The following is a 72,089-nucleotide window of genomic DNA, read 5'->3' as shown; positions in this document are numbered from 1 at the left end:
AGGACTTTGAAAAACAAGCAAGTGAATTAGCCTCGAGGTTGTCAAGGAGGGGTTACCCTGATAAAGTGATCCGAAAAGGGTATGAGAGAGCTTACCCCCTGGATAGGAGGAAACCATTGTATAGGAACAGACAGCAGAAGGATGCTCCTCAGAAGGAGAATAAACGTTATGTGTTTTCCTTCAAAAATGGCCCTATGAATGAAATAATAAGATCTACAATATATAAGAACTGGTATCTCCTGGCCTCGGACCCTGATATTACAGAATGTTCTGAAAATAAACCTATAGTGACCTTTAAAAAGAATCGGACTATCCATGATTTAATCAAGAAAAAGAAAAATGAATATAGTGTGCAAGAGAAAAAACAAGAAAATTGGCTTACTAAAAATTTCCCATATGGTAACAAGAAATGTGGCTCATGTACCTTCTGCAAGTATAATGCTAATTCTACTGGAGGTACATTAGGAGGTATTGATTTCTTTGTCAAAGAATTAATTACCTGTCGCAGCTCCTTTGTTGTGTACTTCATGATATGTGAATGTAGAATGTTTTACATTGGTAAGACGGAACGCCAATTGAGAGTGCGGTTCCGCGAACATCTTTATTCGGTGAGGAAAGGAGGAGGATCCCCTCGTTTTGTTAAGCACATGCAAGAAGTACACAAGGGAGACTGCGAAAATTTGAAGTTCGGTGGCCTGATGCGCATCAATAGTAGGCAGGGCAATGTAGATAGGAGACGGGCTTTACTGAGAGCTGAGGCTCATTGGATTCTCACTTTAGATGCTCAGGGCCCTATGGGGCTTAATGATAGATTGGATCTATCTCCATTTTTATAATTTTAAGGTATTTCATTAAAAGTAGTGTTCTAATAGTAAATATGGTAATAGGTTTAGGTTAATTTTTCTCATTATTTCCTTACCTGTTGGTTTATGGCATACGTCATCCTGATCACATGATCCCAGCAGGTGCACTATTTTAGGTTGCACAGCACGATGACGTGAATGAGGCCGGATGAAGCGCATAGTGATTGCGTGAAACCGCCGGCAGTCGCCTTCTCTGAGCGCTCCACTTCTGATATGCCCGATCTCGGATTGTAGGCACCGTTTGAGTGAGGCCGGAATTGCGGTACCCTTGCGGTGAGTGCAGGTGTGGTTTTTTTCTATGTTTACTCTTTTACTGATATCGTTCTGTTTCACCTAGCACCTCCGATGGGACCCCATGTGCAAGATCCTATCTGTTGTATACCTCCAAAGTGTATCCTTTGTTTTTAGACCCTGTGGTTTCTGGCAGTGCCACTTGTTCTTCTTCTACATTGGTAACAATATGTATATTAAAAGCGCTGTGGGGGCAAGATATATAGCGCTGCAGGGGGGGCCAGACATATAGCCTATATATCTAGCCCCCCAGCAGCGCATTAGATATAACCCCCGCCGGGGCATTAATAAATATAAACCCCCTGCCGGTGCATTAAAGGGGTTCTCCGGTGCTTAGACATCTTATCCCCTATCCAAAGGATAGGGGATAAGATGCCTGATCGCGGGAGTCCCGCCGCTGGGGACCCCCGGGATCTTGCAAGCGGCACCTCGTTTGTAATCAGTCCCCGGAACGTGTTCGCGCCGGGTCTGATTACCGACGACCACAGGGCCAGCGGCGTGTGACAGCTATCACATCCCCTCCCGTAGGCTTGCATTGTGGGGCGTAGCGTGACGTCACACGGGGGCGGAGGCGTGACGTCACACGCCGCCGGCCCTGTGGTCGTTGGTAATCAGACCCGGAGCGAGCACGCTCCGGGGACTGATAAGAAACGGGGTGCCGTGTGCAACATTCCGGGGGTCCCCAACGGCGGGACGCCCACGATCAGGCATCTTATCCCCTATCCTTTGGACAGGGGATAAGATGTCTAAGCACCAGAGAACCCCTTTAAATATATACCCCCCGCAGCGCATGTATAATGTAGCCTCGCAGCGCTTCTATATACCTATGCCACAGCAGCGAAAAGCATTCTAGCAGCAGCATCGGCTGCCTGATGGTGCTGATAGAAATACTTTTCATACATAGCGCTGCAGTGGCATATGTATATAGAAGCGCTTTGGGGGGGCAGATAACGCTATATGTCCCCCCCCCAGTGCTTCTATATACATATATCCCTGTAGCGCTATTAATGAAAAGTATTTCTTTTAGCAGTGCATAGTGTCAGCAGACGGCTCCTGACACTATGCTCTGCTAATAGAAATTCTTTTCATTCATAGTGCTACAGGGGTATATGTATATAGAAGCGCTGGGGTGCAGACATATAGTGTTATTATCTGCACCCCACAGTGCTTCTATATGCATAATAGCGCATATAGGTTATCCTTTTAGTGCTGCAGGGGTATATGTATATAGAAGCGCTGTTGGGGGCAGATAACCTTTATGTGCTATTAAGTAGCGCTATTAATGAAAAGTATTTCTATTAGCAGTGCATAGTGGCTCCTGATACTATGCGCTCATTATAGAAATACTTTTCATTAATAGCGCTGCAGGGGTATATGTATATAGAAGCGCTGTGGGGGGCAGATAACCTATATGTCTGCACCCCAGCGCTTCTATATACATATACCCCTGCAGCACTATGAATGAAAAGTATTTCTATAAGGAGCGCATAGTGCCAGGAGACGGCTGTCGGCACTATGTACTGCTTATAGAAATACTTTACATTAATAGCGCTGCAGGGGTATATGTATATAGAAGCACTGGGGGGGGGGGGCAGACATATAGCGTTATCTGCCCCCCACAGAACTTCTATATACATATGCCGCTGCCGCGCTATGTATGAAAAGTATTTCTATCAGCAGCATCGGGCGGCCCATGCTGCTGCTAGAATGCTTTTCACATATAACACTACAGTGGCATAGGTATATAGAAGCGCTGCTGTGGCATAGGTATATAGAAGCACTGCGAGGCTACATTATAGATGCACTGCAGGGGTATATATTTAATGCGCTGGCGGGGGGTATATATTTATTAATGCGCCGGCGGGGGGTATATATTTATTAATGCACCTGCGGGGGGTATATATTTAATTCACCAGCGGGGGTCATATCTAATGTGCTGCTGGGGGGGCTAGATATATAGGCTATATGTCTGCCCCCCCTGCAGTGCTATATATCTTGCCCCCACAGCGCTTTTAATATAGATATGGCCCCCTGCTACTCACAATGTTCATTTTTAAATCTCCCTCTGAGAGCCCTGAATGGCTGGGGATTCCCACTGGGGATTCAAAAAAGAAAGTTAAAACACACGGATACATTGCAGGGTTTGCGGAGCTTGCCGCCCACTCCCCTGCTTAATAACTTCAGATCGCATTGGGTCTCAGAAGTGAAACCCAGTGCGATCAATCCCGCAGCCCCTGTACTACAACCCCCATCATGGAACAGACTCTGTTCCATGATAGGGGTAGTAGTACAAACACTAATGTAGCCTCCCCAACTGTCTGCAGACTCCCGCAGCCAGGGAACTACTACTCCCATCATGGAAACAAGTCTGTTCCATGATGGGGGTAGTAGTAGTCCCTCAGCACTGCAGGAGTCTGCTGATGTCACCTCTTCTGAGCATGCTCAGTAAAACTAAGGACGTTATTATAACGGGCATTAACGGGTGTATTTCCTAACGTATGTCAGCCATAGACTTCAATGTTATAAATAACAGATGTTAATTTACACGTTTCTTGTGACGGGCAAAAAATTTGTGCATGTCACGTTATTTCTCCCATCACAAATAACGTCTGTTATTCATGACGGGCTATAACAGGTCATATTCTGTAATATAAAAACACCATAGACTTGAATGGGGTTGTTTAACGCCCGTTGAAAATGGCTTTTCAAACGGGCGTTTATAACGGGTGAACTTCTATAGTGTGAAAGGAGCCTTAAATATGAAGGTGCATGCTGCCATGACTGAAATACAAATGCAAACACTTGCAAAAAATTATGTATAATGTAATGTATTTTAAATTGCATTACTACTATACAAATACATTTGTTATTTTGATGCGCTGACCCATTAATTAAAGTTCATGTGGACAAGTGGCTGCCTCCATCTTGGTCGTGCGCTCCATCCATCCCCCTGGGTAGTTTTAAGCAGAGAATAGCTGGATTCTACTTGCCCAGAATTTGTTGGCTTAGTTCTAGCAAAGAATATGGGCTCTTTTATTATAAAAAAATAAAAATAAAAAAACCTTTTAATATGTCACATAGACATATAAAAGTTTTGATCTGTTGGTGTCAGAGTGTTCAGACCCTCTCTATAATTAGAATGAGCCAGGAGCAGTGTGTGCTTAGTGCATTCTCTCCAAGCACTGCTGTCACGTAACTGAGATGGTCTCATTATGCAAGTCTATGGGACAGTCTTGCTTACATAAGACACAGAGCAGTACACTTCAAATATAGGTACACTTTAAAAGAAATCTGATCCTTTCTTCCAATGGGAGATACAGTGCCTTGCAAAAGTATTCACCTTCCCCCCCCCCCCCCCCCCCGTCACGATCACACCCTATCGGTCCAGCCAAGACATTAGAGAGAGTATGATGGTGCAAGGGTTAAGGCCACCAGACCTCTGGGTATCCACTACTAGTCCCAGCAAGCCACCAAATTAACCCTTAGATAAACGTGTTTCCACCAGAGCTGCCTTCAGAAAGGTGAGCTCCTATATTTAGAGATCAAAGACCAGAGCTGATTAATTAAACATTTAATCTGATAAAAGGTATCACAGTGCTATGCATAAAAATAAACAAATGACATACAGTTACAAAAATATATAAAAGAGTTTGGCAAGACAAGTTCAGAAAACAAAAGATGAAGTTCTTACAGCATGATGATATAGCAGTCCTTCAGTGAGTGCTGTTCTTAGGATGGTCTTGTCAGCTTGTTGCACAGCCTTGAACAACCAACTTTTAGTCTAGCATTGTTTAAATATCATATCTGCTTTCTTGGGAGGGAGACTCCATTCCCCCCTCCCCTCTGATCCCATCAGGGGGTCTTCTCTCATCCTGACCCCCTTATCTGTGTGATTATATGATGGGACCAGAGTGCACCTTACATCCTGCTGCTTCAAAAAAGTCTTTGACTTCAATGGAGAAGTAAACAAACAGCCAGACCCCCAATATAATGCAATACAAACCCACAGTCTGAATGACCTCTCACCCCTGTCTTGGATGATCCATCACACACACTTATAATTTATAATACACATATAGGATTTTAATAATCAGGCCTTGGGCCTGACACCTCCCCCTTAAGATGGGGACAGAGAGATATTGCCCTCCAGGCTGATAGATCTGTCTCCCTTAACCATCTATTTATTTTCTTGACACCACAGGACCTGCATTCCCAGGCAAAAATGGCACTGAAGGGGCCTAGTACCTGATTAAGCTGCCTCCTCCTTTCATCTGAGAGCTGTGGATTGATCACCACATCATGAAGGAATCCCTGGCTCTTAGCTTCCTCCACTAGGTCTAGTAGGGGATCACTACCCAACCCTTCCTCTGATGCACTACATACACTGAGTACCACCTCCTCAGGGTCATAGTATGCCATATTAATGTGATATTATCTCTGCCTCTGACCTTTCTCATCAAGGGCAACTACATATGTGGTGGGTTCTAGGCGCTGTAAAATGGGGAAGGGACCCTCCCAGGCAGCCTGCAACTTATTCTGCCTGATGGGGTTCAGAACCATTCCCTTCTGTCCCACTTCATAGACCCGGTCCCTTGCATTGTGATCATACCAGTACTTCTGCCTGGACTGTGCTGCTGTGAGGTTGTCATGTACCAGCCCAGTCAGTGCCTGCATCCTGTCCCTGAATCTCAGAACATACTCCACCACAGAAGTCTCAGGGGCAGGTAGCCCCCACTTTGTGACCATATAATAACTCAAAGGGCGAGAAACCTGTAGGCTCTTGGGGTACCTCCTTGTAAGCAAATAACAGATGGGGTAAATACTTTTCCCAGTCTCTGCCCTCCGATTCTACAAATGTTTTTAGCATTTGTTTAAAGGTGCCATTGTTACCGGACACTCTGTCCAACCAATGTAGAGGGTTGTGATCAGTTATGACAGTAAAATCCCTGCCATACAGGTATGGCTGTAATTTTTGCAAAGCCCAGACCACAGCTAGACATTCCTTCTCTATGACCGCATAGGCCACTCCCAAATGTCCTGCCAGGGGGGTCTCATGGGCTAACCTCAGCAGCTCTTTCCTGTACTGCCTAGGAACCATTAACTGCCTTTCTCTCTCCTGGGCCCCTAGCATGCCTTTGGAAAGGGACTCCCAGTACAAGATATAATTTTCCCAATATACCCGATGCCCATCTGTGTCAACACCTGTATGTTCAGCACGTTGTCTCAGCCCTTCAAGGGAAGGGTCACTGCGCAGAGCTTCCCGGAAACGCTCATTTCCCTCCCCCCATCTTGTGGTATCAGGGAGCACATTTCCCCCATGTGAACTAGCATCTCCACCTTCCTCTCCCTCAATTCTAGACATAACAATACAGGCATCATACACAGGGCTATCACTCCTTCCCTCCTCCTCCTTAGGCTAACAGGATTGGGACATATCACTCACTGCTGGTCCCTCATCCTTACATGTCACCAGGGGCACACCAACCCCTCCCCCTAGCCCTTCTTCACTAGGTTTTGGCATTGGCAATGCATTGTCACCACATTTTACAATACACCCCATTTCACTTTTGGAAAACATTACTGGTTCAGTCACAGGTAAACAATTATCAATCCCCTGCACCCCCTCCCAGTTTCCACATTTTGCAGTGTCTCCCAAAGTCTCGCACAGTACCTCAGAATGAACAGGGCTCTCTCCTAGCCCTTCCGGTGTGTAGGTAGTGTCCTCTGGAGCATAATGACAGAGCATCTGACCCAAATCATTCCCCAGCAGAACATTAACAGGGATGTCCTCAGAGGCCCCCACCTCCCGCAAACCCTTGCCTGTACCCCAATCCAGGTACACATGGGCCATGGGCACAGCAGGCCGCACACCTCCAATTCCTTTTAAAGCCATGGTTCTTCCAGGGATGATGTGCTCTGTATCCACCACTTCAGGCCACACCAAGGTAAAGGAGGCTCCAGAATCTCGCAAACCCACTGTTACCCGGTCACCCACAGTTACACTCTGCAGGTTATCCGCTCTTTTCCCCACCGCTCCGGACACCAGAAGAACGGCTGTGTGTCCTCCAGCTACTAGTGGAGTATTCTTTTTGTTGGGGCAAGTGGCACTCAGGTGCCCAATATTGTTGCATCTGTAACATCGGCGGGTGTCCCCCTGACCCAATGTGGCTCCTGTTGCTTTTGGGAATGATGGCAAGAATTTCCCGGCTGACCTGGTGGTGCTTTGTGGTTGTGTGGCTCCCCTCCAGGTACTTGCTCCAGCTTGTGCAGATCCACGCTTTGCTGCTGGCACCTGGTTGTTGGCAAAGTCATCTCCTAGTTCTGCTGCTTCCATGGCTGTCTTGGGCTTGCGGTCCAAAATCCACTCTCTGGCTTCAAAGCTCCGTGTTTGGAGAAACTGATCCAGGACCATCAAGTCCTCCAGGGCCTCAAAGTTAGTGACTTGTAGGCCCCCAGTCCATTGCCTGAATGCAGTCCTTAGCTGACCTGCATGTTCAGTGCAGCTTTCTGTGGCGCTTTGTTGCAAAGTCCTAAATCTTTTCCAATAAGCCTCTGGAGTCAGATTAAAACTTTTTAGCAGGGCAGATTTTATTGCCTCATAGTCCTGGTCACTTTAAGAGGGAAGCGAAGCAAACACATCCAGAGCTTTCCCTCGCAGCTGTGGGGTTAGATATCGTCCCCACTGTTCCTTAGGTAGATGGAACTGCAAACCTTTTCAAATCCCATCAGGAACACATCCAGATCACCATCTTTCTCCAACATGGGGAAATGTTCCAAGCGGGGTTTGTGGTCTCCTTGATCCTGCACATCACTCTGTGCGGATGAAGCATCCCCTCTCAGCCTCAGAACCTCCAGTTCATGCCTTCGCTGGGCCTCTCTTTCTGCGGCTTGTTCCTGGGCCTCTCTTTCTGCGGCTCGTGCCTGAGCCTCTCTTTCTGCGGCTTGTGCATGGGCCTCTCTCTCAGCAGCTCGTGCCTCTCTCTCTGCAGTTTGGTACTGGAGACGCAGTTGGAGTTTCATATGGCCATCCACATTCCCAAGGTGTTGTAAGGCAGTCCGCATATAAGAGTCCAAGGCCTCATGTGGAGTACTGTCCTGATGGGGAGTAATGTTGTATTCCCCAGGAGATATCAGTCCTTGGATGGCAGTTGCAGCTGTAGGACTTTGTCTCATGTCACTCAGCTCTTCTGCACGGGCATCATACTCCACAAGATCAGCAATAAGTTGTTCCTTGTTCTTTCCTGCAGTAGGGGTGCCCTTTTCTTGGCACATTAGCTGCAGTGCAGCCTTGGACTGCTTGCGATATGCCTCCATATTTCCGAGATGAGACAGAGGAGGTAAAACAGGAGATGGGGAGGACAGAACTGTCTTGCACTCTTTTTGTATGTCCTTTAAACCAGCACTGAGCTCTGTCTTTGGAATTTACACACAAGAAGATGTATGCAATTTCTTTTTTAGTGCTAAGATTTCCTTAAAGGTAAAATCCAGCAAGCACTAAAAATCTCTAAATATATCCCGACGCTGCCACCAGTTGTCACGATCACACCCTATCGGTCCAGCCAAGACATTAGAGAGAGTGTGATGGTGCAAGGGTTAAGGCCACCAGACCTCTGGGTATCCACTACTTTTCCAGCAAGCCACCAAATTAACCCTTAGATAAACGTGTTTCCACCAGAGCTGCTTTCAGAAAGATGAGCTCCTATATTTAGAGATCAAAGACCAGAGCTGATTAATTAAACATTTAATCTGATAAAAGGTATCACAGTGCTATGCATAAAAATAAACAAATGACATACAGTTACAAAAATATATAAAAGAGTTTGGCAAGACAAGTTCAGAAAACAAAAGATGAAGTTCTTACAGCATGATGATATAGCAGTCCTTCAGTGAGTGCTGTTCTTAGGATGGTCTTGTCAGCTTGTTGCACAACTTTGAACAACCAACTTTTAGTCTAGGATTGTTTAAATATCATATCTGCTTTCTTGGGAGGGAGACTCCATTCCCCCCTCCCCTCTAATCCCACCAGGGGGTCTTCTCTCATCCTGGCCCCCTTATCTGTGTGATTATATGATGGGATCAGAGTGCACCTTACATCCTGCTGCTTCAAAAAAAGCCTTTGACTTCAAAGGAGATGTACACAAACAGCCAGACCCCCAATAAAATGCAATACACAAATCCACAGTCTGAATGACCTCTCACCCATGTCTTGGATGATCCATCACACACAGTTATAATTTATAATACACATACAGGATTTTAATAATCAGACCCTATTTGTTTTGTTTCATTTCTATTCTTGTTGTTCAAGCGACTCTATTTCCGTTCTTTGTTGTCTTTTTATCCCCCACTTTGTTTCCCTATCTTTGCTTCTATTTCCTGTTTCTGCTGTGCTGAAAACTACAAATCCCAGCATGCCACATGCCTTGCTGGTTTGGGGCGGCTCCTTTTTTTTTGTTCTGCCCTTTACCCATCCTACTATTTTCCCAGGTCGGCCCCCGTATACACAGAACACTAATATAATCAGCCCTGGTTGGGATACACTGGCATACACACACAAAAGGGACTACAACTCCCAGCATGTGTCATTCAGGAGTCTTCAGTCTGTGGTATAACACCAGCATGCTGCCTCTGTAGTCTCCTGGGGGTTGTAGTTCACCACACCTCTATAGGGCATACACCAGTGTTTTCCAACCAGGGTGCCTCCAGGTGTTGCAAAACTACAACTCCCAGCATGCCCTGACAGCCTTTGGGCATGCTAGGAGTTGTAGTTTTGCAACAGCTGGAGGCACACTGGTTGGGAAACAATGGTGTAACATGATGGGTATTCTGAATAGGCTAGAACAGTGTTTCCCAACCAGTGTGCCTCCAGCTGTTGCAAATCTACAACTCCCAGCATGCCCAATGTCTGTCAGCGCATGCTGGGAGTTGTGGTTTTGCAACAGCTGGAGGCACACTGGTTTGTAAACACTACCATACACACACATAACAGGGACTACAACTCCCAGCATGTGTCATTCAGGATTCCTCACCCTTCCCCCTTCACATATAGAGATCATTCCCAGTATGAGATTTATTCCCCTGCAGTCCATACATCCCCAGCCCATGCACCTTGTCATCCTCCCCTTCAGATAACACTCTTATCTTCTCTGTGTTCCTTCTCTTGTGCAGACCTGCGTCCTTAGAATACAGAGTGGGGGGGAGGGGAGGTGAGGAGCTGTGTACTCAGCTGGGTGAGATGAGGGGGCGTGGCTTATTTATCATGCAGACAGAGAAGAAGAAAAAAAGCTATGACATCTTGTCCACAACAGACTCAGAACTGTGGACAACAGTAAAAGAAAACCCTCTGAACTACAGAACTTCCTGCCCAACAAACAGGTAAGAAAAACACATACATGCTGCCAAAACATATAACACATGTATATTGCAAAAAAACTAAACTTACAAAGAAGATGCCATATAGTCAAAAAAAAATTAACCACCGGAGTACCCCTTAAAGTTCAATGTTTTGTTAATCTGAATGTTATGTGATGGATCAGAACACAATAGTCTAAGTTGATGAGGTGAAATGATAAAAATAAATAAATAAAACTATTGTTTAGAAATAGAAAACAGAAAATTGGTATGTGTGTATTTGTGCTCAGGGCTTACATTCGTGCCTGCGGTAGCAGGCGCTAAACACATAACTATGCAAACCATGCATTGACTTTACCAAGCGGTTCGAGTTGTTCCGTGCTTGAGATTATACCTACATACAAACCTATACACCTATATAAATAAGGATGACTGATGAGGCGGTTGCGTTGTGCCCATAACCGCGTATGAGGGCACGCCTATAGAGGGCAAAAATTCAAGACGTAGAATTAATAACAACATTCCTGACCATGATAACCGACACCCTCACTAGTCGTATCTAAGTCCCCTAAACTGTTCTTACTAGACTCTGGAACCAAGAGGGTCGTGCCTGCCGGCTAGCGACCACATGAGGCAGAACCTGACACTGAGAAGATGGTGGTGACGCCTCCTGCGTCCGGCCCGGCACTGGAACGGTACCTGACTATGTGCTAGCTGATTTGTTCATATTGACGTACTCACTGTGGTAAATGCAGAAAGGGGAAACCGACAGCTTGTCGGGCATAACCTGTCCTCCTGTCCTTACTGATTAGTGGCCAAATCTCCATTGTTAGTTAAGTGAAACGAAGAGATGATCATCATGAATGTGGTCTCAGGAGTAATGACCTGCAGCGGACGACGGGCCTTCTCACCCTGATCGTGTCTGCAGACTCGACAGATCTCCGTAATAATTAGGGCTAAGGACTATCCTGCCTTCAGACAGGCATCAACAGAACCACTGTGTCCGCAGACATGACCGACCTCTCTGTGACTATTGTACCTGTAGGCTTTGACAGGTCTTACCTGCCCTCTTGACAGGTCTTACCTGCCCTCGTGCCAGTAGGTGTGACAGGCCTCTATGTGACTAACGTACCTGTAGGTTCTGACAGGTCCCACATACCCTCGTGCCTGTGGATGTGACAGGTCTTTACGTGACCGCTGTGCCTGGAATGGCAATCTGACTCGAACCTCGTACCTGTAGAAGTGACAGGTCTTTGAGTAGCCCTCGTGCCTGTGGAAGTGATAGCTGTTAGCATGACCTTGACATGAGTGGACAAGACAGCTATGTGCGTTAAACAACCACCTATGAGTCGTGAAATTGTAACTCTATGACCTGTGTTAGGGAAACATTGACTAAGCCGTGAATCTCCCTGCAGCCGTTGCCGGTGGAGATGGAGTGCCACCCCTGAGACCATTTCTTTGTTATGGCAATGTGGGAGCGACTGGCAGCTGAGTGCCTGACATAATGTATGCATGGAGAAAAGAGATGAGGCTAAGTGTAAGCTGCTACGCTGAAGAAGAGAGAACAGCATACGCAGGCCCCCCCCCCCCCCCACTGAAGAAGTGTCAGCCAGACAGTTGACCCACTGCCTATGTGTATCGAGTCATATTGCACTGAAGCAGAGTCAGGAAACAACAGACTTTACCAAGACCCCGACTGAAGCGAGTCAGGACTGAGGAACTTGGTGGGTGAGGGACGCGCGAGGCTCTGAAGACATGTCAGTAGCAGCGTCAGTATGTGAAGCGAGTAACTGTAGTAAGCAAACAAGAATGATGAACGTTACAAGGATCAGTGGGTAGGTGTTGAGAAATACAAACATTTGAGTGTACAGGGGCCCCCACTGAAGAAGTGTCAGCCAGACGGTTGACCCACTGCCTATGTGTATTGAGTCATATTGCACTGAAGCAGAGTCAGGAAACAACAGACTTACCAAGACCCCGACTGAAGCAAGTCAGGACTGAGGAACTTGGTGGGTGAGGGACGCGCGAGGCTCTGAAGACATGTCAGTAGCAGCGTCAGTATGTGAAGCGAGTAACTGTAGTAAGCAAACAAGAATGGTGAACGTTACAAGGATCAGTGGGTAGGTGTTGAGAAGTACAAACATTTGAGTGTACAGGGGCCCCCACTGAAGAAGTGTCAGCCGGACGGTTGACCCACTGCCTATGTGTATTGAGTCATATTGCACTGAAGCAGAGTCAGGAAACAACAGACTTACCAAGACCCCGACTGAAGCAAGTCAGGACTGAGGAACTTGGTGGGTGAGGGACGCGCGAGGCTCTGAAGGCATGTCAGTAGCAGCGTCAGTGTGTGAAACGAGTAACTGTAGTAAGCTAACAAGAGTGGTGAAAGTAACATGGATCAGTGGGTACGTGTTGAGAAGTACAAACATTTGAGTGTACAGGGGCCCCCACTGAAGAAGTGTCAGCCAGACGGTTGACCCACTGCCTAAGTGTATTGAGTCATGTTGCACTGAAGCAGAGTCAGGAAACAACAGACTTACCAAGACCCCGACTGAAGCAAGTCAGGACTGAGGAACTTGGTGGGTGAGGGACGCGTGAGGCTCTGAAGACATGTCAGTAGCAGCGTCAGTATGTGAAGCGAGTAACTGTAGTAAGCAAACAAGAGTGGTGAACGTAACATGGATCAGTGGGTACGTGTTGAGAAGTACATACATTTGAGTGTCAGTAACAGCAACTACGCAGTGCTGCCTGCCTGCAGACGTGGCAGGCGTGGTGGGGAAACAACCACCTATGTGTCGTGATGTTGTTATTCAGAAGACACATCAGTAACAACAAAAAGTAGCGCGTCTCCCTGCAGAACGTGGCAGGTGGAGTGAGTGTACGCCACCTGTGTCGTGGCATGAATGTGCAGAGTAACGTGTCCGCGACAACGACTTGTGCATACTGTAGGACGAGTTATAAGATGACTGGTGAGCGTATGACAATACACGGACTGAGCAGTTACTATGGTAACGCGAGTGTGGTATGTCAGCTACGGGGACCAATAGCCGGTACCGAAGTGTGTGCAGGGTAACTACTCGTGATTGTGCAGTACGAGCTGAGAATATCTGTACAGTAGAGCGTGTGTATGGTATTCCGAGTAAGGTTATGCATATGACCAGTAATAGCTATAAGCATGTGTGCCGTAACACGGTGAGGAGCTAGATGCGACAACACTTGAGAGCGTACGCTCAGTGCAACCCATATGCGCACAAGTACGGATGCGGAGGCACACATGAGTGCAGTATGACCATGGCGGGCACGGACGCAGAGCTAAAGGTATGAGCGTTCGGCACTGACTGTGCTCCCAGTGTGTGGCGTGATGAGCCTACGCACTGTGTGCAAAAATGGAACTGAACCCACTGCCTGGAAACTATTGTCATATGAACTGTGCACAGTACTATAGCTAAACTCACTGTATACAACATTATGAGCGAATGAGCTGTATGTAACAAAATGACTGAACTCCCTGTATGTAAAAGTATGAGCGTGAGTACTGTGTGTGATACTATAACTGTACCCACTGTGTGCAAACACTGAGGGGTTGTATTGAATGCAGCGGCAAACTGTACCCACCGTGAGTGACGCCAAGAGCGCACGTGCCGTACACGATATCACAGCTGTGTCTACTGTATGTGACACTGTGAGCGTGTATTCTATGCAATGACGACCGTGCTTGTAGTATGTGACCCTGAACATGTGTGTACTGTAACCGACGTGCTGTACCCACTGCATGAACACTATGATGTGTGTACTCTATACAACACTGTAACGGTATGCCCGGCATGTGCCACTAAGAGTGTCTATTATGCAGGATAAATATTATGAATTTTTATGCGTGGCGTAGATGCTTGACCGTGTGTGCAGTATGAAGCAGAGAGCGGTATGGAACTGACATGACGTAGAGCAGTAAACGTAAGGGTGCATGTACCGTATACGTGTTGCCTGCGGTGTGAAGCCATGAGCGTATGTATCGTGTGCAGCTACGTGTGGGATGCATTCTATGAGTGACTGCATGGTATGAGTGCTAAGAGTAGCTGCATGGTGTAAGCGCTAGGAGACTGCACAGTATGGTGGAATGGGTGACTGCACGGTATCAGTGCCGAGCGACTGTACAATACAGATGATCTGAGTGATTGCGCAGTATGAGTGGACTATGATGCTTATGAGCGACTGCCCGGTATGATGCTATGAGCGGCTGCCTGGTATAAATGCTATGAGTGACTGCACGGAATAAATGCAACGCGTGACTGTACGATATAAATGCTGTGGTTAACTGATGGTATAAAGGCTATAAGAGACTGCACAGTATGAAGCTAAGAGAGGCTGCACAGTATGAAACATTGTGAGTGACTGTACGGCACTAAACGCTGTGAGTGACTGCGCACTATGAGTGACTGTACAGTATGAAGCTATGAGTGACAGCACAGTATAGAAGCTATGAGTGACAGCACAGTATAGAAGCTATGAGTGACAGCACAGTATAGAAGCTATGAGTGACAGCACAGTATAGAAGCTATGAGTGACAGCATAGTATAGAAGCTATGAGTGACAGCATAGTATAGAAGCTATGAGTGACAGCATAGTATAGAAGCTATGAGTGACAGCATAGTATAGAAGCTATGAGTGACAGCACAGTATAGAAGCTATGAGTGACAGAACAGTATAGAAGCTATGAGTGACAGCATAGTATAGAAGCTATGAGTGACAGCATAGTATAGAAGCTATGAGTGACAGCACAGTATGGAAGCTATGAGTGACAGCATAGTATGGAAGCTATGAGTGACAGCATAGTATAGAAGCTATGAGTGACAGCATAGTATAGAAGCTATGAGTGACAGCATAGTATAGAAGCTATGAGTGACAGCACAGTATGGAAGCTATGAGTGACAGCATAGTATAGAAGCTAGCATGGCTGACATGGATGATAGATAGAGATATGAAACTACTGTGCTATTCTATCCTTGGTGCCTGGTGACAGCATCGTTTCCCTAACAGGTTACATATATATATCTATATACACAATACATACCCATATTGCCTGCATGTGCCTCACCCAGTATTGGCCGTGTGGGGAGACACAACCTCGGCGTGGGCCCAGGGTGCCGCTGCCATGGCTTCTTTTTTTTTTCCTCGAGGTTCCGGCAGTGTTGCCCCGGCAACCCAGCACGCCAGGCACACCGCCGGAGCCGCGGACAGCCGGTGGAGGTGAGCTAGGCGGAGCCCGGGGTCAGTGAACGACCCCGGTCCGCCGCCCGAGAAAGTGACCATGCCGCATTTGCACGCTGGAAGCGAGCGTGCTGGACGGAGGAACTCACGGCGCGGGGAAGTGACGTCACCCGCCCGGCTCCGGGGTCGGAGCAGAAGAAACAAAGCCGGACCGGGAGTGAGGGTATGTGACGGTAACAAACTTGCTGGGGGGGGTTGGGGGGAGGGGGCCGGGGTACCCGGGTTACCAGATCCCTAAAAGTGCCTGTAGACGTGAGACCTCGCGCTGTTGGACTCCTTCCACCTGTAAACCCCGTACGCCCCGCCTGTATGTATCGGGGGCGTTTTATAGCGAAGCCCCTTGCATGGCCCCGCCTGTAGGTGCGGGGGGCCGTGGGAATTCCCGCCCCCTCGCACAAATGCAGCCTGATAGGCTTTCCACGTATTCACTCCCTTTGTTAGGAAGACCATAAAAAGCTCTGGTGCAACCAATTACCTTCAGAAGTCACATAATTAGTGAAATAATGTCCACCTGTGTGCAAAGTGTCACATGATCTGTCATTACATATACACACCTTTATTGAAAGGCCCCAGAGTCTGCAACACCTAAGCAAGAGGCATCAGTAACCAAACACTGCAATGAAGACCAAGGAACTCTCCAAACAAGTAAGGGACAATGTTGTAGAATCTTTGATGATCCACATGAGCACCATCAAATCTATCATAACCAAATGGAAAGAACATGGCACAACAGCAAACCTGCCAAGAGACAGACGCCCACCAAAGCTCACAGACCGGGCAAGGAGGGCATTAATCAGAGAGGCAGTACAGAGACCTAAGTTAACCCTGGAGGAGCTGCAGAGTTTCACAGCAGAGACTGGAGTATGTGTACATAGGACGACAATAAGCTGCACGCTCTATAGAGTCTGACTTTTTTGTGGCAGACTGACCAGAAGAAAGCAAAGAAATGAAGAGAGTCCAGCTCACCTCCCATGTCGTGCTATGCACGGACCGGTGCCCGGCCAGGCGCCCCGGATAGTAGAAATGAAGGAGTCCAGCACTGCAATGAAGGCAGCTTTATTCAGTGAGGAGCACACAGTAAAAACACACTAGTCAGACATGTTTCAAGCGCGAACGCTCTTCCTCGGAGGAAGAGCGTTCGCGCTTGAAACATGTCTGACTAGTGTGTTTTTACTGTGTGCTCCTCACTGAATAAAGCTGCCTTCATTGCAGTGCTGGACTCCTTCTTCATTTCTACTTACCAGAAGAAAGCCATTACTTTCAGCTTAAAACAAAAAGGCACTTTGTGAGTTTGCGAAAAGGCATGTGGGAGACTCCCAAAATGTATGTAGAAGGTGCTCTGGTCTGATGAGTCTAAAATTTAACTTTTCGGCCATCAAAGAAAATGCTATGTTTGGAGCAAACCCAACACATCACATCACCCAAAGAACACCATGGTGGTGGCTGCATCATGCTGTGGGGATGTTTTTCAGCAGCCGGGACTGGGAAACTGGTCAGAGTTGAGGGAAAGATGGATGGTGCTAAATACAGGGATATTCTTGAGCAAAACCTGTACCACTCTGCATGATTTGAGACTAGGAAGGAGGTTCACCTTACAGCAGGACAATGACCCCAAACACACTTCTAAAGCAACACTTGAGTGGTTTAAGAAGAAACATGTAAATGTGCTGGAATGGCCTAGTCAAAGACCAGATCTCAATCCAACAGAAAATCACACAGAAAGTCAGACTGCAAGCGCGAACACTGTCCCCCCCAATAAAAATTTAAAACGTATTGTATGGCAATGTTTCCAAAATGGAGCCTCCAGCTGTTGCAAAACAACAACTCCCAGCATTTCCGGAAAACCACTGACTGTCCAGGCATGCTGGGAATTTAGCAACAGCTGGGGGCACCCTGTTTGGGAATCACTGGCGTAGAATACCCCTATGTCCACCCCTATGCAATCCCTAATTTAGTCCTCAAATGCGCATGGCGCTCTCACTTTGGAGGTCTGTCGTATTTCAAGGAAACAGTTTAGGGCCACATATGGGGTATTTCCGTACTCGGGAGAAATTGCACTACAAATTTTGGGGGGCTTTTTCTCCTTTTACCCCTTATGAAAAGGAAAAGTTGGGGGCTACACCAGCTTGTTAGTTGAAAAAAATAAAAAAAATTACACTAACATGCTGGTGTTGCCCCATACTTTTTATTTTCACAAGTGTTAAAAGGAAAAAAAGACCCCCAAAATTTGTAACGCAATTTCTCCTGAGTACGGTAATACCCCAGATGTGGGCGTAAAATGCTCTGCGGGCACACAACAAGGCTCTGGAGTGAGAGCGCACTATGTACATTTGAAGCCTAAATTGGTGATTTGCACAGGGGTGGCTGATTTTACAGCGGTTCTGCCATAAACGCAAAAAAACAAATACCCACATGTGACCCCATTTTGAAAAGTACACCCCTCACGGAATGTAACAAGGGGTATAGTGAGCCTGAACACCCCACAGGTGTTTAATGAAAATTCTTCAAATTTGGATAAAAAAAATAATAAAAACATTTCACTAAAATGCTGGTGTTACCCAAAATTTTTCATTTTCACAAGGAAAAATAGGAAAAAAGCCCCCCAAAATTTGTAACCCCATTAAGTAAGAACATACCCCATATGTGGATGTAAAGTGCTCTGCTGGCGCACTACAATGCTCAGAAGAGAAGCAGCGCCATTGGGATTTTGAAGAGAAAATTTGTCCGGAATTGAAGGCCACGTGTGTTTACAAAGTCCCCATAGACCCAGAACAATGGACCCCCTCACATGTGGGGGGGGGGGGTTCTACTGTTCTGGCACCACAGAGGGCTTTGTAAACACACATGGCCCCCGACTTCTATTCCAAACAAATTCTGTCTCCAAAAGCTCAATGGCGCTCCTCCTCTTCTGAGCATTGTAGTGCGCCAGCAGAACACTTGACGTCCACACATGGGGTATTTACATACTCAGAAGAGATGAGGTTACAAATTTTGGGGGTTATTTTCTCTTATTACCCCTTGTAAAAATGTAAAATTTGGGGGAAAACCAGCATTTTAGTGAAAAAAAATTTTTTTTTTCATTTACACATCCGAATGTAACAAAAAGTTGTCAAACGCCTGTGAGGTGTTAAGGCTCACTGTACCCCTTGTTGCATTCCTTGAGGGGTGTAGTTCCCAAAATAGTATGCCATGTGTTTTTTTTTTGCTGTCCTGGCACAATAGGGGCTTCGTAAATGTGACATGCCCTCCAAAAACCATTTTAGCAAAATTCGCTTTTCAAAAGCCAAATGTGACTCCTTCTCTTCTGAGCATTGTAGTGCACCAGCAGCGCACTTGACGTCCACACATGGGGTACTTCCATACTCAGAAGAGATGGGGTTACAAATTTTGGGGGGCATTTTGTCCTATTATGCCTTGTAAAAAAAATAAATTTGGGGGAAAACTAGCATTCTAGTGAAAAAAAATTATAATTTACACATCCAACTTTATCGAAAAGTCGTCAAACACATGTGGGGTGTTAAGGTTCACTGGACCGCTTGTTACGTGCCTTGAGCAGTGTAGTTTCCAAAATAGTATGCCATGTGTTTTTGTTTTTTTGCTGTTCTGGCACCATAGGGGCTTCCTAAATGCAACATGCCCCACAAAAATCATTTCAGAAAAACTCACTCTCCAAAATCCCACTGTCGCTCCTTCCCTTCTGAGCCCTCTAGTGAACCCGCCGAACACTTGACATACACATATGAGGTATTTCCTTACTTGAGAGAAATTGGGTTACACATTTTAAGAAGATTTCTCTCCTTTTACCCCTTGTAAAAATTCAATAACTGGGTCTACAAGAACATGCCAGTGTAAAAAATGAAGATTTTGAATTTTCTCCAACAATTTGCTGCTATTCCTGTGAAACACCTAAAGGGTTAACAAACCTTTTGAATGTCATTTTGAATACTTTGAGGGGTGCAGTTTTTATAATGAGGTCATTTGTGGGGTATGTCTAATAAGAAGACCCTTCAAATCCACTTCAAAACAGAACTGGTCCCTGAAAAATTTAGATTTTGAAAATTTTGTGAAAAATTGCTGCTGACCTTTGAAGCATCAACAAAATTTTACCACTAACATAAAGTAGAATATGTCACTAAAAAACTATCTCGGAATCAGAATGAAAGGTAAAAGCATCCCAGAGTTATTAAAGGGGTATTCCAGGAAAAAACTTTTTTATATATATCAACTGGGTCCAGAAAGTTAAACAGATTTGTAAATTACTTCTATTGAAAAATCTTAATCCTTTCAGTACTTATGAGCTTCTGAAGTTAAGGTTGTTCTTTTCTGTCTAAGTGCTCTCTGATGACACCTGTCTCAGGAAACGCCCAGTTTAGAAGAGGTTTGCTATGGGGATTTACTTCTAAACTGGGCGTTACCCGAGACAGGTGTCATCAGAGAGCACTTAGACAGAAAAGAACAACCTTGACTTCAGAAGCTCATAAGCACTGAAAAGATTAAGATTTTTTTAATAGAAATAATTTACAAATCTGTTTAACTTTCTGGAGCCAGATGATATATATAAAAAGTTTTTTCCTGGAATACCCCTTTAATGTTTAAAGTGACAGTGGTCAGATGTGCACAAAATGGTCGGGTCCTACAGTGAAAATTGTCTGGGTCCTTAAGGGGTTATCCAGGAATTGAAAAACCGAGCTAATTTATTTCAAAATCCGTTGTAAAACTACACACAACCTGGGGACAGACATGGAGCTGCTTTTAAAAGAAATTACCTCTATTTTCTATTTCTGGATAACCCCTTTAAATGGGTACTGTCAGATCAAAAAACATTTTATGTTGTTACTGATGAAAATTAAGGACCTTTTAAAATATGGTTGTTTAAAACATTTTGAATATTTAATAAAGAAAACTGCTTCTGAAAATCCCACCACTAGGGGTCCCCATACCTACTGAGACACTAATCAGTTCTGCAGCAGCATCAGGCTTGTCCATGACTCATGAACAAGAGATGACTCATGGACAAGGCTTCCATCACCACAAGGGAGGAACACGCCCCCTTCCTCTGAGAGCATTTCAAACACTGTGAGCTAATGAATAGAGATATTTTTATAATAAATATAGATGATAGAGAGATAAAAATCAGGTCAGGATTAGGTACTAAGTAATATATTAAATCTTTTTTTTTTTTTGTGGGATCTGACAGGTACAGAAGACAATAGACCCTGACATTTTAGGCTTTATTCGCATGGGAGTTTTATAGCTCTTTGTGAATGTTAAATAATACAAGATTTGAGTGGATTTTAAGAAAATGGAAATTTAAGAAAATCTTTTCTAAATTTTTGCGCCTGAAAGAGACAGTACAGCAATACAAACCTACCTAATAAGTTAAAGAGTACCTGTCACCAAACTAAACTTTCATTATGATATTCCTTATGTAATTATAAGACATTTTGCTATTTATTTGCTGTTAAAATTCTCAACCTTTCTATGTTTTTAATGTAATTGAAAAAACGGCCACTAGGTGGCTCTGTTCTGTTCCCTGCACAAGTCAAACAGTTAGTTTGGTCTCTTCCCGGCCTGGCAGGAGACCAAACTCAGGAAGTGCGTGCAGTGCATGGCGAGGCACAGCTCTCACAGGCTTCCGTGATGTCACGCCTGGGGAATGCCCACCTTTTCTTGGCGGGAGCTCACACAATGTGAGCAAGGGGAAAGGTATAATACCGAGCTTTTTAAAGCTCGGAAAACATTTTTAAGGGCAGAAGGGGTGTGAGAAGTAGTTGAGGAATGTAATCTGAGTTAGTTTAGAAAATATGGTTTGATGACAGGTACTTTTTAACAGTAAGTATAGGAATAGGAACAGCTACTCAGCAATTACCAGCCTCACCTCTAAAATTTCCATACGTTGATGTACACATGCATGCGTTGCTTCCAGAATACACCTGGAAGCAGTGGGTGTATCTCCTTTATGAGGGAGATCTCCAAGGAGCAGGGGATATTTATGAAGAATGTGTTTACTGTGAAGAAGCAGGCCGGTTATACCGCTGCTCCAAGGAACCCCTCTGAGTGCACCAGGCCACCTCAAACATAATTACTTTTTCGAGCATATCTCATGAACAGAAGCACAGGAAGTAAAAAGGTAAGGATGAATGTAATCAGCATCTCCCGGACTCTAAGCCTGTACCAACAGGGTAATGCGGGTGACACCGATGACAGATTCCCTTTAATTCTCTAATAAAATATTAGAATCAAAGTTCATATTTAAACATATAGATAATACGTACATATTGATAATGTTTTTGATCTGCTTTCTGTAGAAATATTACGTTTATGGCCAAAAAAAATCTCCCTTATTTTTAACACTCAAACTGCAAAAAGTGCAAGTGTTATGTGCTGTATCTATGAGAACAGATGAAGCACTCACAAAGGCTGACATGTCATCCCTGCCATCAGCCACTAGAGGGACCACACCAAATGATATCTACTACACTTCAAGAAGCTGGCCAGTTTTCTATACATATCCCCAGATGGTGACACACTCATTCCATTGCTTTCCTGTTCTTATTGACTCACCACTGTTCACCCTGGACATTACAATGTATGAAGTCAGCATGCTACAAGGATAGTGCAAGGACTTACAGCACTCATATAATCAGCCAAACCAGCTTCCATGTTCTGGTAAATCTAAGGGTAGTCAGTAGTTTTTTTTAAATGCAGCATGCTCTGAGAGTTGTTGTTTGTGCACCCAGTTAGTTGGTGGAATTTTACTCCCATAGATCTCTATAGGAAAAACACAACAAAAAAGTAGTGCACTAAAACACGCTATTTTGGAAAAACATTACGAAGACTGCAACAAAAAATGCACAAAGCACAAAATATAATTCAGCTTATAGAGGTGTTATTTTCAGCCTAAAAACCCTATGAAAAAAGTATGTGTGGAGGAGGCCTTAAGAGGTTCTTCGCCCCTAGACACCTTCGCCCCTAGACATCTTATCTCCTATCCAAAGGAATCCTGCGAATGGGACCCCGGCGATCTCCATGCAGCACCCGACATTCATTTAGAATGCCAGGTGAGGCATTGGAGGCTTGTGACATAATGGCCATGTTCCCTTCAATGCAAGTCTATGGGAGGGGGCGTGGAGGCCCCTCCCATAGACTTTCATTGAGAGGGTTGGCGTGACGTCACGAGGGGTCGTGGCTGTGACGTCACGAGCCTCCGGTGCTGCATCGCTAGTCATTTGGCACAGAGCGAAGTTCGCTTCTTGCACCGGATGACTGGGGTGCCACATAAGAGTACCCCTTTAACCCCTTAAGGACTCTGGGTTTTTCCGTTTTTGCACTTTCGTTTTTTCCTCCTTACCTTTTAAAAGTCACAACCCTTTCAATTTTGCACCTTAAATTCCATATTATGGCTTATTATTTGTGCCACCTATTCTACTTTGCAGTGACATCAGTCATTTTACAAAAAATCGGCAGTGAAATGGAAAAAAAATTCATTGTGAGACAAAATTGAAGAAAAAATGCAATTTTGTTATTTTGGGGGCTTCCGTTTCTACACAGTGCATTTTTTGGTAAAAATAACACCTTTTCTTTATTCTGTAGGTCCATACAATTAAAATGATACCCTACTTATATAGGTTTCAGTATGTCTAACTTCTGGAAAAAATCATAACTACATGCACAAAAATGAATACGTTTAAAATTTAAATTTTTTTGACCCCTATAAATTTTTGATTTTATGGGGCAGTATGAGGGCAAATTTTTTGGCGCAGTGATCTGAAGTTTTTAGCGGTACCATTTTGTATTGATCTGACTTTTTGATAGCTTTTTATAAATTTTTTCATGATATAGAAAGTGACCAAAAATTTGCAATTTTGTAATTTTGAATTTTTTTGCACGTACGCCATTGACCATGCGGTTTAATTAACGATATATTTTTATAGTTCGAACATTTCCGCATGCGGCGATACCACATTCGTTTATTTACACAGTTTTTTTTAAAATAGGAAAAGGGGGTTGATTCTTACTTTTATTAGGGAAGGGGTTAAATAATCTTTATTAACTTTTTTCACACTTTTTTTGCATTGTTATAGCCCTCTCTAGTGGCTATAGCACTGCACACACTGATCTGCTACCAGATCATTGCCGTGCATTAACATGGCAATGATCAGTGTTATCGGCGGTCGATTGCTCAAGCCTGGATTTCAGGCTTGGAGCAATCAATCGCCAATCAGACATACAGGAGGAAGGTAAGGCACCTTTCTGTTGCATCCTAGCTGATCGGGACATCGTGATTTCACCGGGATTGTCCCGATCAACCCGACTTAGCTGCCGGGAGTGTATTTTTGTTAATCTAGATGCAGCGTCTAAAGGGATAATAGCGCACGGCACAACGATCTGTGCCGCACGCTATTAGCCCAGGGTCCCGGCTTTCATTAGCCGCCGGGACCGACCCGCTATGAAGCAGGGTCACGGCCTGACCCCGTGTTATAGACTGGGATCGGGCACAGAGGTACGCCCTGCATCCTTAAAGCGCAACTCTCATAAGTTTTTAGCCCCCCCCCCCCGACTACTACAATGTTGGTACAGATGTCCATAACCTGAGTGTAACCACACCTTTATCACTTTTCCTCCTTCTTTTATAACTTATAAAATACATTTATCCAGCGGTGAGGCACAGTCGGATAGGCGTGGCTTGGGGTTTGCAAAGCCCCGCCGCCACCACGCCTATCCTCTCCTTTCAGTGCTGGGATCGCCGTGTATTAAGACACAGCTTATCCACAGCGCATGCGCACCTGCTGATGTGTGCGCGCCGCCACCCTGCATTGACACGGCGAGTGCTCGCTCCCACTGCCTATGCTCTCACTGCGCAGGTGCAGTACTAGAGGAAGGGAGGGGTGCATGCGCTGTGTCTTACTACACAGCGGTCCAAGCACTGAAAGGAGAGGATAGGTGTGGCGGCGGCGGGGCTTTGCGAACCCCATGCCACGCTTATCTGACTGTGCCTGACCACTGGATGAATGTATTTTAAGTTATAAAAGAAGGAAAAGTGGTAAAGGTATGGTTACACTCACGTTGTGGACATCTGTAACAACATTGTAGTAGTCTGGGGGCTAAAAACCTCATGAGAGTTGCGCTTTAAGAGGTTAAAGTGTACCTGCCATTTCAGGTGACCCTTCAGGATAAGCTGCTGTGTGTGTACATGAGGAGCAGCACTATTTTTAGCCATTATATAACTTGTATATTGCATTTCTCAGCAGAGAAGATGATTTGAGCAGCAGCAGCAGGGGTGGGGATTGATAACAGAAATGTTTATCCAATAAGATATATTACAAAGATTGTTAATACATTGTTGTTCTCATGTTTTGAAACACCAGCTCACCTCTGCACTTTCCCTTTGTTAAAGTGTTGCTTTCTTATGTGGGAGAGGGGCCATTGAGCCACCTAGGAATGTGGTCTGGGTGCCTCTACCTCTAACCTCTGCCCTCCCAAAAGCAACACCTGTCAGGCAGGTTAAATGGCACGTGTATGAATGACGCAGACATAATGAATTTTGATGCTGTAAAAATTTAAGGTGTAAAACTAAAGATACATTATATTTCATTCAGGAAAACTGAAAAGAAAGTTGCATTAGTGTTGACATTTTATTTTGGCCTCCTTTTACCCATACACTTGATGGCCATGATTTATTAATGTTAACCCAACTCTTTTTCTCGGGTTGTGTGACCAAATTTGTGTCGCATAGGCCATGTGACACTTTGTGCGATACAATTTCCCGACACAAAATACCATTAACCCCTTATTTATGAATTCACCAAACCCCAGGGCCATAGCCCGGGATAAAACTCCCCCCTTTAGATACCCCTAAAATATAACTTTTAATTAGTGTTCTCATAAAACAAATTGATGTGACCCCAGAAAAAGAAAATCTTAAAATTGATGCCAGATAGGTAGTATATTGATGATGCGCAACATGGTATAAACCCTCACGTATCCAGATCTAGGGTACTGCAGATACCCAACAACCCTATCTGGAGATCAGTAACACCTTAACAACAATGGATGTAAATGGACATCATGGTACTTAATGCACCATGGCGTACATTTACCCCCACGCCATGACCACCGGATCGGTGCTCGCGTCATGCGCGGCAGGTTCGGGCTCCTATCAGCAGCCAGGGACCCACCAGTAATGGCTGACATCCGGATTACCGCCATTAACCCCTCAGATGCCTGATCAATACAGATCACAGCATCTGCGGCAGTGCGATACTTTAACCCCTTAAGGATCAAGCCCATTTTGACCTTAAGGACCAGGCCAATTTTATTTTTGCATTTTTGTTTTTTCCTCTTCGTCTTCAAAAAATTGTAACTCTTCTATATTTTCATCCAAAGACTAGTATGAGGGCTTGTTTTTTACGTAACCAGTAGTCCTGCATAATGACATCCCTCATTTTACCCTAAAATATATGGCGCAACCAAAAAAAATGCAATTTTGCACATTTTGGAAGGTTTTGTTTTCACGCCGTACAATTTACGGTAAAAATGACGTGTTCTTTAATCTGTGTGTCAATACGATTAAAATGATACCCATGATTATATACTTTTCTATTATTGTTGCGCTTAAAAGAAATCGCAAACTTTTTAACCAAATTAGTATGTTTAATATCCTTCTATTTTGACGACCTATAACTTTTGATTTTTCCATTTAAAAGGCGGTATAAGGGCTAATTTTTTGCGTCATGATCAGTACTTTTTATTGATACCACATTTGTGTTTATAAAACTTTTATTCATTTTTTTATTGAATAAAATGTGACAAAAAAAGTAGCAATTTTGCGCTTTTTTCATTTTTACATTCACACCGTTTACCGTACGAGATCAATAACATTATATTTTAATAGTTTGAACATTTACGCACGTGGTGATACCAAATATGTGTATAAATTTATTTATTTTTTTTAATTTTTTACACTTTATGGGGGTAAAATGGGAAAAAAGGACATTTTACATTTTTATTGGGGGAGGGGATTTTTCACGTTTTTAACTTTTTTTAAACTTTTTTACTTTCACTTTTACACTTTAACCTCTTAAGGACATAGGACGTTCTCTAACGTCCCCACTACCTGGGCTTTAATGCCCAAGGACGTTAGAGAACGTCCTGTTGTATTTCCGGTCTCTGCCGCTCGCCGGGCAGAGATCGGAACTGGATGCCTGCTGAAATCCTTCAGCAGGCATCCAGGGCAAACGCCGAGGGGGGCCATGTAGGCCCCCCATGTCGGCGATCGCCGCAAATCGCAAGGGAAATCGCCCTTGCGATCTGCGGCGATACCGGGCTGATCGGGTCTCTGGGACCCGACCGCCCGGTAATTTCGCATGATTCGACTGTCACAGACAGCCAGGACCATGCTGAAGTATCGGAGCAAGGTGGCAAGCCTGCCACATCCTCCGATCCCCTGCGATCCGTCGGTTAACTAACCGACCAATCGCAGGAGGGGGGGCGGTTACTTCCTCCCGTCCTGCCCGGCCCCTTGAAGTCCGGAGAGGACGGGAGGAAGACCGGAGGACGCGGCGGGGGACGGGGGAGTGCTGGGGACCAGCCCCGGTACTTACCTCGTCCCTGAAGACCCGGATCCCGGCGAGGAAGATGGCGGCGGCGGCGACAGGTGAGTTGATCTTCAGCCGCGGTCGGGCCCTTTACAGCAATGCACGTCGCCGTAAAGTGACATGCATTGCTGTATTGGGACCCTGTAAACTACAACTCCCAGCATGCCCAGACAGCCCTTGGCGTCTGGGCATGCTGGGAGTTGCAGTTTTGCAACATCTGGAGGTCCACAGTTTTTGGACCACTGTGCCCTTCCAGATGTTGCAAAACTACACATCCTCAGCATGCCCTTACTGTCCAGGCATGCTGGGAGTTGTAGTTCTGTAACATCTGGCCCTTCAGATGTTGCAGAACTACAACTTCCAGCATGCCTGGACAGTTTTGGCATACTGGGAGTTCTAGTTTTGCAACATCTGGAAGGGCACAGATTGGGAACCACTGTATTAGTGGTCTGCAAACTGTAGTCCTCCAGATGTTGCAAAACTACAACTCCCAGCATGCTGGGAGTTGTAGTTCGGCAACATCTGGCTCTAAAGATGTTGCCGAACTACTACTCCCAGCATGTCTGAGAATGCTGGGAGTTGTGGTTTTGCAACAACTGGAGGCACACTGGTTGGGAAACATTGTCTGTTTCCTAACTCAGTGTTTCCCAACCGTGTGCCTCCAGCTGTTGCAAAACTATAACTACCAGCATGCACTGATAGACTGTGCATGCTGGGAGTTGTAGTTTTGTAACAGCTGGAGGTCCCCCCCTGTGAATGTACAGGGTACTTTCACATGGGCAGGGGGCTTACAATGAGTATCAGGCTGCAAGTTTGCGATGCAGCAAATTTTGCGCAGCAGCTCAAACTCGCAGCAGGAACTCGCTGTAATCCCCCGCCCGTGTGACTCGGACTGTACCCTAAAAACACTACACTACACTAACACAAAATAAAATAAAAAGTAAAAAACACTACATATACACATACCCCTACACAGCCCCCCTCCCCAATAAAAATGAAAAACGTCTGGTACGCCACTGTTTTCAAAATGGAGCCTCCAGCTGTTGCAAAACAACAACTCCCAGTATTGCTGGACAGCCGTTGACTGTCCAAGCATGCTGGGAGTTTTGCAACAGCTGGAGGCACCCTGTTTGGGAATCACTGGCGTAGAATACCCCTATGTCCACCCCTATGCAAGTCCTTAATTCAGGCCTCAAATGCGAATGGCGCTCTCACTTTGGAGCCCTGTCGTATTTCAAGGCAACAGTTTAGGGCCACATATGGGGTATCGCCATACTCGGGAGAAATTGTGTTACAAATTTTGGGGGGATTTTTCTCCTTTAACCCCTTATGAAAAGGTGAAGTTGGGGTCTACAACAGCGTGTTAGTGTAAAAAAATTAATTTTTTACACTAACACGCTGGTGTTGCCCTTTACTTTTCATTTTGACAAGAGGTAAAAGGGAAAAACACCCCCCAAAATTTGTAATGCAATTTCTCCCGAGTACGGAGATACCCCATATGTGGGCGCAAAGTGCTCTGGGGGCGCACAACAAGGCCCAGAAGGGAGAGTGCACCATGTACATTTGAGGTGATTTGCACAGGGGTGGCTGATTGTTACAGCGGTTTTGACAAACGCAAAAAAAAAAAAAACACATGTGACCCCATTTCGGAAACTACACCCCTCACGGAATATAATGAGGGGTGAAGTGAGAATTTACACCCCACAGGTGTCGGAAGAGTGGGCTGTGCAAATTAAAAATTTTGTACAGCCCACTGTTCCAAAGTTCTGACAGACACCAGTGGGGGGTAAATGCTCACTGTACACCTTGTTATGTTCCTCAAGGGGTCTAGTTTCCAAAATGGTATGCCATGTGGGGGTTATTTTGCTGTCCTGGCACCATAGGGGCTTCCTAAATGCGACATGCCCCCCGAGCAAAATTTGCTCTCCAAAAGCCAAATATGACTCCTTCTCTTCTTAGCATTGTAGTTCGCCCGTAGTGCACTTCAGGTCCACTTATGGGGTACCTTCATACTCAGAAGAGATGGGGTTACAAATTTTGGGGGGTATTTTCTGCTATTAACCCTTGCAAAAATGTGAAATTTGGGGGGAAACACACATTTTAGTGAAAAAAATATATATTTTTTTACATATGCAAAAGTCGTGAAACCCTTGTGGGGTATTAAGGCTCACTTTATTCCTTGTTACGTTCCTCAAGGGGTCTAGTTTCCAAAATGGTATGCCATGTGAGGGTTTTTTGCTGTTGTGGCACCATAGGGGCTTCCTAAATGCAACATGCCCCCCAACCAAAATTTGCTCTCCAAAAGCCAAATATGACTCCTTCTCTTCTGAGCATTGTAGTTCGCCCGTAGTGCACTTCAGGTCCACTTATGGGGTACCTCCATACTCAGAAGAGATGGGGTTACAAATTTTGGGGGGTATTTTCTGCTATTAACCCTTGCAAAAATGTGAAATTTGGGGGGAAACACACATTTTAGTGAAAACATTTTTTTTTTTTTTTTTACATATGCAAAAGTCGTGAAACACCTGTGGGGTATTAAGGTTCACTTTACCCCTTGTTATGTTTCCCAAGGGGTCTAGTTTCCAAAATGGTATGCCATGTGGGGATTTTTTGCTGTTCTGGTACCATAGGGGCTTCCTAAATGCAACATGCCCCCCAAAAACCATTTCAGAAAAACGTACTCTCCAAAATTCCCTTGTCGCTCCTTCGCTTCTGAGCCCTCTACTGCGCCCGCCGAACACTTTACATAGACATATGAGGTATGTGCTTACTCAAGAGAAATTGGGCTACAAGTATAAGTATACATTTTCTCTTTTTACCCCTTGTAAAAATTCAAAAATTGGGTCTACAAGAACATGCGAGTGTAAAAAATGAAGATGGTGAATTTTCTCCTTCACTTTGCTGCTATTCCTGTGAAACACCTAAAGGGTTAAAACGCTGACTGAATGTCATTTTGAATACTTTGGGGGGTGCAGTTTTTATAATGGGGTCATTTGTGGGGTATTTCTAATATGAAGACCCTTCAAATCCACTTCAAACCTGAACTGGTCCCTGAAAAATAGTGAGTTTGAAAATTTTGTGAAAAATTGCTGCTGAACTTTGAAGCCCTCTGGTGTCTTCCAAAAGTAAAAACTCATTAATTTTATGATGCAAACATAAAGTAGACATATTGTATTTGTGAATAAAAATTTTTTTTATTTGGAATATCCATTTTATTTACAAGCAGAGAGCTTCAAAGTTCGAAAAATGCAAAATTTTCAATTTTTTCAGCAAATTTTGAAATTTTTCACTATGAAACGATGCAAGTATCGACAAAATTTTACCAATAACATAAAGTAGAATATGTCACGAAAAAACAATCTCGGAATCAGAATGATAGGTAAAAAGCATTCCAGAGTTATTAATGTTTAAAGTGACAGTGGTCAGATGTTCAAAAAACGCTCCGGTCCTAAGGTGTAAAATGGCCTGGTCCTTAAGGGGTTAATAGTCCCCACAGGGGACTATCTATAGCAATCGTTTGATTGCTGATACTGTTTAGTGCTATGTATAGGACACAGCACTGATCAGTATTACCAGTGCTCTTCTGCTCTGGTCTGCTTGATCCGGCCGCCATGCTGGATGATCGGATCGCTGCGGCAGCGCTGAGGGTGATCCGATCATCCATACAAAGTACCACACTGCCGCAGATGCCGTGATCTGTATTGATCACGGCATCTGAGGGGTTAATGGCGGATATCCGGGCGATCGCAGATGTCGGCTATTATCGGCAGGTCCCCGGCTGAACCTGCCGTGTATGACGAAAGCACCCTTGTGATACTCACGATCATACACAGGACGTAAATGTACGTAAATGTACGTCCTGGTGCGCAAAGTCCCGCCAAACCAGGACGTACATTTACATCCGTGGACTTTAAGGGGTTAAATGGATGATCGGATTGTCCGCAGCACTGCTGCGGGGATCCGATCATCCAGCATGGTGGCCGAAGGTCACCTCACCTGGCTCCGGCCGTCTCCCGGGGTCTTCTGCTCTGGTCTGACATCGAGCAGACCAGAGCAGAAGATGACCGATAACACTGAACAGTGTTATGCCCTATGCATAGCACTGAACAGTATTAGCAATCAAAGGATTGCTATAGATAGTCCCCTATGGGGACGATTAAAGTGTAAAAATGAAAGTAAAAAAATAAAAAATAAAAAAAGGAAAAAAATTTGAAAAATCGCCTCCGCCAATAAAAATGTAAAATGTCCTTTTTCCCATTTTACCCCCATAAAGTGTAAAAAAAATTATTAAAACACATATTTGGTATCGCCGCATGCATAAATGTCTGAAGTATTAAAATATAATGTTATTGATCCCGTACAGTGAACGGAGTGAAAGTAAAAAAATTAAATAAAAAAAAGCAAAATTGCTGCTTTTTTGTCAAATTTTATTAGAAAAATAATAAATAAAAACATGAATAAAAGCTTTATATACACAAATGTGGTATCAATTAAAAGTACAGATCATGGCGCAAAAAATGAGCCCTCATACCGCTGCTTATACGGAAAAATTATAAAGTTAAGGGTCGTCAAAATAGAAGGATTTTAAACATACTAATTTGGGTTAAGCGCAATAATAATAGAAGAGTATATAATCATGGTATCATTTAAATCGTATTGACCCACATATAACATGCAATTTTTACCGTAAATTGTACGGCGTGAAAACGAAACCTTCCAAAATTTGCGGTTTTCTTTTTAATTTCCCCACACAAATAGCATTTTTTTGGTTGCGCCATACATTTTATGGCAAAATGAGTGATGTCAGTATCCAGGAAAATTTGTCGCGCAAAAAAACAAGCCTTCATACTAGTCTGTGGATGAAAATATAAAAGAGTTACAATTTTTAGAAGATGAGGAGGGGAAAAAAATGCAAAAATAAAATTGGCCTGGTCCTTAATGGGGTACTCTGGTGACCAATGTGTTTTTTTATTTTCTACTTACCCTTGCAGGTGAGTTTTCTTCTTATCTCTGGTCTCGTGCTAGCTCTTCATTTGTCTTTCTTTTCCTCTCTTTGCACAAGTGTGTCCATGTAGTGTAGCATCTATTTCCGTTTTGCCTTTGTTTTAGAAACTACAGCTCCCAGCATGCCTTGTAGCCTGACCAACTTGTTTTGCGTGCCGCCCAGCCCTGTTTGTGGCCGTTTGTGGAAGGGCAGGAATCAGATCAGCGCCCGTGGGTCAAATATGCTTAGTTCCCTAATGTGGGGACAGTGCTGCGGCTGACAATTTATTGGGGGGGGGGGGGGGGAAGGAGAGCGGCGCCCCCGGGTCACATATCATTAGTTCCCTAATGTGGGGACGGCAAGCTGTGGCTGACAATTCGTTTCCTGATGTGGGGACTGCAATAAGAGCGCCCTCAAGAGGGACAGAGGAGGGAAGGAAAAGGAGTCTGCCAAGAACAGCACAAGAAGAGCACAGTAGACTCTCTCCTCTGCTCACTATGGCTCCCTATCCACTAAAGGAATGTGAAAGCTCTGTAGGAGGCTAGTATGTGTGCAACTACAGTCATGGCCGTAAATGTTGGCACCCCTGAAATCCAGAAACGGAATTATTTCTCACAGAAAAGGATTGCAGTAACACATGTTTTGCTATACACATGTTTATTCCCATTGTGTGTATTGGAACTAAACCAAAAAAGGGAGGAAAGAAAGCAAATTGTACATAATGTCACAACAAACTTCAAAAATGGGCTGGACAAAATTATTGGCACCCTTTCAAAATTGTGGAAAAATGATATTGTTTCAAGCATGTGATGCCCCTGGGGCAAGTAACAGGTGTGGGCAAAAAAATAATAATCTGAAAGCAGATAAAAAGGAGAGAAGTTCACTTAGTCTTTGCATTGTGTGTCTGTGTGTGCCACACTAAGCATGGACAATAGAGGAGAAGGGAACTGTCTGGGGACTTGAGAACCAAAATTGTGAAAAAATATCAACAATTTCCAGGTCACAAGTCCATCTCCAGAGATCTAGATTTGCCTTTGTCCACAGTGCGCAACATTATCAAGAAGTTTGCAACCCATGGCACTGTAGCTAATCTTCCTGGGCGTGGACGGAAGAGAAAAGTTGATGAAAGGTGTCAACGCAGGATAGTCCGGATGGTGGATAAGCAGCCCCAAACAAGTTCCAAAGATATTCAACCTGTCATGCCGGCTCAGGGAGAATCAGTGTCAGCGCGAACTATCCGTCGACATTTAAATGAAATTAAACGCTATGGCAGGAGACCCAGGAGGACCCCACTGCTGACACATAAAAAAGCAAGACTACATTTTGTCAAAATGAGCTTGAGCCAAAATCCTTCTGGGAAAACGTCTTGTGGACAGATGAGACCAAGATAGAGCCTTTTGGTAAAGCACATCATTCTACTGTTTATCGAAAATGTAATGAGGCCTACAAAAAAATATGTACATACACAGTACCTACAGTGAAATATGGTGGAGGTTCAATGATGTCTTGGGGTTGTTTCGCTGCCTCTGGCACTGGGTGCCTTGAATGTGTGCAAGGCATCATGAAATCTGAGGATTACCAATGGATTTTGGGTCGCACTGTACAGTCCAGTGTCAGAAAGCTGGGTTTGCCTCTGAGATCTCTGGTCTTCGAGCAGGACAATGACCCCAGGTCAAAAAGCACCCAGAAATGGATGGCAACAAAGAACCGGAGAGTTCTGAAGTGACCACCAATGATTCCAGATCTAAATCCCATTGAACACCTGTGGAGAGATCTTAAAATTGCTGTTGGGAAAAGGCGCCCTTCCAATAAGAGAGACCTGGAGCAGTTTGCAAAGGAAGAGTGGTCCAACATTCCGGCTGAGAGGTGTAAGAAGCTTATTGATGGTTATAGGAAGTGACTGATTTCAGTTATTTTTTCCAAAGGGTGTGCAACCAAATATTAAGTTAAGGGTGCCAATAATTTTGTCCAGACCATTTTTGAAGTTTGGTGTGACATTATGTCCAATTTGCTTTTTTCCTCCTTTTTTGGTTTAGTTCCAATACACACAAAGGGAATAAACATGTGTATAGCAAAACATGTTACTGCAATCCTTTTCTGTGAGAAATACTTAATTTTCTTGAAAAATTTCAGGGGTGCCAACATTTACAGCCATGACTGTATGTGTGTGTAACATGAATGTGTGTAACGTAGATGCATGTGTATAACGTGTCTTTGTAATATGGGTATATGTTATATATAGGTACTATGGGGGAGATTTATCAAAACCTGTCCAGAGGAAAAGCTGCTGAGTTGCCCATAGTAACCAATCAGATCACTTCTTTCATTTTTGAAAAGTCCTCTGAAAAATGAAAGAAGTGATCTGATTGGTTGCTATGGGCAACTCAGCAACTTTTCCTCTGCACAAGTTTTGATAAACTTTTTTATGTCTGATACTTGTCTTTGTTTGTACCCCATAATTGTAAGCGCTGCGGAATCTGTAGGCGCTATATAAATAAATAAATCTCCCCCTATGTGTGTGCAGTATAGCAGGTTATCAATTAGGTTACATTTTATGGGATTACTTGGACCTCTTTCTGACATGCCTGTCCATTGAGCACATGACACCGCAGCCAATCACTGACCTCAGCCAATCACTGACCTCAGCAGCTCTTCTTACAGGTGACCTCTAGAGATGAGCGAATTTACAGTAAATTCGATTCCTCACGAACTTCTCGGTTCGGCAGTTGATGACTTATCCTGCGTAAATTAGTTCAGCTTTCAGGTGCTCCGGTGGGCTGGAAAAGGTGGATACAGTCCTAGGAGAGTCTTTCCTAGGAATGTGTCCATCTTTTCCAGCCCACCGGAGCACCTGAAAGCTGAACTAATTTTCGCAGGATAAGTCATCAACTGCCGAGCCGAGAAGTTCGTGAGGAATCGAATTTACTGTAAGTTCGCTCATCTCTAGTGACCTCTAAGGCCAGGGATTAGCTGCAGGTCAAGTGCACAATGTACATGACGTCATAAATGCTCATTTCGTGGGTACATTTTGTTTTCTCCCCATTCGCTGACAATAGTCAATATTTAAGCACGGCCGGATTGTGTGAGGGAAGTGCCGAGTGCGGGTTGCAGGAGGGTGATGGCGGTCCAGCACGTCATACACTGCAGTAAATTGTTTTCATTCATTGTAGAACAGGAGAGGAAAGCCGCGGACAATGCGAGGGACCGTGTCTGTAGCGGAGCTCTATATTATATTCTTACACATATATACATGTCTATCTATACAATAGTGACTCGGTGCTGATAGGAGCGGGCCGCCGGCGGCTACTAGGACGTCCCCACACAGTGCACACGACGCGCATAGCTCCACACTGCCATATTCCCATTCATTTCCTACTAGCCCTAGTAAACAAAGCCCTGCCTCATTCATCTGCACGGAACGGGTTAACATGCCGCCGCTGCCGGGCAGTTACGTAAATGCCCCCTCCCTCGTCTCCCCCCGCCGCTGGTTATGCAATCCACAGGACAAGAGCTCCACGTTCTACAGTAACACGGTGTTCGCAAGCAGAGTTCTTAATGCCTTCTGCACGTCCCGCCCCCTGTCTCCAGCCGCGCCCTGTCATTGGTGGTGGCTCCAGAACGCCGCGGCGCTGATTGGCTACGGGAGCTCCCGTTTGAGTCACTGTAAGCCTGGAAGTGCACACAGAGTAACACTGAGGAGTATTGACCTACTAACACAGATCTGTGGAGCAGCGGCGGCTGGAGCGGGGACACACTGCATAGGAGGCGCTACTATCCGTCACACTCCGGCTGGACACGGCCATGTCCCCCAGGATGCTGCGCTGTCACAGGCTGCTCACCCACTAAGGTAACCTGCCGAGGATGGATGGGGGGCTGTGTGGGGATGGGGGGCTGCCCGCTGCACGTCCACTCTCTTTGCTCTGCTACATTGTATTGTTGTAAATATGTCTGCTCCACATGAATGGGGGTGAATGTGACAGTGAGTGCCGGGGAGCACTTTACAACCATCACCGGTCATATACCGTAGAGCCCCGGCAGTGAGGACAGACATGTCATATAGTGACTACAACAAAGAGCCAGCACACAGCGGAACAAAAGGCTGCCCGAAGAGCTGACACTCCACGGACCACGAGTGACCTGTCTCCAGAGATACCGCTGGATAGAGCAGGGAGCGGGGCACTAGGTGAAGTGCTGACTGGATGGAAGACTTTACAGGAATGATGTGTCCTTTTGTTGTCTGGCAGTCGGGGGAGGAGGAGGAGGGTTCTCCCCACATTGCATAACCCGGGCTGGGAGGCTCCGCGATCCATTGATCGGATCCTTTGGTGCAGGGGATCTATGCTGGATGCCACGATCACTTCTAGCATGGAATCCTGGCGTGTTGTCTGGATAGGCTACAATGGAACACGTCATTGTTATGGTTAGAGAAACACTGTGTATACTATGTCATCTCTCATCTAGCCTACATGTACTCTATACATATCTCTCCTATATATCATCTGGAGCTCTCTATACAGATCTCTCCTATATATATCTGGAGCTCTCTATACATATCTCTCCTATATATATCATCTGGAGCTCTCTATACATATCTCTCCTATATATATCATCTGGAGCTCTCTATACATATCTCTGCTATAAATCATCTGGAGCTCTCTATACATATCTCTCCTATATATATCATCTGGAGCTCTCTATACATATCTCTGCTATAAATCATCTGGAGCTCTCTATACATATCTCTCCTATATATATCATCTGGAGCTCTCTATACATATCTCTCCTATATATATCATCTGGAGCTCTCCATACATATCTCCTATATATATATATGTATGTATATCATCTGGAGCTCTCTATACATATCTCTCCTATATATCATCTGGAGCTCTCTATACATATCTCTCCTATATATATCATCTGGACATCTCTATACATATCTCATATATATATATATATATATATATATATATATATATATCATCTGGAGCTCTCTATACAGATCTCTCCTATATATATCATCTGGAGCTCTCTATACAGATCTCATCTATATATATCATCTGGAGATCTCTAAACAGAAATGGATGTATGACATGTGTGTAAAGTACTCTATACATAGATATCATACATTTGTCCTTGGCTCTCTACACATATCTCTCCTAAATATCATCTGGAGCTCTCTACACACATGTCATACATCCATTTCTGTTTATAGTACTCTTTACATAGATATCATACATTTGTCCTTAGCTCTCTATACATATCTCTCCTATATATATAATCTGGAGCTCTCTATACATATCTCTCCTATATATCTTCTGGAGCTCTCTATACATATCTCTCCTATATATATCTTCTGGAGCTCTCTATACATATCTCTCCTATATATATCATCTGGAGCTCTCTATACATATCTCTCCTATATATCTTCTGGAGCTCTCTATACATATCTCTCCTATATATCATCTGGAGCTCTCTATACATATCTCATCTATATATATCATCTGGAGCTCTCTATACATATCTCATCTATATATATCATCTGAAGCTCTCTAAACAGATCTCTCCTATATATATCATCTGGAGCTCTCTATACATATCTCATCTATATATATCATCTGGAGCTCTCTATACATATCTCATCTATATATATCATCTGAAGCTCTCTAAACAGAAATGGATGTATGACATGTGTGTAAAGTACTCTATACATAGATATCATACATTTGTCCTTAGCTCTCTATACATATCTCTCCTATATATCATCTGGAGCTCTCTACACATATCTCTCCTATATATCATCTGGAGCTCTCTACACATGTCATACATCCATTTCTGTTTATAGTACTCTTTACATAGATCTCATACATTTGTCCTTAGCTCTCTATACATCTATTATACATATGATCTATTTCCTCTCCATATAACATGTAATATATCTTAGGTGTAATTGTCTATCGTTTTCTATACACTATTTGAAATCATCAATATATCTCATCCATATAATGTATTAAGTAACATAGGTGTCATCTATCTGTCTATTTCTCCTCCATATAATGGGTTAGGTAACATAGGTGTAATGTATGGTACAGACTAGGTGTAATCTATCTATATCTATACTACATAACGAGGAAGGGAAAGGGATCCTATGTGTTATCATAGATTATGGATTTTCTATTTATATCTCCTCCATATCATTCATGGTTAGGTATTCTAGGTGTAATGCATTGTACTGACTTTGGGTAATCTGTGTATATCTCCTCTATATAACATTTTAGGTATCCTAGATCCTAGGAGTAAACTATTATGTATATAGTGTTACCCTCCATATAACGTGTTGGGTATACTAGTTGTAAAATGTAGCAAAGATAAAATATAACCTGACTATATTTCTTCCATATAACTTGTTAAGTAACCTATCACACGAATTATATATACTGTTTTTTTTTCTATCCCCCCCCCATACCGTGTTGGGAATCCCAGGTGTAATTACATATTATGTATAATCTATGTATATTTCATACCGTGTTGGGTACTTTAGGTGTAATCTGTTGTACAGATTTATGTGTAATTTATGTAAATTTCCTCCATGTACGGTGTTGGGTATTTCAGGTGTAATCAATGTATACAGTGTCGGTCTCCCAGGTGTGAAATGTCATACAGTTTATGTATATCCCCTTCATATACCATGTTGGGTATTCAAGTTGTAGTGTATGTATATCTCCCCCACATACAGTGTCAGTCTCCCAGGCGTAATGTGTCATACAGTTTATTTATGTCACCTTCATATACGTGTTGGGTATTCCAGTTGTAGTCTATGTATATCTCCTCCATATACTGTATTCCCGGTGTAGTCTATGTATATCAACTCCATATACTGTATTCCCGGTGTAGTCTATGTATATCTCCTCCATATACTGTATTCCCGGTGTAGTCTATGTATATCTCCTCCATATACTGTATTCCCGGTGTAGTCTATGTATATCAACTCCATATACTGTATTCCCGGTGTAGTCTATGTATATCTCCTCCATATACTGTATTCCCGGTGTAGTCTATGTATATCTCTTCCATATACTGTATTCCCGGTGTAGTCTATGTATATCTCCCCCACATACAGTGTCAGTCTCCCAGGTGTAGTCTATGTATATCTCCCCCACATACAGTGTCAGTCTCCCAGGTGTAGTCTATGTATATCTCCCCCACATACAGTGTCAGTCTCCCAGGTGTAGTCTATGTATATCTCCTCCATATACTGTATCCCAGGTGTAGTCTATGTATATCTCCTCCATATACTGTATCCCAGGTGTAGTCTATGTATATCTCCTCCATATACTGTATCCCAGGTGTAGTCTATGTATATCTCCTCCATATACTGTATCCCAGGTGTAGTCTATGTATATCTCCTCCATATACTGTATCCCAGGTGTAGTCTATGTATATCTCCTCCATATACTGTATCCCAGGTGTAGTCTATGTATATCTCCTCCATATACTGTATTCCCAGGTGTAGTCTATGTATATCTCTTCCATATACTGTATTCCCGGTGTAGTCTATGTATATCTCCCCCACATACAGTGTCAGTCTCCCAGGTGTAGTCTATGTATATCTCCCCCACATACAGTGTCAGTCTCCCAGGTGTAGTCTATGTATATCTCCCCCACATACAGTGTCAGTCTCCCAGGTGTAGTCTATGTATATCTCCTCCATATACTGTATCCCAGGTGTAGTCTATGTATATCTCCTCCATATACTGTATCCCAGGTGTAGTCTATGTATATCTCCTCCATATACTGTATCCCAGGTGTAGTCTATGTATATCTCCTCCATATACTGTATCCCAGGTGTAGTCTATGTATATCTCCTCCATATACTGTATCCCAGGTGTAGTCTATGTATATCTCCTCCATATACTGTATTCCCGGTGTAGTCTATGTATATCTCCCCCACATACAGTGTCAGTCTCCCAGGTGTAGTCTATGTATATCTCCCCCACATACAGTGTCAGTCTCCCAGGTGTAGTCTATGTATATCTCCCCCACATACAGTGTCAGTCTCCCAGGTGTAGTCTATGTATATCTCCTCCATATACTGTATCCCAGGTGTAGTCTATGTATATCTCCTCCATATACTGTATCCCAGGTGTAGTCTATGTATATCTCCTCCATATACTGTATCCCAGGTGTAGTCTATGTATATCTCCTCCATATACTGTATCCCAGGTGTAGTCTATGTATATCTCCTCCATATACTGTATTCCCGGTGTAGTCTATGTATATCTCTTCCATATACTGTATTCCCGGTGTAGTCTATGTATATCTCCCCCACATACAGTGCCGGTCTCCCAGGTGTAGTCTATGTATATCTCCCCCACATACAGTGTCAGTCTCCCAGGTGTAGTCTATGTATATCTCCTCCATATACTGTATTCCCGGTGTAGTCTATGTATATCTCCTCCATATACTGTATTCCCAGGTGTAGTCTATGTATATCTCCTCCATATACAGTGTCAGTCTCCCAGGTGTAGTCTATGTATATCTCCCCCACATACAGTGCCGGTCTCGCAGGTCTGCTCCCCTCCATGCCCTGGCAGCAGTGAGTTCTTGGAAATGTGCTATTATGTAACCTCAGCATAAACTGGCTCAGTGTGAAGGGGAGCTGATGATGCGATTTTAGCTGGTAACAATGGAGCAATGCTGGAGAAGGGAAGGAGAGGGGGGGTCATTGAGGTAATGGATGTGGTCCCCGCTCCTCTGTGGAGAGCAGACAATAGCTGTTAGCTCATGCTCCCGGAGGACCGGTACGTTATACGCTTCTATATTTGTCTCGGTCAATGTCACGGCGCTCCCGCCCGCTCCCTCCCCGGGTCCGTGACAATGAGAGCGGCGGCCGCTTGTTGTGATTGAGGGCTGAGCACGTGAATGGGAGGCGGGCAGGGAGGAGCGGCACCGCCGGGCTCCGCATTCCTTTGTTCTCCTGCAGGGAGGCATACAGCCGTGCCCCCGCCATGTGTGCCGCTCACCGGGGACAGTGTGTGTGTGGTGGAGTCTACCAGGAAATTCTCAATGAACTGCAGCGTGTACACACAGCTCCGGGCGGACTACAGGTCCCAGAATACTTATGTGGGGCACAGGCGGCCGGCACAGGTCATTGCCGTCGTGAGGGCACATAGTGTGTGTGTGTGTGTTGTGTGTGTGTTGTGTGTGTGTTGTGTGTTGATGTGTGTATATATATATATATATATATATATATATATACATAGATGTGTGTGTGCGTGTATATATATATATATATATATATATATATATATATATATATATATATATATATATAGATGTGTGTGTGCGTATTGTCACCTAGCTCAGTCAGTGTTCCTCATAGTTGGCCAGTGTTTCCCAATCAGTGTACCTTGCAAAACTACAACCCCCAGCATGCCCGGAAGTGGAAGTTTTGCAACAGCTGGAGGCACACTGGTTGGGAAACAGTGCTGTATACTATCCTATGTAATGTACAATATGTCACCAGCTGGGTTCACATTGAACCCTATGGCACAGCAAGGGTTGGGTACTGTTGTGTAATTCCCATTACATAACACTAGATAGCCTCCGATCAGCCCTGGTGAGGTGAGAAGCCATACTTGTAATAGGCTGGCACTGCTGTGCTGCCATGTTATTACTACACATACTATATAAACACCCTCACGTCCGTTCACTATATACTTGTAATAGGCTGGCACTGCTGTGCTGCCATGTTATTACTACACATACTATATAAACACCCTCACGTCCGTTCACTATATACTTGTAATAGGCTGGCACTGCTGTGCTGCCATGTTATTACTACACATACTATATAAACACCCGCACGTCCATTCACTATATACTTGTAATAGGCTGGCACTGCTGTGCTGCCCTGTTATTACTACACATACTATATAAACACCCGCATGTCCATTCACTATATACTTGTAATAGGCTGGCACTGCTGTGCTGCCCTGTTATTACTACACATACTATATAAACACCCGCATGTCCATTCACTATATACTTGTAATAGGCTGGCACTGCTGTGCTGCCCTGTTATTACTACACATACTATATAAACACCCGCATGTCCATTCACTATATACTTGTAATAGGCTGGCACTGCTGTGCTGCCATGTTATTACTACACATACTATATAAACACCCGCACGTCCATTCACTATATACTTGTAATAGGCTGGCACTGCTGTGCTGCCATGTTATTACTACACATACTATATAAACACCCTCACGTCCATTCACTATATACTTGTAATAGGCTGGCACTGCTGTGCTGCCCTGTTATTACTACACATACTATATAAACACCCGCACGTCCGTTCACTATATACTTGTAATAGGCTGGCACTGCTGTGCTGCCCTGTTATTACTACACATACTATATAAACACCCTCACGTCCGTTCACTATATACTTGTAATAGGCTGGCACTGCTGTGCTGCCATGTTATTACTACACATACTATATAAACACCCTCACGTCCGTTCACTATATACTTGTAATAGGCTGGCACTGCTGTGCTGCCATGTTATTACTACACATACTATATAAACACCCGCACGTCCATTCACTATATACTTGTAATAGGCTGGCACTGCTGTGCTGCCCTGTTATTACTACACATACTATATAAACACCCGCATGTCCATTCACTATATACTTGTAATAGGCTGGCACTGCTGTGCTGCCATGTTATTACTACACATACTATATAAACACCCTCACGTCCGTTCACTATATACTTGTAATAGGCTGGCACTGCTGTGCTGCCCTGTTATTACTACACATACTATATAAACACCCGCACGTCCATTCACTATATACTTGTAATAGGCTGGCACTGCTGTGCTGCCATGTTATTACTACACATACTATATAAACACCCGCACGTCCGTTCACTATATACTTGTAATAGGCTGGCACTGCTGTGCTGCCATGTTATTACTACACATACTATATAAACACCCTCATGTCCATTCACTATATACTTGTAATAGGCTGGCACTGCTGTGCTGCCATGTTATTACTACACATACTATATAAACACCCGCACGTCCGTTCACTATATACTTGTAATAGGCTGGCACTGCTGTGCTGCCATGTTATTACTACACATACTATATAAACACCCTCACGACCGTTCACTATATACTTGTAATAGGCTGGCACTGCTGTGCTGCCATGTTATTACTACACATACTATATAAACACCCGCATGTCCATTCACTATATACTTGTAATAGGCTGGCACTGCTGTGCTGCCATGTTATTACTACACATACTATATAAACACCCTCACGTCCGTTCACTATATACTTGTAATAGGCTGGCACTGCTGTGCTGCCATGTTATTACTACACATACTATATAAACACCCGCACGTCCATTCACTATATACTTGTAATAGGCTGGCACTGCTGTGCTGCCCTGTTATTACTACACATACTATATAAACACCCGCATGTCCATTCACTATATACTTGTAATAGGCTGGCACTGCTGTGCTGCCATGTTATTACTACACATACTATATAAACACCCGCACGTCCATTCACTATATACTTGTAATAGGCTGGCACTGCTGTGCTGCCATGTTATTACTACACATGCTATATAAACACCCTCACGTCCGTTCACTATATACTTGTAATAGGCTGGCACTGCTGTGCTGCCATGTTATTACTACACATGCTATATAAACACCCTCACGTCCATTCACTATATACTTGTAATAGGCTGGCACTGCTGTGCTGCCATGTTATTACTACACATACTATATAAACACCCTCACGTCCGTTCACTATATACTTGTAATAGGCTGGCACTGCTGTGCTGCCATGTTATTACTACACATACTATATAAACACCCTCACGTCCATTCACTATATACTTGTAATAGGCTGGCACTGCTGTGCTGCCCTGTTATTACTACACATACTATATAAACACCCGCATGTCCATTCACTATATACTTGTAATAGGCTGGCACTGCTGTGCTGCCCTGTTATTACTACACATACTATATAAACACCCGCATGTCCATTCACTATATACTTGTAATAGGCTGGCACTGCTGTGCTGCCCTGTTATTACTACACATACTATATAAACACCCGCATGTCCATTCACTATATACTTGTAATAGGCTGGCACTGCTGTGCTGCCATGTTATTACTACACATACTATATAAACACCCGCACGTCCATTCACTATATACTTGTAATAGGCTGGCACTGCTGTGCTGCCATGTTACTACTACACATGCTATATAAACACCCTCACGTCCATTCACTATATACTTGTAATAGGCTGGCACTGCTGTGCTGCCATGTTATTACTACACATACTATATAAACACCCGCACGTCCGTTCACTATATACTTGTAATAGGCTGGCACTGCTGTGCTGCCCTGTTATTACTACACATACTATATAAACACCCGCATGTCCATTCACTATATACTTGTAATAGGCTGGCACTGCTCTGCTGCCATGTTATTACTACACATACTATATAAACACCCGCACGTCCATTCACTATATACTTGTAATAGGCTGGCACTGCTGTGCTGCCATGTTATTACTACACATGCTATATAAACACCCTCACGTCCATTCACTATATACTTGTAATAGGCTGGCACTGCTGTGCTGCCATGTTATTACTACACATGCTATATAAACACCCGCACGTCCATTCACTATATACTTGTAATAGGCTGGCACTGCTGTGCTGCCATGTTATTACTACACATACTATATAAACACCCGCACGTCCGTTCACTATATACTTGTAATAGGCTGGCACTGCTGTGCTGCCATGTTATTACTACACATACTATATAAACACCCTCACGTCCGTTCACTATATACTTGTAATAGGCTGGCACTGCTGTGCTGCCATGTTATTACTACACATACTATATAAACACCCTCACGTCCATTCACTATATACTTGTAATAGGCTGGCACTGCTGTGCTGCCCTGTTATTACTACACATACTATATAAACACCCGCATGTCCATTCACTATATACTTGTAATAGGCTGGCACTGCTGTGCTGCCCTGTTATTACTACACATACTATATAAACACCCGCATGTCCATTCACTATATACTTGTAATAGGCTGGCACTGCTGTGCTGCCCTGTTATTACTACACATACTATATAAACACCCGCATGTCCATTCACTATATACTTGTAATAGGCTGGCACTGCTGTGCTGCCATGTTATTACTACACATACTATATAAACACCCGCACGTCCATTCACTATATACTTGTAATAGGCTGGCACTGCTGTGCTGCCATGTTATTACTACACATACTATATAAACACCCTCACGTCCATTCACTATATACTTGTAATAGGCTGGCACTGCTGTGCTGCCATGTTATTACTACACATACTATATAAACACCCGCACGTCCATTCACTATATACTTGTAATAGGCTGGCACTGCTGTGCTGCCATGTTATTACTACACATGCTATATAAACACCCTCACGTCCATTCACTATATACTTGTAATAGGCTGGCACTGCTGTGCTGCCATGTTATTACTACACATACTATATAAACACCCGCACGTCCATTCACTATATACTTGTAATAGGCTGGCACTGCTGTGCTGCCATGTTATTACTACACATACTATATAAACACCCGCACGTCCATTCACTATATACTTGTAATAGGCTGGCACTGCTGTGCTGCCATGTTACTACTACACATGCTATATAAACACCCTCACGTCCATTCACTATATACTTGTAATAGGCTGGCACTGCTGTGCTGCCATGTTATTACTACACATACTATATAAACACCCGCACGTCCATTCACTATATACTTGTAATAGGCTGGCACTGCTGTGCTGCCATGTTATTACTACACATACTATATAAACAACCGCACGTCCATTCACTATATACTTGTAATAGGCTGGCACTGCTGTGCTGCCATGTTATTACTACACATACTATATAAACACCCGCACGTCCGTTCACTATATACTTGTAATAGGCTGGCACTGCTGTGCTGCCATGTTATTACTACACATACTATATAAACACCCTCACGTCCGTTCACTATATACTTGTAATAGGCTGGCACTGCTGTGCTGCCATGTTATTACTACACATACTATATAAACACCCGCACGTCCATTCACTATATACTTGTAATAGGCTGGCACTGCTGTGCTGCCATGTTATTACTACACATACTATATAAACACCCTCACGTCCGTTCACTATATACTTGTAATAGGCTGGCACTGCTGTGCTGCCATGTTATTACTACACATACTATATAAACACCCGCATGTCCATTCACTATATACTTGTAATAGGCTGGCACTGCTGTGCTGCCATGTTATTACTACACATGCTATATAAACACCCTCACGTCCGTTCACTATATACTTGTAATAGGCTGGCACTGCTGTGCTGCCATGTTATTACTACACATACTATATAAACACCCGCACGTCCATTCACTATATACTTGTAATAGGCTGGCACTGCTGTGCTGCCATGTTATTACTACACATACTATATAAACACCCGCACGTCCATTCACTATATACTTGTTATTCCCAGTTCTTACAGGAACTATTCTTTCTCCTATCCAAATAAGGAAACTCTGTACATGTTTAGCTCCCATTTATCCATAGTCATCTAATAGAGAACAGGACTCCTACCGTACACATGGTAGTAGTAGACAGTGAGGAAGTGTTTTCCAAACAGTGTGTCTCCAGCTGTTGCAAAACTACAATTCCCAGCATGCCCGGACAGCCGCTGGCTATCCGGGCATGCTGGGAGTTGTAGTTTTGCAACAGCTGGAGACACACTGTTTGGAAAACACTGCAATAGGGGCTATGGTTATGTTTTGACTACCAGTGCTGAGGTTCCAGATATGGGACCCCCTGCCATATTATGGCCCATGAAGAATATATATATATAATGATGCAGTAAATACTGTATGCCAGTACATGCTGGGCATTGTAGTTTTTCAACAGCTGGAGAATAACAGGTTGCAGAGAAATCTCATGGTGTGAGGTCATTGTTTGGCATTACAGAGTTACTTTAATATTAACATAAATATTTTAAATGAACTAATGCCAGAAGGTTATAAAATTAGTAAATAAATGACCTCTATATAAAAATGCCAGGCTTCCAGTACTTGACAGCTGTTGTATCGCCTGGAGGAAGTTTTATGGTTCTTTCCTATCTGACACAGTGCTCTCTGCTGCCACCTCTGTCCCAGTCTGGTACTACCCAGAGCAGAAGTTTGCTCCTGCTCTGGACAGTTCCTGACACAAACAGGGGTGGCAGCAGAGAGCACTGTGTCAGATAGGAAAAAAGGTCAGATTTGATTGACAGCTGGGAAGTAAGGGAGGTGCTGCTGCCAACTTCTTCCGGCTGTAGCTCATGATTGCAGCGGGTCTCAGGAGTGAAACCGCTGCGATCTTAAAGGAGTATTCCAGGAAAAAACTTTTTTTTTTTCCATATCAACTGGCTCTAGAAAGTTAAAAAGATTTTTAAATGACTTCTATTAAAAAATCTTAATCCTTTCAATAATTATCAGCTGCTGAAGTTGAGTTGTTGTTTTGTGTCTGGCAACAGTGCTCTCTGCTGACATCTCTGCTTGTCTCAGGAACTGCACAGAGTAGAAGGGGTTTACTATGAGGATTTGCTTCCAAACTGGGCGGTTCCCGAGACAGGTGTCATTAGAGAGCACTTAGACAGAAAAGAATAACTCAACTTCAGCAGCTCATAAGTACTGAAAGGATTAAGATTTTTTAATAGAAGTAATTTACAAATCTGTTTAACTTTCTGGAGCCAGTTGAGAGATATATATATAAGTTTTTTTTCCTAGATAACCCCTTTAACATTTGAGGTATCTGGACAACATGTCAAAAGTTGTTTCAAATGACGCTCTGGAGAGATAAAAGTATCTTCAAATGAACTGATTCTGGAAAGTTCTACAGATTTGTCGATTACCTCTATATAAAAAATTGCCAGCCTTCCAGTACTTACCAGCTGCTGTATGCCCTGGAGGAAGTCATGTAGATAAGAACTCCCCAACTTCCTCCAGGGCATACAGCAGCTGGTAAGTACTGGAAGGCTGGCAGGCTACACCTATTTCCAACCTTTCTATTTGTACATTCATGGAATATATAAGTCACATAAATATGAATGTGCTTTCTCTTGGAAGAATGTGAAAATGCATCCAGTGTCCTTAAATTGAAGTGGAAGAGACGGGATATGTCAGCATGGGAGGGAGAGGCTGCATATTTGACGTGACTCTTGTAACCTGAACCTTGGCGGAGAGATTTTTGGTGTCCTTAGTAATGTGGTGTAGAGGGGTAGCTGTAGTTTAGCAGTGGTGAGCCCCGGCTGCTCTCCATTCCAGTCTGCTGGGCACTGTTCACGATCACCCTGCGCTAATCAGTTTTGAAATCTGATCTTGGAGACAGGATAACAGTGTTTGTTTGCACAGAGCGGGCAAGGCAGTCGTGGAGGAGGGAGGGATGCTTTGCCAGTCACGTATTCCCAATGTTTGTGTGTAGTCGTTCATTAACATTGTAATCCACAGACCAGGGAGGGATGGGAACCCTCAGCCTCCCCCACTGTTACAAGGGGAAACAACTTCATAAACCGCTCAGCTCTAGACCAAGAATACAAGACATTGGGGGAGATTTATTATCAAAGGATTTAGACTGCTTTTTCCCGTCTAAAATTGTCGTACAGAAAGTCGCAGTCTAAATATGTGCTACTTTTTCACGACTTTTGCTTTAGAGGATTTTTAGAACATGATGCATTCTAGTCTATTTTAGATGGGAAAATGCATTGGTGCTTAATTTCTCAATAGCGACTTTTCGGCGAAAAGTCACATTGGCCGAAAGTACGCCAAAATGTCAGGCCATGCTGGAGCAGGTTTAAAGGAGTAGTCGAGTGGTGACTCAGTGGTTAACAACTTATCCCCTATCCTAAGGATAGGGGATAAGTTGCAGATCGCGGGGGGTCCGACCGCTGGGGCCCCCCGCGATCTTGTGTATGGAGCCCTGACAGCCCGTGGAAAGGGGGCGTGTCAACCTCCGCACGAAGCGGCGGCCGACACGCCCCCTCAATACAACTCTATGGCAGAGCCGAAGCGCTGCCTTCGGCAATCTCCGGCTCTGCCATTGAGATGTATTGAGGGGACGTGTCGGGGCGGGGTGTGCGGGGGTCGACACCCGCTATCTGGCCGGAGAGCCGGGGTCCCGTACAGAGAGATCGCAGGGGGCCCCAGCGGTCGGACCCCCCGCGATCTCAAACTTATCCCCTATTCTTAGGATAGGGGATACGTTTTTCACCACTGGACTACCCCTTTAAATACAGTCTAAAGCAGTGGTCTCCAACCTGCGGACCTCCAGATGTTGCAAAACTACAACTCCCAGCATGCCCGGACAGCCAACGGCTGTCCGGGCATGCTGGGAGTTGTAGTTTTGCAACATCTGGAGGTCTGCAGATTGGAGACCACTGGTCTAAAGCATAGATCATGAAGTCTGTGCACAGAGTCGTTTGACCTTTGATAAATTAGGCGCACAATAGACCGGACTAACCCTCTGTAGGTTGGTCTATATTGATGCGGGAAATAGACAGCTTTGATAAATCCCCCATTATGACCTATTATTACACAAGTAAACCTTTTATAATCCATGGAAAACAGTTTAGCATAGCTGTAATCTGTTGTTCTCATTAGGGTTCATTTAGGTGGAGATGGAGGGACATAGTGGGGGAGATTTATCAAAGTTGTCTATGTCCTGCATCAATATAGACCAACCTACAGAGGGTTAGTCCGGTCTGTTGTGCGCCTAATTTATCAAAAGGCGCACGGCTCTTGATAAATTCTGCGCACGGACTTCGGGATCTACGGTTTAGACCGTATTTAAAGGGGTACTACCGTGGAAAACTTTTCGTTTTTTTAAATCAACTGGTGCCAGAAAGTTAAACAGATTTGTAAATCACTTCTATAAAAAAAAACTCAATCCTTCCAGTACTTTTTAGGGGCTGTATACTACAGAGAAATCTAAAAAAGAAATGCATTTCCTCTGATGTCCTGACCACAGTGCTCTCTGCTGACCTCTGCTGTCCATATTAGGAACTGTCCAGAGAAGCATATGTTTGCTATGGGGATTTTCTCCAGTTCCTAAAATGGACAGCAGAGGTCAGCAGAGAGCACTGTGGTCATGACATCAGAGGAAATGCATTTCTTTTTTGGATTTCTCTTTAGTATACAGCCCCTAAAAAGTACTGGAAGGATTAAGATTTTTTTTATAGAAGTGATTTACAAATCTGTTTAACTTTCTGGCACCAGTTGATTTAAAAAGAAAAAAAAAGTTTTCCACGGGTAAACCTGCTCCAGCATGGTCTGACTTTTCAGCGTACTTTCACCCGATGCAAATTTTCGCCGAAAAGTCGCTATTGATAAATTCAGCACCAATGCATTAGACTAGAATGCATCATGTTCTAAAAATCCTCTAAAGCAAAAGTTGCGAAAAAGTCACACGTACTTTCTGTGCGACAATTTTAGACTGGAAAAAACAGTCTAAATCCTTTGATAAATCTCCCCCATTGTTTATTACTATGACACCAACATATTCAGTAGAGCTGTACAGAGAACATGCTAGAACCATGACAACCATATTTAAACTAACAGGTAGATTAGTCTTTACAAACTCTGATGTAAATTGACTTTATCAACATTACAGTGAGCTATATCTGTTAGGACGCAGTCACACAATCATTATGTAATACGGCTGCGGGATCCGTCGGGGGAAATGTAAAAACTGTCCGCTGCCGTATCCCTGCTGTATCCCAGAGTCAGATAGTCATTTATGAATTGGATCTGTTTTATCGCTGGACTAAAAACTGTGGCTGTGGTAAAAATCAAGCAGTTGTATTGCACAATTGTAGTGTGAATGTAGCCTTAGAAGATACTGTGTTGGTACATGTCACTACAGGTTCAGCTCACAATGTGCATGTAATGCTTTGTACTTTTTAGCTCAAGGTAGCCGATGAAAGTAAAGTACAGCGAAAGTGGGATTTCCTTCTTCGCTTGTAGAACTGGTTTGGATTCAGGACTTGTTAGGGAACTCTGTTATGAAGTCACTTTCTTGCTCTTCGTGTTGCCAAAGCTATTGCACTGCCAGACTTCTCACCAGCTTTACTAACTTTGAAAATGCTTGGTTCTAATGTTTCCTTCCAGAGAAGGACATTTAATATTCTTCCACTAAAATGTTATGTTTGCTTACAATCACCAAAATGAGACCTAAAACGTAATATGTGACAATACCACAATCCTATTGTGCTACAATATCAAGGGTTGTGTTACCTCGGAGCAAAAGCTACTCAAGCTTTGCCTGATAGGAACCTATGACTTACAGTTTACAAGCCACCATGACAGGGACCACTCTTCAGACCTTTCTTTTGTGACAAGATTGAAGCCTTTATATTGTGTGGTTTCTGGTTGGTACTTTATCTAAAACCACAACAAAGCGGCACAGCTTCATTTGTTGGTTACTAAGGCCGCCTCGTACATGACGCATACAACCACTAGGAAAAGCACCAGTCAGAACACTAGCATCTCCCCCAAAAATGAATAAAGAGAACTCATAACAAAAGTTTTAAAGTGTGTAAAAAATATTGGGGTCTTTTTAGAACTTTTAGAATGTATTCCTAGGGCACCCCCAGCCTACTGTGGCTGATAGCATAGAACTTTGTACCTGGTTACTAATAACACACTACTGTAAACTTTACAACACTTTATAGACCTTTCTGGATTATTAATGCCATTACTCACTTTACTATGTGGGTTTTTTATTTACACATGAGGAATGGGGGGGGGGGGGAAGCTAATTACATTTAGGTAAGTGTTTTCATATGTGTGAAATAACATGGGGAAACATCTTTCCTATATTAGCAGTGTCCCTGTGTACAAGGCAGGGTTCACAAAAAATGGCTTGTTGCATGAAGAACTTCTCTGTAGATTTTAAAGGGGTACTCTGGTAGAAAACAAATGTTTTCAAATCAACTGGTTCTAGAAAGTTAAACAGATTTGGAAATTACTTTTATTTAAAAATCTTAATCCTTCCATTACTTCTCAGCTGCTGTATACTACAGAGAAAGTTAGGTAGTTATTTCCAGTGCTCTCTGCTGACACCTCTCTCAGAGTCAGGAACTGTCCAGAGTAGGAGCAAATCCCCATAGCAAACCTCTCCTGCTCTGGACAGTTTCTGACACAAACAGAAGTGTCAGCAGAAAGCACTGTGGTAAGACTGGAAAGAACTACATAACTTCCTCTGTAGTATACAGCAGCTGAGAAGTACTGGAAGAATTAAGATTTTTATTTTTTTAAAGTAATTTACAAATCTGTTTAACATTTTTCCTGACTTCACTAAGGCACTTGTGTATAAAAACCACAATACACAGCCAAGTATCTAATGCAGGGATGTGGAAATTCTATCGCTAGATGCCCGGGACATGCAGTTCTGGGTGTAGGGAGGGTGAATTTTTTTCAGGCCTCTAGCTCTGCTTCGGGCAAGCAGGGGTGATCCACTGTAGAGGTAGCCGGAGAGCTTACCTCTTGTTCCCTGGTGTCCGTGGCTCTTTCATTGATAAAGCTTAGTCCAGCCAGGCTCTATCAATGGAGCGCAGAGAACACAAATCAATGGAGTTCAATAGAACTGCATTGATCTGTATGAGGAATCTAATGATACATCCTAAAAGTCCAAGTGTCAAAAAAAGTTTAATAAAAGTTTAAAAGAGACACATTAACCCCTTCCATATTAAAAGTTCAAATCACCACCTTTTCCTATATAACCCCTTAAGGACTGAGGGTTTATTGGAAATAAAAATGCCATTTTGTAAATTTTGGGGGGCTTCCGTTTCTACACAGTATATTTTTCGGTAAAAATGACACCTTATCTTTATTCTGTAGGTCCATACGGTTAAAATGATACCCTACTTACATAGGTTTGATTTTGTATTACTTCTAAAAAAAAAATCATAACTACATGCAGGAAAATTTATACGTTTAAAAATGTCATCTTCTGACCCCTATAACTTTTTATTTTTCTGCATATGGGGATATATGAGGGCTCATTTTGCACGTGATTATGCACGCGGCGATACGACATATGTTTTATATTTTTATTCACTTTGATTTACACTTTTATTAGGGAAGGGGTTAAATCACATTTATTAAAGGAGTACTCTGGTGGAAAACATATATATATTTTTTTTAAATCAACTGGTGCCAGAAAGTAAAACAGATTTGTAAATTACTTCTATTAAAAAATCTTAATCCTTCCAGTACTTCTCAGCTACTGTATGATCCACAGGCAGTTCTTTTCTTTTTGAATTTCCTTTCTGTCTGACCACAGGGCTCTCTACTGACACCTCTGTCTAGAGCAGGATAGGTTTGCTATGGGGATTTGCTTATACTCTGGACAGTTTATATAATGGACAGAGGTGTCAGCAGAGAGCACTGTGGTCAGACAGAAAGGAAATTCAAAAAGAAAAGAACTTCCTCTGGAACCTACAGCAGCTGATAAGTACTGGAAGGCTTAAGATTTTTAAATAGAAGTCATTTACAAATCCGTTTTTAACTTTCTGGCACCAGTTGATTTAGGATTTTTTTTTTCCAGTGGAGTACCCACTATAACATGCAGTACATTGATTGCAGACACTGATCAATGCTATGCCATAGCCTAGCATTGATCAGTGTTATCTGCGCTCCACTGCTCCTGCCTGTATCTTAGGCACGGAGCAGTGAATCGATGATTGGACAACGAGGAGGCAGGTCGTGTCCATACAGCAGTGGTCCTGATCAGCCTGACTGAGCTGCCGGGAAGGTTTTACTCTTACTTTAGATGCGCCGATTTGATTGCTGCATCTGAAGGGTTAATACTGAGCATCATCGCGATCGGTGATGTCCGGTATTAGCCACGGAACCCGGCCGTTGATAGACACCGGGACCGACCCAATATGACGCGGGGGCACAGTGACCCTGCGTTATATCGCGGGGGCCGAGGCAGGATGTAAATATACGTCCTGCATCGTTAAGGAGTTAAAGAACATTTAAACAAAAAATAAACATATTTGGTATCTTTGCGTGCATAATTGTCCGAACTATTAAAATAAAACATTATATATCCCGTACGGTAAATAATGTAAAAAAAAATACCAAACCCCATAATTGCAAGTTTTATAACATCCCCCCCAAAAAATAAAAAGCGATTAAAAAGTCAGATCAATACCAAATGGTACCGATACAAACAACAGATTATGGTGAAAAAATTTAGATCTCATACAGCCTGGTATATGAAAAAAAATAAAAGCTTACAGGGGTCAAAAAATGTCAATTAAAAAGAAAAATACTAAAAAGTTCAGAATTTTTTATTAATGAAATGTGACAGAAACTATACAAGTTTGGTAGTGCTGTAATCAGGCCGACCTAAAGTATCAAAATAACATGCTAGCTTGACCACAAGTTTAATGACGTAAAAAAGAAAATCACCAAATTAGCTAAATTTTGTTTTTTATTTCAATTTTACCTCACCAATATTTTTTTGTTTTGGAGCATATGTTATGGAAAAGTAAAAGATGTCATTACAAAGTACAATCTGTTCTTCAAAAAAAAAGCCCTCATATGGGTCTGTAGATGGAACCATAAGAGGTATGGTTATTATTGGGAGGAGATAAAAACGAAAATTGGCCAGGACAAGTGGAGTGTCATGAGGAACAAGTAGATTGTGCTCCTGTTTTAGTCCATTTAGCAGGTAATTTTTTTTTTTTCATTTCCACACCCCTGTAATGTATATGGGGGGTTTCTGACTCCCTTGACAAATGATGTTGGGTATAAGAATGATCAGCCTTGTTGAATTTAAACTGGCTTATCCTTTTGTTCTCACAGAGAAACCACTGCCAGAGGTGGTAGTTGTTGGCTATACATGTTGTACCCAACCCAATGTGCGTATACTTTGGCAACCTGTCAAAATTGGCTGACAACTAATACCTGCACAGAGAGCCACATGCCCCATTTAGTTTAAATGGCCAAAACATATTTATCTATTGACTACATTCGGGAAATTTCCCAAGCGTATACAATTTTTATTCTGACTCAAACCACGTTTTTAAGTCCGATTAAAAACTTGTGTACATGTATGAAATGACCGAATGTAGTCACTTGCTGACTTCCTACCGGCCTCTGAAGTAAATGGGGCCCAATGCTGTCCGTGTAGGGATATCTCAACAGCTGATTTTGACAGGTTGCTAAAATATTAGTGCATCTGAAGGCCAAATTGTGATATGAATGGGCCCTTTATTTGTATGGTTCTCTTAAATAGATGTAAATCCCTCCAATAATATTCCAAAAACCAGCAGCTATGGGCAATCCAGTATATATATTAATGCTTATGGCAATCTAGTATATACATGTATATTAATGATTATGGCCTTAAAACTAGGTGTTCAGTAAACCCATAGATGAAATGTCCAGGTGGCCATGCCCTACATTATCTTTGAGTTACATTTTCTAGCACTGTTGAAAGATCCAGAAGACAACATTAAAGGTTTTTAGCAGCATGGTATTTGTTAGAGCACACAGGAAACTGAGTCTGTGCTTGGAACCTCAATTTGGAGCCGTTCCATATAGATCACACCTCTGCATGAAATAATTATATTTAGTCTGTCACTTCCTTTTGGTCTTCACAGTAGAAATGAATAAATGTTGTTACTGTAAGGCTATGTGCACACATCACTTTGGTCAGTATTTTCACCAAAAACAGGAGTGGGTCCAAAACATAGAAGAAGGTGCACATCTTTCAATTACCGGTATATTTTTTCTCAGTGTCCGTTCCACTTCAGGCTTTAATACTGACCAAAATGAGGGCCAAAATATGGTTTGTGCGCATAGCCCAAGAGAAAGACATGGTGGTTTACAAGTGTTCAAATTGTTACCGCCATCTATATAAACTTTCGACAGATCATCCAGACATGTCAGAATTTTAGATTGCATCGGGGCTCCGTCCTGTTTGTGAATTATATGCGTTTCCCCTTTTCAGATGGGGACCAGTGGAGATCAGCAGGGACATGGCTACTGTTGTGACGACAGTGGTGGGATATCTGTGAAGCCAGTACAATTTTTTTTTTAATTTTTAAACAGTCTACCGTTTTCCCTTTTTACCTTGCTGGACAACACCTTTAAATGGGTATTCCACTGGCCAGTGTTTGGAAGTAAATGTTCCGAAAGCGGTTTTTGCGATGTGGGGGTTGGCCACGTCCCTCGTGACATCACGACCACGCCCCCTCAATGCAAGTCTATGGGAGGGGGCGTGACTGACATCACGCCCCCTACCATAGACTTGCATTGAGGGTGTGTGGCCATGATGTCACGAGGGACATGGCATCACGGCCATGCCCCCTCAATGCAAATCTATGGGAGGGGGCGTGACGTCCTGCAGCACAATAACAGCATTCGGAACATTTACTTCCAAACGCTGGGCAGTGGAGTACCCCTTTTAGGTATATCAGTGTGAGATGCTAATGGTTCAACAAGGTTTTTTATTGAAGAATTTTTTTGTTTTCATAATACAAAGATATACAAGGTTTTCTATAAAACATAGAAAAGTGAAAGTAGCTCAACATTGCAGGTAGGCCCTCTAAATAAGTGAACTAGAATATTATTAGCACCTGTGTAACTATATTAAATCCTTATTTTCCAGGTCTAGTGACTTTTGTGACTCCATTAGATGGTTAGATAAGGAGATCAGTGTGCAGCAAAGTCCATGCCGTAATAGGTTAGATAACATTGAAGTACACCTCCCAAAACATTACAGAATCCATGCATTTCGTTCGTACTAGAACAGAGAGCAGTTTATGTTACACCGTTGTGTGTAAATTGTTTCTGCCTGTAACTGTAAATCGAGTAAAGATGAAAGCAAGTTACTAAGCACCAGTTACATATCATAAAACCATCTGAGAGGCTTGTGGTTTTTATATTCTTCGTGACGTGCTGTACATGAAAGAATGCTGCCGCTTATAGAAATGAATGTTCAAATGTCAGCTTCACTCAGTTACATCTACCTTAAATGAACTGAATGCACCCATTGCCACAGCATGGGGTAAGGATATGCCTTATATAAGCTCTTATTACCTACAGTATGAATACCACCTTTCACATATGTACATATCCTTATTTATTTTAGCTATATATGAACATGTTTTACATTGGCATGTATTTTAGAAATCATATTTAATTAGTAAGCATTTAGATTTATTAAAATGGAAAAAACAATAAAAAACCAAAAGGAAACAAATCAGAGCCCTTCATAAAGTTGGGACACGTGTGAACAAGACAACATCCTATATATGAAGGGCCACTTACACAGTGCATTTACTTTTAGATGTTCTGTGTTACACAATCTCCATGATGAGCTAAGATTGCCTTCTTTGTGGTTTTGTGGCTTTTAGCCCACATGGGCTGTTGCAGCAGTTAGCAGTAAAATAGTCACCACCTCGCTGGTCCCTGGAAATAGGAAATTCTCCTCTGGATCAAGTACAGCAGTAAAGATACATAGAAGGTTCCTAACTGTCACTTTTGCTGTAGTTGCTGCATGTGTTTGTATATTACTTTATAAGCCTTTGTGATGAAACAAAAGGAAAGCATCGTTGAAAGAAACGCCATTGAGTGTTTGATCTGCTCTTACTCTCACTACCACAGAATAAGTACAAGAACAAGCGCCACTGACTCATACGAAAACGGATTAAGATCTGTTTTATGAGAAATCACTGGAAGCAATGATCAGCATTGATTTACATGTAGTCTTTTGGCAGTAATAAATATGGTTCTATGCATTTATTCTACCATTGTATAGTAGTGTGACTACTAGTTTTGCCCCTGCATACACTATTGAATGCACATTACAATTTATTTCAGTATACCACTAATGTGTCATTGTCTGTGAAGAGCTCTATCACTGACCTCCATTGAAATAGTCACTAATACAGTATGCAATTATTTGTAGGGCTAAATGCTCAAAAGTGCAAAATGTCACCAGAAAACATTGCTCATTATAAAATAGAAAAAGGTCAGTGATATAAAGAGTTTTACCTTTTCAGTGTGTCTAATACCATAGAATTGTGTCATAACTGCTACTATGACTGGACGTACACATGACAGTCTGGCAGTTGTCTGGTTGTCAGTCAGCTCAAAGTACAAATGGGGCAGCATGCCACATTCCAGACTTATGATTGTTCCAGATTATTCAGTGGGCATGCTGTGGATAGGTTTCAGAATTGATTTGGCAGCAGCTGATGTGCAGTCAATGGCTATTTACAGCACAAAGTTTCAGCAAAATATTTGAGGAGTCTCACAATAGCCTACATAGTATATTAGCCATTAAAGGGGTTTTCTGGGACAGCCTGGGATCATCTTCAAAATGAGCCATCAATATGTTATCAGTAGGGGTCCAACACAGACACCCTCATTGATCAGCTGTTTACTAGAGCCATGTGGCTTTCATACACTGTGAACAGAGAGTGAAGTAGAAATCTCCATACATTGTCTAGTGGCCATGCTGTGTCCCATTCACTTCACAGTGAGCTGATCTGCAGTAACCCAGCATAGCCATTATAAAATGTATGAAACCTTCTGCCTCTGTTCACGGTTTACAGCTATTTGGTAGGGGTGTCAGGGGTTGGAACCCACTGATGAGATATGGATGCTTTATTCTGAGGATAGGCTATTAAAAAGTCCTAGAAGACCTTTTTAAACCAATGACACATATGCATGATTGGACCATTTCCTTCTGTCATAGTGTAGCCACGATATGCCAACTTCTCATGGTTTTACAGAGCCAATGGTTCTGCGATGATCTAACTTTTGTTCAGTAGAACTATGGGAGGTCTAGATATTGCTGCAATAACACAATTGCTAAAATGTGGCCATATACTGGAAGACTCACAGAGGATATCTGCACATTTTGCAGTACCTTTTACTTTGAATATATGACATCCTGTGTATGACCAGTCTAATTTTATACTGTATGAATGTCTAATGTCTCACGATAGATGAATGGGAGAAGAGAAATTCCAGGGCTCTCTGGGATAAAACGTCCACATCTTTATTGCATCTTCTTAAAAATAATTACAGCAAAAAACTGTATAAAGCAACAACGCATTTCGGGCCTGTGTGATCACTTCCTCACAACTCATTAGCTGAGCCATAGTATGTAGCTGTGAACTATTTGGCAATACATTTATTTGGAGCTAGTAGATGACTACATTTCTTTATTTTCGCATAAAGGTGACTTCACACACAATAGATTTATTGCTAATATTTCTGTAACTGCAAGATTTAAATCTATTCACATGGTAGAAAAACAACCCCATTGAGATCATTGGTACTGCTTTTCAGTCACAAAAATTCCTGCAACATATGTGCCGCATGTGAATTTAACTTAACCATTCCATTAATTATATTTTATTCCTGTCTTCCAGTTGTTTTATTCCAAGGAGAGAAAGAGGGAAATAAAATTAGATTAATGGGCTGTGGTAAATGAGTGAAAAGCTAACCTTGTTGGCTGTCTGTGTACCTTGGCAGCATTCTTACTGAGCATTAGCTGGCTAGATATATTTATGTGAACAGTTGTTCTTTTACTATTTTTGATTCACTGAAAACCTAACTAACCATAGTAAGTCACAAAAGCAGAAGAATCATTTTTCTGCCAAGCAAAGTCACAGTCAGCAAGTCCTCCATTCCAGGTCCTGGCTAATTACTTCTTGTATGAATCGCTTGTACACGGAAATCATGTGATCTCTGTTTTGCATTTTCTAATTAGCAGTGATAGAATTAGGTATTGGATGTGATTCATTTAGCTGCCATCTCCAATGATTACTGTCCATGCAAAAAATGGGCCTTTTGCGTCATTTCCATTTCACAACATGTAAGCAAATAGCACTGTATGTTACTATAACCTGGGTGGTTGTAATGAGCAATACGAATTCATTCTCACTGGAACCCGGCATATTACTAGTTACTGGTCAAAGTCTCCAAATTATAATAGTACCATATTATTACTAGTTACTGGTTAAAGTCTCCAAATTATAATAGTACCATATTATTACTAGTTACTGGTTAAAGTCTCCAAATTATAATAGTACCATATTTCCTTCTAGCCTATATGCACAAAAAACTAATAACAGGTTTCTCACTTTTATTTATTTTTAATTATTTTTCTCATTCATTTGTTTGGAATTGGGACAAATTCCTCATCACCTACCTTCAAGCTCAAGCACTGGTTGTTTCATTTGTCCATCACATGTTTCAGTTCAATACAATTGAAGTTTATGGACAACCTATGCAGTTATATGGTATCCCGTTGCATATGCTGTAGCCACACAGTGTAAAAAAAAAAATGGCAAATTAAAAAGTGTGAATCTGAAAGAAGAAATTGACATCTGCACTCACCTGTGTACAACTTCGCTTTATTTTATCATCATAAAGAATAAGCAAGCCGGCCTGGTGGGATCGGCAAACAAGGAGCGCAACAGCCGAGGCTGTGCGGGTGGGCGGCGAGCAGCTGGTTTTGCGGGTAAAACCGCTTCCTCTGGCCTCACCTGTCGTCACATCCAGGTGTGCTTATACCTGGTGGAAACTGTGACGTCATGGTGGAGGAGGAGCGCTGAGCGCTCAGATAAAAAAAACAGAAGGCAACCAAGATTAATGACACATAGAAGGGACCTACAAAATTATTGTAGGTCCCTTCTATGTGTCATTAATCCCGGTTGCCTTCTGTTTTTTTCATCTGATCGTTCAGTGCTCCTCCTCCACCATGACATCACAGTTTCCACCAGGTATAAGCACACCTGGATGTGACGACAGGTGAGGCCAGAGGAAACGGTTTTACCCGCGAAACCATCTGTTCGCTGCACAGCCTCGGCTGTTGCGCTCCTTGTTTCCCGATCCCACCAGGCCAGCTTGCATATTCTTTATGATGATGAAATAAAGGGAAGTTGTACACAGGTGAGTGCAGATGTGAATTTCTTCTTTCGGATTCATGCATAGATAGTCTCTATCTCACAATCATCTAGCACCCCTGTAATCCGGAATCTGCTTCTCCTGCACGGGACCTTTTACATTAAATGTTTTTGCATGCTATGACCGTTGGTAGTGCCATCTTACCTTTCCTCTACTGCCTCATAAATTAAAAAGTGTATTGCTGTGAAGCTCCAAACTATGGCAGCCTTGTTGATATCTGACAGCAGTCGTTCAATATTCTATTTTTTTTTTTTATAGATTAGGAGTATATTGTGTTTGAAAACCAGATTGTGTGATTATATAAAACTACAGCTTTTTCTTGCTGCTTACATTACAAATTTTAGTCTTGACCCTGTACAGTACATGATATTTATGAATGCTTTATTTTTATTTTTTTGTATATATTTGATTTTTTCAGGGGCTTTTTGTTCTCAATTGAAGTTCATTTTTTTTCCACTTCTCTTTGAATATTAAGCACCAATTAATCATTCCACACACTCTTTGTTCCTTCTACTCTCTAAATCTCCAGACTGGAGGCATGCAAAGTCTCAGACTCACCAGAGATAATATAAGCAAAGCAAATCTCTGCTTATATGATGATTCTGGTGCACCTGATCATTGTTTGCTCTGAACCAGAAACATGCCCCGATAAGTTAGTCTGTAAATTTGCAGAAGTGTTTTGTGATTGTGGTTGCAATAGCAAACCATCACTTCTGTAGCTCTAGTGGAATCTTAACTTCTTCCTTACAAGAGGGACTTTTAGCACAAGTCATAGAATAATATTGCAAAGTACTGACGTAGTGTTTTATATTTAAATGTGGCATTTAATCATCTTCCGTGTTTTAAAACCAATGTGTTCTCATTTTGTGCAGGTGGCAAGATATATTCTGGGCATGCTGCAAAGATGGTCACAGACTCGATACCTCAACCTCGTGGAAGAAATATTTATAGCAGATGGAATTTCCTATAATTAAGATATTAATGTTCACACGGTTTAAGGAGCACTGTCAGAAAATTCTCTTAAGAGACTGTGGACCATTTCTAACATCAGTTGGCGCTGATGCAGCTAAGAAAAATGCCTACCATTAAAAACGAACAGGAAGGTGCTGATTCAAGGAATAGTATGGAGAACATCCTTGTGCTTAATACTAATATGCCCGACATGTCTGAATCAATGGACTCCAGTAATGACATGTTGTATAATGAAGGGGTGGGTTCAAAAAACAAGTCCTCCTCCTGTCGCAGGAAAAGGGAATTTATTCCTGATGAAAAGAAAGATGCCATGTACTGGGAAAAAAGAAGGAAAAACAATGAGGCTGCAAAGCGATCCCGGGAAAAACGCAGACTAAACGATATGGTTCTAGAGAATAAACTGATTGCGTTAGGAGAGGAAAACGCAAACCTGAAAACAGAGCTACTGTCTTTAAAACTGAAATTTGGATTGATAAGTTCTGCATCTTATGCTCAAGAAATCCAAAAGGTTACAAGTGCCACAGCTGTGTATTTCCAGGAATATGCAGCTGCTAAAGCAAATGTGAGGTCTTACTCTGGAGAACACCCTTTAATAAGCAGTAGCTGCATCTCTGTGATTAAGCACTCCCCTCAGAGCTCTATTTCAGATGTATCTGAGGTATCATCTGGGGAGCATGTCCACCCAAACTCAACCCAAAACGACTGTAGAACCTCTGAAATTAAGTTTCAAATGGTAAAACAGGAGCCCCTGGAACTTGAGAACTTTACTCGGGAACCTAGGGAAGAAAATCCCTCCTATGCACCATCTATTTATCAGAACTATATTGGAAGTACATATTCTGGATATTCACATTCTCCCCCACTCCTGCAAATTAACAGCTCCTCCAGCAACTCTCCAAGAACATCGGAGGCTGATGAGGGAGTGGTAGGAAAGACTTCTGATGGGGAGGATGAGCAGCAAGTTCCTAAAGGTCCTATCCATTCCCCTGTTGAACTGAAAAATGGTTATACAACAGTAATAAAAGTCCCAGAGGTGAACTCCTCTGCACTGCCTCATAAACTGCGAATTAAATCAAAAGCAATGCAGGTAAAAGCGGAAACACTGGAGAACGATTTTGATGCCACCCAAAAACTGCCACTGCCAATTGACATGTCTTCAAAAAGGCACTTTCCCCTGGAAAAACATAGTAGTGAACCCCTGGTACATTCTTCTTTGTCCCCCTTGTCAGTTCAGGTAACTAATATCCCAGACTGGCCTATAAAATCGGGTCAGTGGCATCACAAGGAACTCGATAAAATTCCAAACATTTGCCAATCTGCTGGAATTGCAGGAATGTCAGACAATGTCTACAAAGCCTCTGAGCCAGAGAACTTGTATTTGAAGCGAGGTATTGCAAATTTATCTGCTGAGGTGGCCACGCTTAAAAGACTTATAGTTGCTCAAGAAATCTGTACTTCAGATTCCAGCTAAATTACTACTGAAAGAAATTCAGATTCTTAATGTTAAGGGTGTCGTTTGCAGTAAATTGGTATGTTTTGTAAGATGCTGATTTTCACTGGACTTGTGACGTCATTTCACTGTTTTGTTCCTGTAATGATGTCTACTAAATATTGTCTTTTTTGTGCACAATATTCTGAAGACTAGATTGTGTTATGATCACTATGCCTTGTGTACAGTTATGTAGCTATTGCAAGGTTGTAAATATTTTAAACCTTATTTTTGCTGGTCTGTTATAAACTGTGCAAGTTACCAGTTATAATAAAGTATTGGTGACAAAGAAGGAACTTTGGTCTAAATAAGTGGCAATTAGAAAGTAATGTGTTTTTAATATGTACCTGTGTAAAATAGAAAATGTGTAAAATGTATTTATGTAGTTATGGGTAATATGTGTATGTGGCCCACAATTGATTATTGCAGTGGTGAAGAGTTAAGTTTACCAGCTGAGCACCTGATTGTAAAGGTGTCATTGTTATGCTTATTTTATCTTTTTTTATACATTTTCCCTAAAAGGGTCCTCAATAAAGTGAAGGGAAAACAACTTGATATGATTATATTTCAAAAGAGACTACTGAAGGCTTTTAGAGTATTCACCTTTATTGTAGAACAGCAATACTTGTATGTACCCTACATCTCCTGTAGGTAGGTTGCTAATATAGGCTTTTTTTTTTTTTTAACATTATTACAGATTGTTTTAGGTCATCAATTTATGACAAAGGAAAAAAAAGGGAACAATGAAAAGGTGTGAGCAATAAAACAAAGCAGGAAACCTCAGGTACACTATTATATAAAAAAAGGCTCTTGAAGCATGGACAGTAGGTGTCATGATCCAAAGCCTAAAATTGAAGGTTCCATCTCAACACTAGATGAAAGAAATAATGTTACCTAAAGGGGTAACAACCTAAAAGGTGGCCACTGGTAAAAAATAAAACAAATGAAGCTATACCTTCCAGTATTAATTACCCCCTCCCTCCTAGCATTGACGTTCCAGTGCCTGCCATCACTGCTGCAGCTAATTGTGTTTTGTGGCATATAATGCCAGGGCCTGCAATTGGCTACAGCAGTGATGTAGGTATATAGGCACGTCATCACTACAGCAGGCAGGGAAAACTGAAATGGTGACACTGGGAAATTATTACACTGGTGAGTTTGATATTTCATCACAATTCCTACCAGTGGCCTAAAACAAGTTGGAATACTCCTACCAAACATCAACCACATATAATTATTGGTGAAAGGAAAGAACACATTTTATTATGGACCAATTACATATACTAAGACCTGTAATATTTAGTAGTTGGCAGAGACAAGTACCCAGCACCTGATTGTCTTCTGTGGCTAATGTAGCAAATAATTGTACAGGAATCATTTATAGCAATTGTGTTGAACAGACTGAGGGGTATGTCTCATGCTAGGGCATCATGGTGACATCTGCAAGTTATGCTTAGAGTGCTGCCCAACACAAACTCATTGTTTTCTTATGGAGGTGGGGGAGTTTTTTTTTTTTTCTTAAAGGGAAACATTGAGGTAGGAATAATTCAGCTAGACATGCCAAAACTCTAGCCTGAAACTTCCCATACTAATGAGAATGTTCAGGTGGATCATGCTAACATATTCTAATGAACCTAATGAGATTGTGTAGGGGGTGAGGTGGCAGAAAATTCCACTGGTCAGTTACTCTCAGCATAAGCTTAAGATGCATTGGATTTTGTTTGCTTTATATCATCCCTTTGAGGGTTTTTTTCAAGCATAAGTTACATCCGTTCATATTGTTGGATGGGGATTGAGTCATTAACCAAACAGTTCTAGTTATTTCTCTGACTTAAATCTCAGGACAGCTAGATAACACTGTTGCACTGATTTGCTAAATCTCTTTTATGCCCATAAGTCTTTTGTTAATATATTTAGGGCTATATGTTATTTAAACAGGGAAGGATGAATCTTGGCACTCATTTCTACATCTTATTTAAAGATATCTCTGAAAGGAGAGAGGCATTTAGGGATTTCTGCTCAACCTGTAACAGCAGTCTGCATATCAAAAGATCTACTTTATAAAATCCAGAAACAAGCAGAAGTACATATTCTGCATATGTCAAAAGATCTACTTTATAAAATCCAGAAACAAGCAGAAATATCATGGAAGATGTTTGTTTTGGTAAAGTACTGGAAGGAGGCTCTAAATCAAGAGAAAATCAAGAAGATGGCATTGCTGCAATCTAATGTTATTCATGTGTGAAGACCCATTCAGTTTACCACCATTAACAGCATTTAATATTTTGTGGCACACAGACAATAAAAAATAAATAAAAATAAATTAGGTATAGATGCCATCTTATTGCTGCATATAACTTGAACATATAGAGAGTCATCAAATGGGTTGTTAACCCTTAAAGGACAAGTCTCATGATCAAAAATGTATCCCCATCCTGTTTGGATCCCTGATGTGTTAGCATAGATGCGCAACGTGACCCCCGCCCGAAGTGGAGGCCGCCACACCCCTTAAATATAGCTCTATGGGAGAGCCGATGATTGCGAATTGCTCTTCCATAGAAGTACATGGAGGGAGGGGGGGGGGGGGGGGCGTGGCGACCTACGCTTCAGGCGGGGGTCATGACACGCTCCTGTGCTAGCGCACCAGGGCTCCAAACAGGAGATCGCGGGGGACCCCAGCGCTCGAACCCCCATGATCATGAGACTTGTCCTTTTAACCCCTTAAGGACCAGGCCATTTTACACCTTAAGGACCAGAGCGTTTTTTTGCAAATCTGACCACTGTCACTTTAAACATTAATAACTCTGGGATGCTTTTACTTATCATTCTGATTCCGAGATTGTTTTTTCGAGACATATTCTACTTTAACTTAGTGGTAACATTTTATGGTAACTTGCATCCTTTCTTGGTGAAAAATCCCAAAATTTGATGAAAAAAATGAAAACTTTGCATTTTTCTAACTTTGCAGCTCTCTGCTTGTAAGGAAAATGGATATTCAAAAAAAATGTTTTTGGGTTCACATATACAATATGTCTACTTTATGTTTGCATCATAAAATTTATGAGTTTTTACTTTTGGAAGACACCAGAGGGCTTCAAAGTTCAGCAGCAATTTTGACATTTTTCACAACATTTTCAAACTCACTTTTTTTCAGGGACCAGTTCAGTTTTGAAGTGGATTTGAAGGGTCTTCATATTAGAAATACCCCATAAAAGACCCCATTATAAAAACTACACCCCCCAAAGTATTCAAAATGACATTCAATAAGTGTATTAACCCTTTAGGTGTTTCACAGGAATAGCAGCAAAGTGAAGGAGAAAATTCTAAATCTTCATTTTTTTTTACACTCGCATGTTCTTGTAGACCCAAATTTTGAATTTTTGCAAGGGGTAAAAAGGAGAACATTTTTACTGGTATTTGAAACCCAATTTCTCTCGAGTAAGCACATACCTCATATGTCTATGTTAATTGTTCAACGGGCGCAGTAGATGGCTCAGAAGGGAAGGAGCGACAAATGGTTTTTGGGGGGCATGTCACCTTTAGGAAGCCCCTATGGTGCTAGGACAGCAAAAAAAACAAAAAAAAAAAACACATGACATACTATTTTGGAAACTAGACCCCTCGGGTAACATAACAAGGGGTAAAGTGAACCTTAATACCCCACAGGTGATTCACGACATTTGCATATGTAAAAAAATTTTTTTTTTACCTAAAATGCCTGGTTTCCCCAAAATTTAACATTTTTAAAACGGTAATAGCAGAAAATACCCCCCAAAATTTGAAGCCCAATTTCGCCCGATTCAGAAAAACCCCATATGGGGGTGAAAATTGCTCTGCTGGCGCACTACAGGTCTCAGAAGAGAAGGAGTCACATTTGGCTTTTTGAAAGCAAATTTTGCTCTGGGGGCATGCCGCATTTAGGAAGCCCCTATGGTGCCAGAACAGCAAAAAAAAAAAAACCACATGGCATACTATTTTGGAAACTAGACCCCTCGGGGAACGTAACATGGGGTAATGTGTACCTTAATACCCTACAGGTGTTTCACGACTTTTGCATATGTAAAAAAAAAAAAATTTTTTTTTTACCTAAAATGCTTGGTTTCCCAAAAATTTTACATTTTTAAAAAGGGTAATAGCAGAAAATACCCCCCAAAATTTGTAACACAATTTCTCGCCAGTACGGCGATACCCCATATGTGACCCTTAACTGTTGCCTTGAAATACGACAGGGCTCCAAAGTGAGAGCGCCATGCGCATTTGAGGCCTAAATTAGGGATTTGCATAGGGGTGAACATAGGGGTATTCTACGCCAGTGATTCCCAAACAGGGTGCCTCCAGCTGTTGTAAAACTCCCAGCATGCCTGGACAGTCAGTGGCTATCTGGCAATACTGGGACTAGTTGTTTTGCAACAGCTGGAGGCTCTGTTTTGAAAACAGTGGCGTACCAGATGTTTTTCATTTTTATTGGGGAGGGGGGCTGTGTACGGGTATGTGTATATGTAGGGTTTTTTACTTTTTATTTTATTTTGTGTTAGTGTAGTGTAATGTAGTGTTTTTAGGGTACAGTCGCACGGGCGGGGGTTCACAGTAGTTTCTCGCTGGCAGTTTGAGCTGCGGCAGAAAATTTGCCGCAGCTCAAACTTTCAGCCGGATACTTACTGTAAACCTCCGCCCATGTGAGTGTACCCTGTACATTCACATTGGGGTGGGGGGGAGAAACATCCAGCTGTTGCAATACTACAACTCCCAGCATGTACAGTCTATCAGTGCATGCTGGGAGTTGTAGTTTTGCAACAGCTGGAGGTACACTGGTTGTGAAACAAACTCAGTAACAAACTCAGTGTTTTGCAACCAGTGTGCCTTCAGCTGTTGCAAAAGCTACAACCCCCAGCATGTACGGACAGCGGAAGGGCATGCTGGGGCTTGTAGTTGTGCAACAGCTGGAGGCATACTACTTTGGCTGGGGATTGTAGTTATGCAACAGCTGGAGACACACTGGTTTGCTACTTAACTCAGTGTTTCACAACCAGTGTGCCTTCAGCTGTTGCAAAACAACTCTCAGCAGTCACCGACAGCCAACGGCATGCTGGGAGTTGTAGTTATACAACAGCTGAAGGTACACTTTTCCATAGAAAAAATGTGCCTCCAGCTGTTGCAAAAACTAAGTCCCAGCATGCCCATAAGGGAATGCTGGGAGTTGTGGTGGTCTGCCTCCTGCTGTTGCATAACTACAGCTCCCAGCATGCCCTTTTTGCATGCTGGGAGCTGTTGCTAAGCAACAGCAGGAGGCTGTCACTCAAGTCCCTCGCCGCCGCCGCTCCTGGGGCCCCGATCCCAACATTGACGCCGGGGATCGGGGTCCCCAGCTCCCGGGGTCTTCTTCACGCACCCACTCACGTCCTCCGGAAGAGGGGCGGAGCGGGTTGCGGGAGTGACACCCGCAGCAGGTGCCCTGATTGGTCGGCCGGGAATCAGGGCAATCGTGAGGTGGCACCAGTGACACCTCACACCTGCTGGCTATGGCTGTTCGGGGCCTTCAGAGACGGCCCCGATCAGCCAGTAATTCCGGGTTACCGGGTCACTTGAGACCCGATTGACCCGGAATCCGCCGCAGATCGCTGGGCTGAATTGTTCAGCGATCTGCGGCCATTGCCGACATGGGGGGTCATCATGACCCCCCTGGGCGAACGATTTCAGCAGGCATCGGGCACCGGCTCCCCTCCGGCTAGCGGCGGGGGGCCGGGAATGGACAGGACGTACTCCTCGGTCCTTAAGGACTCGGAAACGGGGGCGTAGGAGTACGTCCATTGTCCTTAAGGGGTTAAAGACCACAGGTTTTCTAATTTTTTTACTTTCGTTTTTTTCCTCATCTTCTAAAAATCATAATGCTTTCAATGCTCCACCTACAGACCCATATGAAGGCTTTTTTTTTTTTTTTTTTTTGCACCACCAATTCTTTGTAATGTCATCAATAATTTCACCACAAAATCTACAGCAAAACCAGAAATAACATTTTTGCAGGACAAAATTGAAAAAAAAGAACCCCAACACTTTTGGGGGCTTCTGGTTATACGCAGAGCACTTTTTAGTAAAATGACACCTTATTTATATTCTGTAGGTCCATATGATTAAAATGATACCCAACTTATATAAGTTTGATTTTGTTTTACTTCTGTTAAAAAACTATAACTTTTTCCCCGAAAATTGGTACATTTAAAAGTGTCCTATTCTGACCCCTATAACTTTTTCTGTATACGGGAATGTGTGATGGCTCTTTTTTTGCGCCGTGATCTGCAGTTTTTATTGGTACCATTTTTGCTTTTATGGGACTTTTTGATAGTTTTTTTTGTATAAATTTTTTTAGGGTATACAAAGTGACCAAAAATACGTAGTTTTGGCTTTTTTTTTATGTATACGCCATTGACCTCACGGTTTAATTAACATTATATTTTTATAGTTCAGACATTTACGCAAGCGGCTATATCACATATGCTTATTTTTATTATGTTTACGTATTTTAAATATGGAATTTGGGAAAAGGGGGGTGATTTAAATTTTAAATATGGAGGGGGTTAATGGGTGTTTTTTAAAGTTTTATTCAACTTTTTCTTTTACACTTTATTAGTCCCCTTAAGGTACTTATAGGAGGAATCATTAATTTAATCACACAGATCAATGTAATTCCATAAACCACCAGGGACTGTTTATAGGTCCCTTTAGACGCTGTTGTCAAAGCTTTGACAGTGGCGATCTAAAGGGTTAATAGCTGGCCACGGCAATCGCCGCATGTCTGCTATTAACAACAGCCCTCAGCTACAGGAGTCAGCTGAGGGCAGCCCGGTATGGAGCATGCTCAAGTCAGGAGTCCGTGACATACACTGTTATCGGCACAAGGGACGTGTATACACGTTCTTGGTCTTTAACAGGTTAAACACTGCCAACAAAACAACCCCCCCCCCCCCAACCTCACTTGCCCAAGCCCCTACCACTGCTGTTATGACTGTGCTTTCTGAAGACGTCTTAGCACACAGAAAATGTCGGCTCAGCCAATCACTGGTGACGGGGTAAGCCCTTATTTTATATTAAGCCACCACAAACCCTTAAAATTTTCTTTTTGCAACTTTGAGCAACCGCTTTAAAAGGGAAACGGCTTTATAATGTGGAGGCCTACTCCAGAAGCTGATTGCACGGGTTTTAATGATGACTGTTTTCCAGGGATTATTACAGTAAATGTTTGTTTTGTCAACAGATCCACCACAGGTAGAATGAGCTTCAAAAAGGAGGATGGTCACTAAAATTAGTGTCAATAGAATAAGCATTAAAGGACAACTGTAGCGGAACACTTTTATATATGCCCATGCCCAGCGTACCACTGGCTGCAGTGATGTCCCGCCCCGGCCTGTGATAGGCTGAGCCCACTGTCATGTAAGAAGCCGGCCAGAGCCCCTTACATGACAGTGGGCTCTGCCTATCACAGGCCGGGGTGGGACATCGCTGCAGCCGGTGATACGCCGACTGCTCTGCGGTGTCCCTGTCCCCAGGAAGTGGAATGAGGTTAGCACTGCCGGACTGTGAGGCCTGTGCCGGACCAACCGGGGCTCGTAGGAAGGTATGTATGAGTTTATTTTTGAGGCCCGGGCATATATAAAAGTGTTCCACTACAGTTGTCCTTTTACATATCAGCAAGTTTATATAAACTGGTCTCATATACTTTTTCATATGACCTGATGAAGAGGGGAGATTCTCTTTGAAACGCTTATCATTATGTTATTCCCCCAATAAAACTTACCTTTGCTTCTACCTTGGACATTTGTTGATCTGGAATATCAGTATCCCTGGCTGGTGCTCCGGTAAGTGTCTTCCATTTCTCCAGCTGCTCCAAACGGATGTTGGTACCTTCTACCTTTAATTCTAAACACAACCACATTTCCAGTTATAAGTGGATGAGCACACAATTATGCAGCAAGGTTTTTGAGGTTTTTTTTCTTTCCCGTTCAAAGATTTCTGTTTATTTTGCAATTTAATTCTTCAAGTTATAGGTCACATTAAAAGGTGAAATGCCTTCTGTATACCTATTTTGGTTAATTGGTCATGCATGATCTGTCTGCCATCTTGATAGCTATTTCCCCTCAG

At 42.8% G+C, this 72,089-nt stretch overlaps 1 protein-coding gene across 3 annotated transcripts; it reads left to right on the top strand.

Moving 5' to 3' along the window:
* The first annotated feature begins 35,872 nt into the window (after positions 1-35,872).
* NFIL3 (nuclear factor, interleukin 3 regulated) lies at positions 35,873-64,530 on the top strand. Of its 3 annotated transcripts, none has more exons than XM_056525637.1 (2): positions 35,873-36,201; positions 62,368-64,530. In XM_056525637.1, exon 2 carries the CDS (start codon positions 62,556-62,558, stop codon positions 63,936-63,938), a length of 1,383 nt encoding a protein of 460 aa, XP_056381612.1. In that variant the 5' UTR covers positions 35,873-36,201; positions 62,368-62,555; the 3' UTR covers positions 63,939-64,530. The 3 variants fall into 3 exon arrangements, with proteins under 3 accessions (XP_056381612.1, XP_056381617.1, XP_056381623.1); XM_056525642.1 differs by lacking the exon at positions 35,873-36,201 and adding an exon at positions 36,627-36,774; XM_056525648.1 differs by lacking the exon at positions 35,873-36,201 and adding an exon at positions 41,392-41,501.
* Positions 64,531-72,089: the final 7,559 nt, after the last annotated feature.

The sequence above is a fragment of the Hyla sarda genome, chromosome 1 (assembly GCF_029499605.1).
Source record: "Hyla sarda isolate aHylSar1 chromosome 1, aHylSar1.hap1, whole genome shotgun sequence".
Classification (NCBI taxonomy): domain Eukaryota; kingdom Metazoa; phylum Chordata; class Amphibia; order Anura; family Hylidae; genus Hyla; species Hyla sarda.
Note: the sequence above shows the minus strand (reverse complement) of the source record. Positions and strands in the feature narration are given on the sequence as shown.

Coding starts and splice junctions, on each gene's coding strand:
- NFIL3 (XM_056525637.1), top strand. CDS start 62,556: ATGCAGCTAAGAAAAATGCCTACCATTAAAAACGAACAGGAAGGTGCT.